The sequence below is a fragment of the Pristiophorus japonicus genome, unplaced genomic scaffold, assembly GCF_044704955.1.
Source record: "Pristiophorus japonicus isolate sPriJap1 unplaced genomic scaffold, sPriJap1.hap1 HAP1_SCAFFOLD_33, whole genome shotgun sequence".
NCBI lineage: Eukaryota > Metazoa > Chordata > Chondrichthyes > Pristiophoridae > Pristiophorus > Pristiophorus japonicus.
The window spans coordinates 5,104,620-5,176,708 of NW_027253106.1; positions in this window are offsets into that span (position 1 = coordinate 5,104,620).

Sequence of the window (72,089 nt, forward strand, 5' to 3'; positions counted from 1 at the left end):
TGTGGAATGATGTATTGATTGACGTTTGGAATGATGTGTGGAATGAGGTGAGGAACGATGTGTGGAATGAAGTGTGGAATGATGTGTGGAATGCTGTGTGGAATGATGTGTAAAATGATGTGTGGAATGATGTGTGGAATGATATGTAGAATGATGTATTGAATGATGTGTGGAATGATGTGTGGAATGAGGTGAGGAATGATGTGTGGAATGATGTGTGGAATATTATGTGGAATGTGATGTGGAATGATGTTTGGAATGGTGTGTGGAATGATGTGTCGAATGATATCTGGATAGATGTTTGGAATGATGTGTGGAATGACGTGTGGAATGATGTGTGGAATGAGCTGTGGAATGCGGTAAGGACTGGTGTGTGGAATTATGTGTGGAATGATGTGTGGAATGTTGTGGATTGATGTGTGGAATGATGCGTGGAATGAGGTTTGGAATGACATGTGGAATGACGTGTAGAATGACGTGTGGAATGATGTGTGGAATGATGTGTGGAATGAGATTTGGAATGATGTGTGGAATGATGTGTGGAATGATGTATGCAATGATGTTTTGAATTATGTGTGGAATGAGGTGTGGAATGTGGTGTGGAATGATGCGTGGAATGATGTGTGGAATGATCTGTGGAATGATGTGTGGAATGATTTGTGGAATGAGGTGAGGAATGATGTCTGGAATGATGTGTGTAATGAGGTGTGGAATGATGTGTGGAATGAGGTGTGGAACGATGTGTGGAATGTTGTGTGGAATGTCTTGTGGAATGATGTATGGAATGATGTGTGAAATGTTATGTGGAATGATGTGTGGAATGATGTGTGGAATGATATGTGGAATGCTGTGTGGAATGATGTGTGGAATGATGCGTGGAATGACATGTTGAATGAGGTGTGGATTGATGTTTGGAATGATGCGTAGAATTATGTGTGGAATGAGGTGTGAAATGACGTGTGGAATGATGTGTCGAATGATGTGTGGAATGAGACGTGCAATGATGCGTGGAATGATATGTAGAATGAGCAGTGGATGATATTTGGAATGTTGTTTGGAATGACGTTTGGATTGATGTGTGGAATGATGTGTGGAATGATGTGCGGAATGAGGTGTGAAATGATGTGTGGAATGATGTGTGGAATGTTATGTGGAATGAGGTGTGGAATGATGTTTGGAATGATGTGTGGAATGATGTGTGGAATGATGTGTGGATTGATGTGTGGAATGATGTGTGAATGAGGTGTGGAATGAGGTGTGGAATGATGTGTGGAATGATGTTTGGAATGAGGTGTGGAATGATGTTTGGAATGATGTGTTGAATGAAGTGTGGAATGTTTTGTGGAATGATGTGTGCAATGAGTTGTGGAATGAGGTGTGGAATGTTTTGTGGAATGAGGTTTGGAATGATATTTGGAATGATAGTGGAATGATGTATGGAATGATGCGTGGACTCATATGTGGAATGAGATGTGGAATGAGCTTTGGAATGATGTGTGGAATGATGTGTGGAATGCTGTGTGGAAAGCTGTGTGGAATGCTGTGTGGAATGATGTGTGGAATGTTGTGTCGAATGTTGTATGGAATGAAGCGGTAAATGAAATGTGGAATGGTGTGTGGAATGACGTGTCGAATGATGTGTGGAATGTTGTGTGGAAAGATCTGTTTAATGATATGTGGAACGAGGTATGAAATGATTTGTGGAATGAAGTGTGGAACGATGTGTGGAATGAGATGTGGAATGAGGTGTGGAATGATGTGTGGAATGCTATGTAGAATGATGTGTGGAATGATGTGTGGAATGAGTTGTTGAATGATGTGTGGTATGAGATATGGAATGAGGTGTGGAATGATATTTGGAATGCTTTGTGGAATGATGTGGCGTATGATGTGTTGAATGAGGTGTGGCTTGATGTGTGGAATGATGTATGCAATGATGTGTTGCATGCTGTGTGGAATGATGCGTGGAATGATGTGTGGAATGAGTTGTGGATTTATATTTGGAATGATGCATTGAATGACGTGTGGAATGATGTGTAGAATTAAGTGTCGAATGATGTGTGGAATCATACGAGGAATGATGTGTGGATTGATGTGTGGAATGATGTGCGAATGAGTTGTGGAATGAGGTGTGGAATGATGTGTGGAATGATGTGCGGAATGATGTGTAGAATGAAGTGTGGAATGATGTGTTGAATGATGTTTGGAATGTTGTGTGGAATTAGTTGTGGAATGAGGTGCGTAATGTGGTGTAGAATGATGTGTGGAATGATGTGTGGAATGATGTTTGCAATGATTTGTGGAATGATGTGTGGAATGATGAGTGGAATGAGGTGTGGAAGGCGATGGGGAATGACGTGTTGAATGAAGTGTGGAAAGATGTGTGGAATGATCGCTGGAATGTTGTATGGCAAGATGTGTGGAATGTTGTGTGGAACGAGGTGTGGAATGAGGTGTGGAATGACATGTGGAATGATGTGTGGAATGAGTGGTGGAATGATGCGTGGAATGATGTGTGGAATGATATGAGGAATGATGTCTTCAGTGATGTGTGAATGAGTTGTGGAATGAGGTGTGGAATGATGTGTGGAATGATGTTTGGAATGTTGTGTGGAATGAGTTGTGGAATGAGGTGCGGAATGTGGTGCAGAATGATGTGTGGAATGATGAGTGGAATGATGTGTGCAATGATTTGTGGAATGATGTTTGGAATGATATGTGGAAAGAGGTGTGGAATGAGATGTGGAATGAAGTGTGGAATGATGTGAGGAATGATGTGTGGAATGGTGTGTGGAATAAAGTGTGGAATGATGATTGGATTGATGTGTGGAATGAAGTATGAAATGACGTGTGGAATGAAATGTGGAATGGTGTATGTAATGCTGTGTGGAATGATGTGTGGAATGAAGTGTGGGAAGATGTGTGGAATGAGGTGAGGAATGATGTGTGGAATAAAGTGTGGAATGATGTGTGGAATGATGTGTGGAATGTTATGTGGTATGAGGTGTGGAATGATGTTCGGAATGATGTGTGGAATGATGTGTGGAATGATGTGTGGAATGATGTGTGGAATGAGGTGTCGAATGAGTTATCACTGATTTGTGGAATGATGTGTGGAATGAAGTGTGGAATGTTGTGGAATGATGTGTGGAATGATCTGTCGAATTATGTGTCGAATGATATCTGGAATGATGTATGGAATGATCTGACGAATGATATCTGGAATGATGTGTGGAAGGATGTGTGGAGTGATGTGTGGAATGTTATGTGGAATGAGGCGTGGAATGATGTGTGGAATGAGATGTGGAATGATGCGTGGAATTATATGTGGAATGAGGAGTGAATGATATTTGGAATGTTGTGTGGATTGATACGTGGAAAGATGTATTGAATGCTGTGTGGAATGATGAGTGGAATGAGGTGAAGAATGATGTGTGGAATGATGTGTGCAATGGTGTTTGGAAAGCTGAGTGGAATGATATGTGGAATGATATATTGAATGCTATGTGGAATGATGAGTGGAATGAGGTGAGGAATGATGTGTGGAATGAAGTGTGGAATGATGTGTGGAATGATGTGTGGAATGTTATGTGGAATTATGTATTGAATGATGTGTGGAATGATGTGTGGAATTCGGTGAGGAATGTTGCGTGGAATGAAGTGTGGAATGATGTGCGGAATGATGTTTGGAATGATGTGTGGAATGATGTGTGGAATGCTGTATGGAATGATGTGTGGAATGAGGTGTGCAATGAGGTGTGGAATGAGCTATGGACTCATGTGTGGAATGATGTGTGGATTGATGTGTGGAATGGTGTGTGCAATGATGTGTGGAATGATGTGTGGAATGAGGTGTGGAATGATGTGTGGAATGAGGCTTGGAATGATGTTTGGAATGAAGTGTGCAATTTAGGTGTGGAATGATGTGTTATTGAGTTGTGGAATGAATGTGGAATGATGCATGGAATGATGCGTGGAATGAGGTGTGGAATGATGTGTGGAATGATGTGCGGTAATGACGTGTGGAATGTTGTGTTGAATGATGTATGTAATGATGCTTGGAATGATGTGTGGAATGTTGCGTGAAATTTATGAGGAATGAGGAGTGGAATGAGGTATGGACTGATGAGTGGAATGATGTGTGGAATGATATCTGGAATGATGTGTGGAATGATGTGTGGAATATTTTGGAATGATGTTTGGAATGAGGTGTCGAAAGTTATGTGGATGATGTGTGGAATGATGTGAGGAATGAGGTGTGGAATGCGGACTGGAATGGTGTGTGATATGAGATGTGGAATGAGGTGTGGAATGATATTTGGTATACTGTGTGGAATGATTAGTGGTATGATGTGTTGAATGAGGTGTGGAATGATGTATGCAATGATGTGTTGCATGCTGTTTGGAATGATGCGTGGAATGATGTGTAGAATGAGGAGTGGAATGGTGTGTGGTATGAGATGTGGAATGAGGTGTGGAATGATATTTGGAATTCTGTGTGGAATAATGAGTGGTATGATATGTTGAATGAGGTGTGGAATGATGTATGCAATGATGTGTTGCATGCTGTTTGGAATGATGCGTGGAATGATGTGTGGAATGATTTGTGGATTTATATTTGGAATGATGTATTGAATGATGTGTGGAACGATGTGTGGAATGAGGTGAGGAATGCTGTGTGGAATGATGTGTGGGATGATGTGTGGAATCATATGAGGAATGATGTGTGGATTGATATGTGGAATGATGTGTGAATGATTTGTGGAATGAGGTGTGGAATGATGTGTGGAATGACGTCTGGAATGAGGTGTGGAATGAAGTTTGGAATGATGTGTTGAATGCAGTGTGGAATGGTGTGTTGAATGTTGTGTGGAATGAGTTGTGGAATGAGGTGCGGAAAGTTTTCTAGAATGATGTGTGGAATGATGTGTGGATTAATATATGGAATGATGTGTGGAATGTTATGTGGAATGACGTGTTGAATGGTATTTGGAATGATGTGTGGAATGATGTTTGGAATGATGTGTGGAATTATGTGTGGAATGAGGTATGGACTAATGTGTGGAATGAAGTGTGGAATGATGTGTGGAATGTTGTGGAATGATATGTGGAATGATGTGTGGAATGATGTGTCGAATGATGTGTCGAATGATATCTGGAATGATGTGTGAAATGATTTGTGGAATGATGTGTGGAATGTTATGTGGAATAAGGTGTGGAATGCTGTTTGGAATGATGTGTATAATGATGTGTGGAATGAGGTGTGGAATGAGGTATGGACTGATGTGTGGAATGAAGTGTGGAATGATGTGTGGAATGTTTTTGAATGATGCGTGGAATGATGTGTGGAAAGGGTTGTGGATTTATATTTGGAATGATGCATTGAATGATGTGTGGAATGAGGTGAGTAATGATGTATGGAATGATGTGTGGGATGATGTGTGGAATCATATGAGGAATGATGTGTGGATTGATGTGAGGAATGATGTGTGAATGAGTTGTGGAATGAGGTGTGGAATGATGTGTGGAATGATGTGCGGAATGATGTGTAGAATTAAGTGTGGAATGATGTGTGGAATGATGTTTGCAATGATTTGTGGAATGATGTGTGGAATGATATGTGAAATGAGTTGTGGAAGGCGATGTGGAATGATCTGTGGAATGATGGCTGGAATGTTGTCTAGCAAGATGTGTGGAATGATGTGTGGAACGAGGTGTGGAATGAGGTGTGGAATGATATGTGGAATGACGTGTGGAATGAGTGATGGAATGATGCGTGGAATGATGTGTGGAATGATGTGAGGAATGATGTCTTCACTGATGTGTGGAATGATGTGTGTAATGAGGTGAGGACTGATGTGTGGAATGAAGTGTGGTAAGATGTGTGGAAAGGTGTGTGGAATGATGTGTGGAATGATATGTGGAATGAGGAGTGGATAATATTAGGAATGTTGTTTGGAATGATGTGTGGATTGATGTGTGTAATGATGTGTGGAATGTTATGTGGAATGATGTATTGAATGATGTTTGGAATGATGTGTGGAATGAGCTGAGGAACGATATGTGGAATGAAGTGTGGAATGATGTGTGGAATGCTGTGTGGAATGATGTGTGAATGATGTGTGGAAAGATATGTGGAATGATATATTGAATGATGTGTGGAATGATGTGTGGAATGAGGTGAGGAATGATGTGTGGAATGATGTGTGGAATGTTATGTGGAATGTGATGTGGAATGATGTTTGGAATGATGTTTGGAATGATGTGTGGAATGATGTGTCGAATGATATCTGGATAGATGTTTGGAATGATGTGTGGAATGACGTTTGGAATGATGTGTGGAATGATCTGTGGAATGAGATGTGGAATGCGGTATGGACTGATGTGTGGAATGATGTGTGGAATGATGTGTGGAATGTTGTACAATGATGTGTGGAATGATGCGTGGAATGATGTGTTGAATGTTGTTTGGAATGATGTGTGGAATGATGTGTGGAATGAGTTGTGGAATCATGTGTGGAATGATTTGTAGAATGACGTGTGGAATGATGTGTGGAATGAGGTGTGGAATGACATGTGGAATGACGTGTAGAATGACGTGTGGAATGATGTGTGGAATGATGTGAGGAATGATGTCTTCAATGATGTGTGGAATGATGTGTGGAATGAGGTGAGGACTGATGTTTGGAATGAAGTGTGGTAAGATGTGTGGAAAGATGTGTGGAATGATGTGTGGAATGATGTGTGGAATGAGGTGAGGAATGATGTGTGGAATGATGTGTGGAATGTTATGTGGAATGTGATGTGGAATGATGTTGGGAATGATGTGTGGAATGATGTGTCGAATGATATCTGGATAGGTGTTTGGAATGATGTGTGGAATGACGTGTGGAATGATGTGTGGAATGATGTGTGGAATGAGATGTGGAATGCGGTATGGACTGGTGTGTGGAATGATGTGTGGAATGATGTGTGGAATGATGTATGCAAAGATGTTTTGAATTATGTGTGGAATGAGGTGTGGAATGTGGTGTGGAATGATGCGTGGAATGATGTGTGGAATGATGTGAGGAATGATGTCTTCAATAATGTATGGAATGATGTGTGGAATGAGGTGAGGACTGATGTGTTGAATGAAGTGTGGTAAGATTTGTGGAAAGATGTGTGGAATGATGTGTGGAATGATGTGTGGAACGAGGTGAGGAATTATGTGTGGAATGATGTGTGGAATGTTATGTGGAATGTGATGTGGAATGATGTTTGGAATGATGTGTGGAATGATGTGTCGAATGTTATCTGGATAGATGTTTGGAATGATGTGTGGAATGACGTGTGGAGTGATGTGTGGAATGATGTGTCGAATGAGATGTGGAATGCGGTATGGACTGGTGTGTGGAATGATGTGTGGAATGATGTGTGGAATGTTGTGGAATGATGTGTGGAATGATGCGTGGAATGATGTGTTGAATGTTGTTTGGAATTATGTTTGGAATGAGGTGTGAAATGAGTTGTGGAATCATGTGTGGAATGATTTGTAGATTGACGTGTGGAATGATGTGTGGAATGAGGTGTGGAATGACATGTGGAATGACGTGTATAATGACGTGTGGAATGATGTGTGGAATGATATGTGGAATGAGGTTTGGAATGATGTGTGGAATGATGTGTGGAATGATGTATGCAATGATGTTTTGAATTATGTGTGGAATGAGGTGTGGAATGTGGTGTGGAATGATACGTGGAATGATGTGTGGAATGATCTGTGGAATGATGTGTGGAATGATTTGTGGAATGAGGTGAGGAATGACGTATGGAATGATGTGTGGAATGAGGTGTGGAATGCTGTGTGGAATGAGGTGTGGAACGATGTATGCAAAGATGTTTTGAATTATGTGTGGAATGAGGTGTGGAATGTTGTGTGGAATGATGCGTGGAATGATGTGTGGAATGATGTGACGAATGATGTCTTCAATGATGTGCGGAATGATGTGTGGAATGAGGTGAGGACTGATGTGTGGAATGAAGTGTGGTAAGATGTGTGGAAAGATGTGTGGAATGATGTGTGGAATGATGTGTGGAATGAGGTGAGGAATGATGTGTGGAATGATGTGTGGAATGTTATGTGGAATGTGATGTGGAATGATGTTTGGAATGATGTGTGGAATGATGTGTTGAATGATATCTGGATAGATGTTTGGAATGATGTGTGGAATGACGTGTGGAATGATGTGTGGAATGATGTGTGGAATGAGATGTGGAATGCGGTAAGGACTGGTGTGTGGAATGATGTGTGGAATGATGTGTGGAATGTTGTAGAATGATGTGTGGAATGATGCGTGGAATGATGTGTTGAACGTTGTATGGAATGATGTGTGGAATGATGTGTGGAATGAGTTGTGGAATCATGTGTGGAATGATTTGTAGAATAACGTGTGGAATGATGTGTGGAATGAGGAGTGGAATGACATGTGGAATGACGTGTAGAATGACGTGTGGAATGATGTGTGGAATGATGTGTGGAATGGTGTATGCAAAGATGTTTTGAATTATGTGTGGAATGTGGTGTGGAATGTGGTGTGGAATGATGCGTGGAATGATGTGTGGAATGATGTGAGGAATGATGTCTTCAATGATGTGTGGAATGATGTGTGGAATGAGGTGAGGACTGATGTGTGGAATGAAGTGTGGTAAGATGTGTGGAAAGATGTGTGGAATGATGTGTGGAATGATGTGTGGAATGAGGTGAGGAATGATGTGTGGAATGATGTGTGGAATGTTATGTGGAATGTGACGTGGAATGATGTTTGGAATGATGTGTGGAATTATGTGTCGAATGATATCTGGATAGGTGTTTGGAATGATGTGTGGAATGACGTGTGGAATGATGTGTGGAATGATGTGTCGAATGAGATGTGGAATGCGGTATGGACTGGTGTGTGGAATGATGTGTGGAATGTTGTGGAATGATGTGTGGAATGATGCGTGGAATGATGTGTTGAATGTTGTTTGGAATGATGTTTGGAATGAGGTGTGAAATGAGTTGTGGAATCATGTGTGGAATGATTTGTAGAATGACGTGTGGAATGATGTGTGGAATGAGGTGTGGAATGACATGTGGAATGACGTGTGTAATGACGTGTGGAATGATGTGTGGAATGATATGTGGAATGAGGTTTGGAATGATGTGTGGAATGATGTGTGGAATGATGTATGCAATGATTTTTTGAATTATGTGTGGAATGAGGTGTGGAATGTGGTGTGGAATGATACGTGGAATGATGTGTGGAATGATCTGTGGAATGATGTGTGGAATGATTTGTGGAATGAGGTGAGGAATGACGTATGGAATGATGTGTGGAATGAGGTGTGGAATGCAATGTGGAATGAGGTGTGGAACGATGTATGCAAAGATGTTTTGAATTATGTGTGGAATGAGGTGTGGAATGTGGTGTGGAATGATGCGTGGAATGATGTGCGGAATGATGAGACGAATGATGTCTTCAATGATGTGTGGAATGATGTGTGGAATGAGGTGAGGACTGATGTGTGGAATGAAGTGTGGTAAGATGTGTGGAAAGATGTGTGGAATGATGTGTGGAATGATGTGTGGAATGAGGTGAGGAACGATGTGTGGAATGATGTGTGGAATGTTATGTGGAATGTGATGTGGAATGATGTTTGGAATGATGTGTGGAATGATGTGTCGAATGATATCTGGATAGATGTTTGGAATGATGTGTGGAATGACGTGTGGAATGATGTGTGGAATGATGTGTGGAATGAGATGTGGAATGCGGTAAGGACTGGTGTGTGGAATGATGTGTGGAATGATGTGTGGAATGTTGTAGAATGATGTGTGGAATGATGCGTGGAATGATGTGTTGAACGTTGTTTGGAATGATGTGTGGAATGATGTGTGGAATGAGTTGTGGAATGATGTATGCAAAGATGTTTTGAATTATATGTGGAATGAGGTGTGGAATGTGGTGTGGAATGATGCGTGGAATGATGTGTGGAATGATGTGAGGAATGATGTCTTCAATAATGTGTGGAATGATGTGTGGAATGAGGTGAGGACTGATGTGTTGAATGAAGTGTGGTAAGATGTGTGGAAAGATGTGTGGAATGATGTGTGGAATGATGTGTGGAATGAGGTGAGGAATGATGTGTGGAATGATGTGTGGAATGTTATGTGGAATGTGACGTGGAATGATGTTTGGAATGATGTGTGGAATGATGTGTCGAATGATATCTGGATAGATGTTTGGAATGATGTGTGGAATAAAGTGTGGAATGATGTGTGGAATGGTGTGTGGAATGAGATGTGGAATGCGGTATGGACTGGTGTGTGGAATGATGTGTGGAATGATGTGGAATGTTGTGGAATGATATGTGGAATGATGCGTGGAATGATGTGTTGAATGTTGTTTAGAATGATGTTTGGAATGAGGTGTGAAATGAGTTGTGGAATCATGTGTGGAATGATTTGTAGAATGACGTGTGGAATGATGTGTGGAATGAGGCGTGGAATGACATGTGGAATGACGTGTAGAATGACGTGTGGAATGATGCGTAGAATGATATGTGGAATGAGGTGTGGAATGATGTGTGGAGAGAGGTGTTGAATGATATGTGGAATGATGTGTGAAATGCTATGTGGAATGATGTGTGGAATGAGGTGTGAAATGACGTCTGGAATGATGTGTCGAATGATGTGTGGAATGAGACGTGCAATGATGCGTGGAAAGATATGTAGAATGAGGAGTGGATGATATTTGGAATGTTGTTTGGAATGACGCTTGGAATGATGTGTGGAATGATGTGTGGAATGATGTGCGGAATGAGGTGTGAAATGACGTGTGGAATGATGCGTGGAATGTTATGTGGAATGAGGTGTGGAATGATGTTTGGAATGATGTGTGGAATGATGTGTGGAATGATGTATGGATTGATGTGTGGAATGATGTGTGAATGAGTTGTGGAATGAGGTGTGGAATGATGTGTGGAATGATGTTTGGAATGAGGTGTGGAATGATGTTTGGAATGATGTGTTGAATGAAGTGTGGAATGTTTTGTGGAATGATGTGTGCAATGAGTTGTGGAATGAGGTGTGGAATGTTATGTGGAATGAGGTGCGGAATGATCTTTGGAATGATAGTGGAATGATTTGTGGAATGATGCTTGGAATCATATGTGGAATGAGATGTGGAATGAGCTTTGGAATGATGTGTGGAATGATGTGTGGAATGCTGTGTGGAATGCTGTGTGGAATGCTGTGTGGAATGATGTGTGGAATGATGTGTCGAATGATGTGTGGAATGATGTGTGGAATGTTATGTGGAATGTGATGTGGAATGATGTGTCGAATGATGTGTGGAATGTTGTGTGGAAAGATCTGTTTAATGATGTGTGGAACGAGGTGTGAAATGAGTTGTGGAATGATGTGTGAAATGATTTGCGGAATGAGATGTGGAATGATGCGTGGAATGATGTGTGGAATGATATGTGGAATGTTGTATTGAAGGATTTGTGGAATGATGTGTGGATTGATGTGTGGAATGATGTGTGGAATGTTGTTGAATGATGTGTGGAATGAGGTGTGGAATGATTTGTGGAATGCTATGTAGAATGATGTGTGGAATGATGTGTGGAATGAGTTGTTGAATGATGTGTGGTATGAGATATGGAATGAGATGTGGAATGATATTTGGAATGCTTTGTGGAATGATGTGTGGAATTATGTGTGGAATGAGGTGTGGAATGAGGTATGGACTAATGTGTGGAATGAAGTGTGGAATGATGTGTGGAATGTTGTGGAATGATATGTGGAATGATGTGTGGAATGATGTGTCGAATGATGTGTCGAATGATATCTGGAATGATGTGTGAAATGATTTGTGGAATGATGTGTGGAATGTTATGTGGAATAAGGTGTGGAATGCTGTTTGGAATGATGTGTATAATGATGTGTGGAATGAGGTGTGGAATGAGGTATGGACTGATGTGTGGAATGAAGTGTGGAATGATGTGTGGAATGTTTTTGAATGATGCGTGGAATGATGTGTGGAAAGGGTTGTGGATTTATATTTGGAATGATGCATTGAATGATGTGTGGAATGAGGTGAGTAATGATGTATGGAATGATGTGTGGGATGATGTGTGGAATCATATGAGGAATGATGTGTGGATTGATGTGAGGAATGATGTGTGAATGAGTTGTGGAATGAGGTGTGGAATGATGTGTGGAATGATGTGCGGAATGATGTGTAGAATTAAGTGTGGAATGATGTGTGGAATGATGTTTGCAATGATTTGTGGAATGATGTGTGGAATGATATGTGAAATGAGTTGTGGAAGGCGATGTGGAATGATCTGTGGAATGATGGCTGGAATGTTGTCTAGCAAGATGTGTGGAATGATGTGTGGAACGAGGTGTGGAATGAGGTGTGGAATGATATGTGGAATGACGTGTGGAATGAGTGATGGAATGATGCGTGGAATGATGTGTGGAATGATGTGAGGAATGATGTCTTCACTGAGGTGTGGAATGATGTGTGTAATGAGGTGAGGACTGATGTTTGGAATGAAGTGTGGTAAGATGTGTGGAAAGGTGTGTGGAATGATGTGTGGAATGATATGTGGAATGAGGAGTGGATAATATTAGGAATGTTGTTTGGAATGATGTGTGGATTGATGTGTGTAATGATGTGTGGAATGTTATGTGGAATGATGTATTGAATGATGTTTGGAATGATGTGTGGAATGAGCTGAGGAACGATATGTGGAATGAAGTGTGGAATGATGTGTGGAATGCTGTGTGGAATGATGTGTGAATGATGTGTGGAAAGATATGTGGAATGATATATTGAATGATGTGTGGAATGATGTGTGGAATGAGGTGAGGAATGATGTGTGGAATGATGTGTGGAATGTTATGTGGAATGTGATGTGGAATGATGTTTGGAATGATGTTTGGAATGATGTGTGGAATGATGTGTCGAATGATATCTGGATAGATGTTTGGAATGATGTGTGGAATGACGTTTGGAATGATGTGTGGAATGATCTGTGGAATGAGATGTGGAATGCGGTATGGACTGATGTGTGGAATGATGTGTGGAATGATGTGTGGAATGTTGTACAATGATGTGTGGAATGATGCGTGGAATGATGTGTTGAATGTTGTTTGGAATGATGTGTGGAATGATGTGTGGAATGAGTTGTGGAATCATGTGTGGAATGATTTGTAGAATGACGTGTGGAATGATGTGTGGAATGAGGTGTGGAATGACATGTGGAATGACGTGTAGAATGACGTGTGGAATGATGTGTGGAATGATGTGAGGAATGATGTCTTCAATGATGTGTGGAATGATGTGTGGAATGAGGTGAGGACTGATGTTTGGAATGAAGTGTGGTAAGATGTGTGGAAAGATGTGTGGAATGATGTGTGGAATGATGTGTGGAATGAGGTGAGGAATGATGTGTGGAATGATGTGTGGAATGTTATGTGGAATGTGATGTGGAATGATGTTGGGAATGATGTGTGGAATGATGTGTCGAATGATATCTGGATAGGTGTTTGGAATGATGTGTGGAATGACGTGTGGAATGATGTGTGGAATGATGTGTGGAATGAGATGTGGAATGCGGTATGGACTGGTGTGTGGAATGATGTGTGGAATGATGTGTGGAATGATGTATGCAAAGATGTTTTGAATTATGTGTGGAATGAGGTGTGGAATGTGGTGTGGAATGATGCGTGGAATGATGTGTGGAATGATGTGAGGAATGATGTCTTCAATAATGTATGGAATGATGTGTGGAATGAGGTGAGGACTGATGTGTTGAATGAAGTGTGGTAAGATTTGTGGAAAGATGTGTGGAATGATGTGTGGAATGATGTGTGGAACGAGGTGAGGAATTATGTGTGGAATGATGTGTGGAATGTTATGTGGAATGTGATGTGGAATGATGTTTGGAATGATGTGTGGAATGATGTGTCGAATGTTATCTGGATAGATGTTTGGAATGATGTGTGGAATGACGTGTGGAGTGATGTGTGGAATGATGTGTCGAATGAGATGTGGAATGCGGTATGGACTGGTGTGTGGAATGATGTGTGGAATGATGTGTGGAATGTTGTGGAATGATGTGTGGAATGATGCGTGGAATGATGTGTTGAATGTTGTTTGGAATGATGTTTGGAATGAGGTGTGAAATGAGTTGTGGAATCATGTGTGGAATGATTTGTAGATTGACGTGTGGAATGATGTGTGGAATGAGGTGTGGAATGACATGTGGAATGACGTGTATAATGACGTGTGGAATGATGTGTGGAATGATATGTGGAATGAGGTTTGGAATGATGTGTGGAATGATGTGTGGAATGATGTATGCAATGATGTTTTGAATTATGTGTGGAATGAGGTGTGGAATGTGGTGTGGAATGATACGTGGAATGATGTGTGGAATGATCTGTGGAATGATGTGTGGAATGATTTGTGGAATGAGGTGAGGAATGACGTATGGAATGATGTGTGGAATGAGGTGTGGAATGCTGTGTGGAATGAGGTGTGGAACGATGTATGCAAAGATGTTTTGAATTATGTGTGGAATGAGGTGTGGAATGTTGTGTGGAATGATGCGTGGAATGATGTGTGGAATGATGTGACGAATGATGTCTTCAATGATGTGCGGAATGATGTGTGGAATGAGGTGAGGACTGATGTGTGGAATGAAGTGTGGTAAGATGTGTGGAAAGATGTGTGGAATGATGTGTGGAATGATGTGTGGAATGAGGTGAGGAATGATGTGTGGAATGATTTGTGGAATGTTATGTGGAATGTGATGTGGAATGATGTTTGGAATGATGTGTGGAATGATGTGTTGAATGATATCTGGATAGATGTTTGGAATGATGTGTGGAATGACGTGTGGAATGATGTGTGGAATGATGTGTGGAATGAGATGTGGAATGCGGTAAGGACTGGTGTGTGGAATGATGTGTGGAATGATGTGTGGAATGTTGTAGAATGATGTGTGGAATGATGCGTGGAATGATGTGTTGAACGTTGTATGGAATGATGTGTGGAATGATGTGTGGAATGAGTTGTGGAATCATGTGTGGAATGATTTGTAGAATAACGTGTGGAATGATGTGTGGAATGAGGAGTGGAATGACATGTGGAATGACGTGTAGAATGACGTGTGGAATGATGTGTGGAATGATGTGTGGAATGGTGTATGCAAAGATGTTTTGAATTATGTGTGGAATGTGGTGTGGAATGTGGTGTGGAATGATGCGTGGAATGATGTGTGGAATGATGTGAGGAATGATGTCTTCAATGATGTGTGGAATGATGTGTGGAATGAGGTGAGGACTGATGTGTGGAATGAAGTGTGGTAAGATGTGTGGAAAGATGTGTGGAATGATGTGTGGAATGATGTGTGGAATGAGGTGAGGAATGATGTGTGGAATGATGTGTGGAATGTTATGTGGAATGTGACGTGGAATGATGTTTGGAATGATGTGTGGAATTATGTGTCGAATGATATCTGGATAGGTGTTTGGAATGATGTGTGGAATGACGTGTGGAATGATGTGTGGAATGATGTGTCGAATGAGATGTGGAATGCGGTATGGACTGGTGTGTGGAATGATGTGTGGAATGTTGTGGAATGATGTGTGGAATGATGCGTGGAATGATGTGTTGAATGTTGTTTGGAATGATGTTTGGAATGAGGTGTGAAATGAGTTGTGGAATCATGTGTGGAATGATTTGTAGAATGACGTGTGGAATGATGTGTGGAATGAGGTGTGGAATGACATGTGGAATGACGTGTGTAATGACGTGTGGAATGATGTGTGGAATGATATGTGGAATGAGGTTTGGAATGATGTGTGGAATGATGTGTGGAATGATGTATGCAATGATTTTTTGAATTATGTGTGGAATGAGGTGTGGAATGTGGTGTGGAATGATACGTGGAATGATGTGTGGAATGATCTGTGGAATGATGTGTGGAATGATTTGTGGAATGAGGTGAGGAATGACGTATGGAATGATGTGTGGAATGAGGTGTGGAATGCAATGTGGAATGAGGTGTGGAACGATGTATGCAAAGATGTTTTGAATTATGTGTGGAATGAGGTGTGGAATGTGGTGTGGAATGATGCGTGGAATGATGTGCGGAATGATGAGACGAATGATGTCTTCAATGATGTGTGGAATGATGTGTGGAATGAGGTGAGGACTGATGTGTGGAATGAAGTGTGGTAAGATGTGTGGAAAGATGTGTGGAATGATGTGTGGAATGATGTGTGGAATGAGGTGAGGAACGATGTGTGGAATGATGTGTGGAATGTTATGTGGAATGTGATGTGGAATGATGTTTGGAATGATGTGTGGAATGATGTGTCGAATGATATCTGGATAGATGTTTGGAATGATGTGTGGAATGACGTGTGGAATGATGTGTGGAATGATGTGTGGAATGAGATGTGGAATGCGGTAAGGACTGGTGTGTGGAATGATGTGTGGAATGATGTGTGGAATGTTGTAGAATGATGTGTGGAATGATGCGTGGAATGATGTGTTGAACGTTGTTTGGAATGATGTGTGGAATGATGTGTGGAATGAGTTGTGGAATGATGTATGCAAAGATGTTTTGAATTATATGTGGAATGAGGTGTGGAATGTGGTGTGGAATGATGCGTGGAATGATGTGTGGAATGATGTGAGGAATGATGTCTTCAATAATGTGTGGAATGATGTGTGGAATGAGGTGAGGACTGATGTGTTGAATGAAGTGTCGTAAGATGTGTGGAAAGATGTGTGGAATGATGTGTGGAATGATGTGTGGAATGAGGTGAGGAATTATGTGTGGAATGATGTGTGGAATGTTATGTGGAATGTGATGTGGAATGATGTTTGGAATGATGTGTGGAATGATGTGTCGAATGATATCTGGATAGATGTTTGGAATGATGTGTGGAATAAAGTGTGGAATGATGTGTGGAATGGTGTGTGGAATGAGATGTGGAATGCGGTATGGACTGGTGTGTGGAATGATGTGTGGAATGATGTGGAATGTTGTGGAATGATATGTGGAATGATGCGTGGAATGATGTGTTGAATGTTGTTTAGAATGATGTTTGGAATGAGGTGTGAAATGAGTTGTGGAATCATGTGTGGAATGATTTGTAGAATGACGTGTGGAATGATGTGTGGAATGAGGCGTGGAATGACATGTGGAATGACGTGTAGAATGACGTGTGGAATGATGCGTAGAATGATATGTGGAATGAGGTGTGGAATGATGTGTGGAGAGAGGTGTTGAATGATATGTGGAATGATGTGTGAAATGCTATGTGGAATGATGTGTGGAATGAGGTGTGAAATGACGTCTGGAATGATGTGTCGAATGATGTGTGGAATGAGACGTGCAATGATGCGTGGAAAGATATGTAGAATGAGGAGTGGATGATATTTGGAATGTTGTTTGGAATGACGCTTGGAATGATGTGTGGAATGATGTGTGGAATGATGTGCGGAATGAGGTGTGAAATGACGTGTGGAATGATGCGTGGAATGTTATGTGGAATGAGGTGTGGAATGATGTTTGGAATGATGTGTGGAATGATGTGTGGAATGATGTATGGATTGATGTGTGGAATGATGTGTGAATGAGTTGTGGAATGAGGTGTGGAATGATGTGTGGAATGATGTTTGGAATGAGGTGTGGAATGATGTTTGGAATGATGTGTTGAATGAAGTGTGGAATGTTTTGTGGAATGATGTGTGCAATGAGTTGTGGAATGAGGTGTGGAATGTTATGTGGAATGAGGTGCGGAATGATCTTTGGAATGATAGTGGAATGATTTGTGGAATGATGCTTGGAATCATATGTGGAATGAGATGTGGAATGAGCTTTGGAATGATGTGTGGAATGATGTGTGGAATGCTGTGTGGAATGCTGTGTGGAATGCTGTGTGGAATGATGTGTGGAATGATGTGTCGAATGATGTGTGGAATGATGTGTGGAATGTTATGTGGAATGTGATGTGGAATGATGTGTCGAATGATGTGTGGAATGTTGTGTGGAAAGATCTGTTTAATGATGTGTGGAACGAGGTGTGAAATGAGTTGTGGAATGATGTGTGAAATGATTTGCGGAATGAGATGTGGAATGATGCGTGGAATGATGTGTGGAATGATATGTGGAATGTTGTATTGAAGGATTTGTGGAATGATGTGTGGATTGATGTGTGGAATGATGTGTGGAATGTTGTTGAATGATGTGTGGAATGAGGTGTGGAATGATTTGTGGAATGCTATGTAGAATGATGTGTGGAATGATGTGTGGAATGAGTTGTTGAATGATGTGTGGTATGAGATATGGAATGAGATGTGGAATGATATTTGGAATGCTTTGTGGAATGATGTGTGGAATTATGTGTGGAATGAGGTGTGGAATGAGGTATGGACTAATGTGTGGAATGAAGTGTGGAATGATGTGTGGAATGTTGTGGAATGATATGTGGAATGATGTGTGGAATGATGTGTCGAATGATGTGTCGAATGATATCTGGAATGATGTGTGAAATGATTTGTGGAATGATGTGTGGAATGTTATGTGGAATAAGGTGTGGAATGCTGTTTGGAATGATGTGTATAATGATGTGTGGAATGAGGTGTGGAATGAGGTATGGACTGATGTGTGGAATGAAGTGTGGAATGATGTGTGGAATGTTTTTGAATGATGCGTGGAATGATGTGTGGAAAGGGTTGTGGATTTATATTTGGAATGATGCATTGAATGATGTGTGGAATGAGGTGAGTAATGATGTATGGAATGATGTGTGGGATGATGTGTGGAATCATATGAGGAATGATGTGTGGATTGATGTGAGGAATGATGTGTGAATGAGTTGTGGAATGAGGTGTGGAATGATGTGTGGAATGATGTGCGGAATGATGTGTAGAATTAAGTGTGGAATGATGTGTGGAATGATGTTTGCAATGATTTGTGGAATGATGTGTGGAATGATATGTGAAATGAGTTGTGGAAGGCGATGTGGAATGATCTGTGGAATGATGGCTGGAATGTTGTCTAGCAAGATGTGTGGAATGATGTGTGGAACGAGGTGTGGAATGAGGTGTGGAATGATATGTGGAATGACGTGTGGAATGAGTGATGGAATGATGCGTGGAATGATGTGTGGAATGATGTGAGGAATGATGTCTTCACTGAGGTGTGGAATGATGTGTGTAATGAGGTGAGGACTGATGTTTGGAATGAAGTGTGGTAAGATGTGTGGAAAGGTGTGTGGAATGATGTGTGGAATGATATGTGGAATGAGGAGTGGATAATATTAGGAATGTTGTTTGGAATGATGTGTGGATTGATGTGTGTAATGATGTGTGGAATGTTATGTGGAATGATGTATTGAATGATGTTTGGAATGATGTGTGGAATGAGCTGAGGAACGATATGTGGAATGAAGTGTGGAATGATGTGTGGAATGCTGTGTGGAATGATGTGTGAATGATGTGTGGAAAGATATGTGGAATGATATATTGAATGATGTGTGGAATGATGTGTGGAATGAGGTGAGGAATGATGTGTGGAATGATGTGTGGAATGTTATGTGGAATGTGATGTGGAATGATGTTTGGAATGATGTTTGGAATGATGTGTGGAATGATGTGTCGAATGATATCTGGATAGATGTTTGGAATGATGTGTGGAATGACGTTTGGAATGATGTGTGGAATGATCTGTGGAATGAGATGTGGAATGCGGTATGGACTGATGTGTGGAATGATGTGTGGAATGATGTGTGGAATGTTGTACAATGATGTGTGGAATGATGCGTGGAATGATGTGTTGAATGTTGTTTGGAATGATGTGTGGAATGATGTGTGGAATGAGTTGTGGAATCATGTGTGGAATGATTTGTAGAATGACGTGTGGAATGATGTGTGGAATGAGGTGTGGAATGACATGTGGAATGACGTGTAGAATGACGTGTGGAATGATGTGTGGAATGATGTGTGGAATGAGGTTTGGAATGATGTGTGGAATGATGTGTGGAATGATGTGAGGAATGATGTCTTCAATGATGTGTGGAATGATGTGTGGAATGAGGTGAGGACTGATGTTTGGAATGAAGTGTGGTAAGATGTGTGGAAAGATGTGTGGAATGATGTGTGGAATGATGTGTGGAATGAGGTGAGGAATGATTTGTGGAATGATGTGTGGAATGTTATGTGGAATGTGATGTGGAATGATGTTGGGAATGATGTGTGGAATGATGTGTCGAATGATATCTGGATAGGTGTTTGGAATGATGTGTGGAATGACGTGTGGAATGATGTGTGGAATGATGTGTGGAATGAGATGTGGAATGCGGTATGGACTGGTGTGTGGAATGATGTGTGGAATGATGTGTGGAATGATGTATGCAAAGATGTTTTGAATTATGTGTGGAATGAGGTGTGGAATGTGGTGTGGAATGATGCGTGGAATGATGTGTGGAATGATGTGAGGAATGATGTCTTCAATAATGTGTGGAATGATGTGTGGAATGAGGTGAGGACTGATGTGTTGAATGAAGTGTGGTAAGATTTGTGGAAAGATGTGTGGAATGATGTGTGGAATGATGTGTGGAACGAGGTGAGGAATTATGTGTGGAATGATGTGTGGAATGTTATGTGGAATGTGATGTGGAATGATGTTTGGAATGATGTGTGGAATGATGTGTCGAATGTTATCTGGATAGATGTTTGGAATGATGTGTGGAATGACGTGTGGAGTGATGTGTGGAATGATGTGTCGAATGAGATGTGGAATGCGGTATGGACTGGTGTGTGGAATGATGTGTGGAATGATGTGTGGAATGTTGTGGAATGATGTGTGGAATGATGCGTGGAATGATGTGTTGAATGTTGTTTGGAATGATGTTTGGAATGAGGTGTGAAATGAGTTGTGGAATCATGTGTGGAATGATTTGTAGATTGACGTGTGGAATGATGTGTGGAATGAGGTGTGGAATGACATGTGGAATGACGTGTATAATGACGTGTGGAATGATGTGTGGAATGATATGTGGAATGAGGTTTGGAATGATGTGTGGAATGATGTGTGGAATGATGTATGCAATGATGTTTTGAATTATGTGCGGAATGAGGTGTGGAATGTGGTGTGGAATAATACGTGGAATGATGTGTGGAATGATCTGTGGAATGATGTGTGGAATGATTTGTGGAATGAGGTGAGGAATGACGTATGGAATGATGTGTGGAATGAGGTGTGGAATGCTGTGTGGAATGAGGTGTGGAACGATGTATGCAAAGATGTTTTGAATTATGTGTGGAATGAGGTGTGGAATGTTGTGTGGAATGATGCGTGGAATGATGTGTGGAATGATGTGACGAATGACGTCTTCAATGATGTGCGGAATGATGTGTGGAATGAGGTGAGGACTGATGTGTGGAATGAAGTGTGGTAAGATGTGTGGAAAGATGTGTGGAATGATGTGTGGAATGATGTGTGGAATGAGGTGAGGAATGATGTGTGGAATGATGTGTGGAATGTTATGTGGAATGTGATGTGGAATGATGTTTGGAATGATGTGTGGAATGATGTGTCGAATGATATCTGGATAGATGTTTGGAATGATGTGTGGAATGACGTGTGGAATGATGTGTGGAATGATGTGTGGAATGAGATGTGGAATGCGGTAAGGACTGGTGTGTGGAATGATGTGTGGAATGATGTGTGGAATGTTGTAGAATGATGTGTGGAATGATGCGTGGAATGATGTGTTGAACGTTGTATGGAATGATGTGTGGAATGATGTGTGGAATGAGTTGTGGAATCATGTGTGGAATGATTTGTAGAATAACGTGTGGAATGATGTGTGGAATGAGGAGTGGAATGACATGTGGAATGACGTGTAGAATGACGTGTGGAATGATGTGTGGAATGATGTGTGGAATGGTGTATGCAAAGATGTTTTGAATTATGTGTGGAATGTGGTGTGGAATGTGGTGTGGAATGATGCGTGGAATGATGTGTGGAATGATGTGAGGAATGATGTCTTCAATGATGTGTGGAATGATGTGTGGAATGAGGTGAGGACTGATGTGTGGAATGAAGTGTGGTAAGATGTGTGGAAAGATGTGTGGAATGATGTGTGGAATGATGTGTGGAATGAGGTGAGGAATGATGTGTGGAATGATGTGTGGAATGTTATGTGGAATGTGACGTGGAATGATGTTTGGAATGATGTGTGGAATGATGTGTCGAATGATATCTGGATAGGTGTTTGGAATGATGTGTGGAATGACGTGTGGAATGATGTGTGGAATGATGTGTCGAATGAGATGTGGAATGCGGTATGGACTGGTGTGTGGAATGATGTGTGGAATGTTGTGGAATGATGTGTGGAATGATGCGTGGAATGATGTGTTGAATGTTGTTTGGAATGATGTTTGGAATGAGGTGTGAAATGAGTTGTGGAATCATGTGTGGAATGATTTGTAGAATGACGTGTGGAATGATGTGTGGAATGAGGTGTGGAATGACATGTGGAATGACGTGTGGAATGATGTGTGGAATGATGTGTGGAATGAGATGTGGAATGCGGTAAGGACTGGTGTGTGGAATGATGTGTGGAATGATGTATGCAATGATTTTTTGAATTATGTGTGGAATGAGGTGTGGAATGTGGTGTGGAATGATACGTGGAATGATGTGTGGAATGATCTGTGGAATGATGTGTGGAATGATTTGTGGAATGAGGTGAGGAATGACGTATGGAATGATGTGTGGAATGAGGTGTGGAATGCAGTGTGGAATGAGGTGTGGAACGATGTATGCAAAGATGTTTTGAATTATGTGTGGAATGAGGTGTGGAATGTGGTGTGGAATGATGCGTGGAATGATGTGTGGAATGATGTGATGAATGATGTCTTCAATGATGTGTGGAATGATGTGTGGAATGAGGTGAGGACTGATGTGTGGAATGAAGTGTGGTAAGATGTGTGGAAAGATGTGTGGAATGATGTGTGGAATGATGTGTGGAATGAGGTGAGGAACGATGTGTGGAATGATGTGTGGAATGTTATGTGGAATGTGATGTGGAATGATGTTTGGAATGATGTGTGGAATGATGTGTCGAATGATATCTGGATAGATGTTTGGAATGATGTGTGGAATGACGTGTGGAATGATGTGTGGAATGATGTGTGGAATGAGATGTGGAATGCGGTAAGGACTGGTGTGTGGAATGATGTGTGGAATGATGTGTTGAATGTTGCAGAATGATGTGTGGAATGATGCGTGGAATGATGTGTTGAACGTTGTTTGGAATGATGTGTGGAATGATGTGTGGAATGAGTTGTGGAATCATGTGTGGAATGATTTGTAGAATAACGTGTGGAATGATGTGTGGAATGAGGTGTGGAATGACATGTGGAATGACGTGTAGAATGACGTGTGGAATGATGTGTGGAATGATGTATGGAATGAGGTTTGGAATGATGTGTGGAATGATGTGTGGAATGATGTATGCAAAGATGTTTTGAATTATATGTGGAATGAGGTGTGGAATGTGGTGTGGAATGATGCGTGGAATGATGTGTGGAATGATGTGAGGAATGATGTCTTCAATAATGTGTGGAATGATGTGTGGAATGAGGTGAGGACTGATGTGTTGAATGAAGTGTGGTAAGATGTGTGGAAAGATGTGTGGAATGATGTGTGGAATGATGTGTGGAATGAGGTGAGGAATTATGTGTGGAATGATGTGTGGAATGTTATGTGGAATGTGATGTGGAATGATGTTTGGAATGATGTGTGGAATGATGTGTCGAATGATATCTGGATAGATGTTTGGAATGATGTGTGGAATAAAGTGTGGAATGATGTGTGGAATGGTGTGTGGAATGAGATGTGGAATGCGGTATGGACTGGTGTGTGGAATGATATGTGGAATGATGTGTAATGTTGTGGAATGATATGTGGAATGATGCGTGGAATGATGTGTTGAATGTTGTTTAGAATGATGTTTGGAATGAGGTGTGAAATGAGTTGTGGAATCATGTGTGGAATGATTTGTAGAATGACGTGTGGAATGATGTGTGGAATGAGGCGTGGAATGACATGTGGAATGACGTGTAGAATGACGTGTGGAATGATGCGTAGAATGATATGTGGAATGAGGTGTGGAATGATGTGTGGAGAGAGGTGTTGAATGATATGTGGAATGATGTGTGAAATGCTATGTGGAATGATGTGTGGAATGAGGTGTGAAATGACGTCTGGAATGATGTGTCGAATGATGTGTGGAATGAGACGTGCAATGATGCGTGGAAAGATATGTAGAATGAGGAGTGGATGATATTTGGAATGTTGTTTGGAATGACGCTTGGAATGATGTGTGGAATGATGTGTGGAATGATGTGCGGAATGAGGTGTGAAATGACGTGTGGAATGATGCGTGGAATGTTATGTGGAATGAGGTGTGGAATGATGTTTGGAATGATGTGTGGAATGATGTGTGGAATGATGTATGGATTGATGTGTGGAATGATGTGTGAATGAGTTGTGGAATGAGGTGTGGAATGATGTGTGGAATGATGTTTGGAATGAGGTGTGGAATGATGTTTGGAATGATGTGTTGAATGAAGTGTGGAATGTTTTGTGGAATGATGTGTGAAATGAGTTGTGGAATGAGGTGTGGAATGTTATGTGGAATGAGGTGCGGAATGATCTTTGGAATGATAGTGGAATGATTTGTGGAATGATGCTTGGAATCATATGTGGAATGAGATGTGGAATGAGCTTTGGAATGATGTGTGGAATGATGTGTGGAATGCTGTGTGGAATGCTGTGTGGAATGCTGTGTGGAATGATGTGTGGAATGATGTGTCGAATGATGTGTGGAATGATGTGTGGAATGTTATGTGGAATGTGATGTGGAATGATGTGTCGAATGATGTGTGGAATGTTGTGTGGAAAGATCTGTTTAATGATGTGTGGAACGAGGTGTGAAATGAGTTGTGGAATGATGTGTGGAATGATTTGCGGAATGAGATGTGGAATGATGCGTGGAATGATGTGTGGAATGATATGTGGAATGTTGTATTGAAGGATTTGTGGAATGATGTGTGGATTGATGTGTGGAATGATGTGTGGAATGTTGTTGAATGATGTGTGGAATGAGGTGTGGAATGATTTGTGGAATGCTATGTAGAATGATGTGTGGAATGATGTGTGGAATGAGTTGTTGAATGATGTGTGGTATGAGATATGGAATGAGATGTGGAATGATATTTGGAATGCTTTGTGGAATGATGTGTGGTATGATGTGTTGAATGAGGTGTGGATTGATGTGTGGAATGATGTATGCAACGATGTGTTGCATGCTGTGTGGAATGATGCGTGGAATGATGTGTGGAATGAGTTGTGGATTTATATTTGGAATGATGCATTGAATGACGTGTGGAATGATGTGTAGAATTAAGTGTGGAATGATGTGTGGAATCATACGAGGAATGATGTGTGGATTGATGTGTGGAATGATGTGTGAATGAGTTGTTGAATGAGGTGTGGAATGATGTGTGGAATGATGTGCGGAATGATGTGTAGAATTAAGTGTGGAATGATGTGTTGAATGATGTTTGAAATGTTGTGTGGAATTAGTTGTGGAATGAGGTGTGGAATGAGATGTGGAATGAGGTGTGGAATGATGTGTGGAATGATGTGTGGAATTGTGTGTGGACTAAAGTGTGGAATGATGAGTGGATTGATGTGTGGAATGAAGTATGGAATGACGCGTGGAATGAAATGTGGAATGGTGTATGTAATGCTGTGTGGAATGATGTGTGGAATGAAGTGTGGGAAGATGTGTGGAATGAGTTTAGAAATGATGTGTGGAATAATGTATGGAATGATGTGTGGAATGATGTGTGGAATGTTATGTGGTATGAGGTGTGGAATGATGTTTGAAATGATGTGTGGAATGACGTGTGGAATGATGTGTGGAATGATGTGTGGAATGAGGTGTCGAATGATGTATGGACTGATTTGTGGAATGATGTGTGGAATGAAGTGTGGAATGTTGTGGAATGATGTGTGGAATGATTTTGTCGAATTATGTGTCGAATGATATCTGGAATGATGTATGGAATGATCTGACGAATGATATCTGGAATGATGTGTGGAATGAGGTGTGGAATGATGTGTGGAATGATGTGTGGAGTGATGTGTGGAATGTTATGTGGAATGAGGTGTGGAATGATGTATTGAATGCTGTGTGGAATGATGAGTGGAATGAGGTGAGGAATGATGTGTGGAATGAAGTGTGGAATGATGTGTGGAATGATGTGTGGAATGTTATGTGTAATTATGTATTGAATGATGTGTCGAATGATGAGTGGAATTCGGTGAGGAATGTTGCTTGGAATGAAGTGTGGAATGATGTGTGAAATGATGTGCCGAATGATATCTGGAATTATGTGTGGAATGATGTGCGGAATGATGTTTGGAATGATGTGTGGAATGATGTGTGGAATGCTGTATAGAATGATGTGTGGAATGAGGTGTGCAACGAGGTGTGGAATGAGCTATGGACTGAAGTGTGGAATGATGTGTGGATTGATGTGTGGAATGGTGTGTGCAATGATCTGTGGAATGATGTGTGGAATGAGGTGTGGAATGAGGTGTGGAATGAGGCTTGGAATGATGTTTGGAATGACGTGTGCAATTTAGGTGTGGAATGATGTGTTATTGAGTTGTGGAATGGATGTGGAATGATGCATGGAATGATGCATGGAATGAGGTGTGGAATGATGTGTGAAATGAGTTGTGGGATGATATGTGGAATGATGTGCGGTAATGACGTGTGGAATGTTGTGTTGAATGATGTATGTAATGATGCTTGGAATGATGTGTGGAATGATGCGTGAAATTTTATGAGGAATGCGGAGTGGAATGAGGTATGGACTGATAAGTGGAATGATGTGTGGAATGATATCTGGAATGATGTGTGGAATGACGTGTGGAATGTTTTGGAATGATGTGTGGAATGAGGTGTCGAATGTTATGTGGATGATGTGTGGAATGATGTGAGGAATGAGCTGTGGAATGCGGACTGGAATGGTGTGTGGTATGAGATGTGGAATGAGGTGTGGAATGATATTTGGAATACTGTGTGGAATGATGAGTGGTATGATGTGTTGAATGAGGTGTGGAAGGATGTATGCAATGATGTGTTGCATGCTGTTTGGAATGATGCGTGGAATGATGTGTGGAATGAGGTATGGACTGATGTGTGGAATGAAGTGTGGAATGATGTGTGGAATGTTGTGGAATGATATGAGGAATGATGTGTGGAATGATGTGTCGAATGATGTGTCGAATGATATCTGGAATGATGTGTGAAATGATTTGTGGAATGATGTGTGTAATGTTATGTGGAAGAAGGTGTGGAATGCTGTTTGGAATGATGTGTATAATGATGTGTGGAATGAGGTGTGGAATGAGGTATGGACTGATGTGTGGAATGAAGTGTGGAATGATGTGTGGAATGTTGTTGAATGATGCGTGGAATGATGTGTGGAATGAGTTGTGGATTTATATTTGGAATGATGCATTGAATGATGTGTGGAATGAGGTGAGTAATGATGTATGGAATGATGTGTGGGATGATGTGTGGAATCATATGAGGAATGATGTGTGGATTGATGTGTGGAATGATGTGTGAATGAGTTGTGGAATGAGGTGTGGAATGATGTGTGGAATGATGTGCGGAAAGATGTGTAGAATTAAGTGTGGAATGATGTGTTGAATGATGTTTGGAATGTTGTGTGGGATTAGTTTTGGAATGAGGTGCGTAATGTGGTGTAGAATGATGTGTGGAATGATGTTTGCAATGATTTGTGGAATGATGTGTGGAATGATATGTGGAATGAGTTGTGGAAGGCGATGTGGAATGAGCTGTGGAATGAAGTGTGGAATGATGTGTGGAATGATGGCTGGAATGTTGTCTGGCAAGATGTGTGGAATGATGTTTGGAACGATGTGTGGAATGAAGTGTGGAATGATATGTGGAATGATGTGTGGAATGAGTGGTGGAATGATGCGTGGAATGATGTGTGGAATGATGTGACGAATGATGTCTTCAATGATGTGTGGAATGATGTGTGGAATGAGGTGAGGACTGATGTGTGGCATGAAGTGTGGTAAGATGTGTGGAAAGATGTGTGGAATGATGTGTGGAATGATATGTGGAATGAGGAGTGGATAATATTAGGAATGTTGTTTGGAATGGTGTGTGGATTGATGTGTGTAATGATGTGTGGAATTTTATGTGGAATGATGTATTGAATGATGTTTGGAATGTGTGTGGAATGAGGTGAGGAACGATGTATATAATGAAGTGTGGAATGATGTGTGAAATGATGTGTGGAATGATGTGTGGAATGATATGTAGAATGATGTATTGAATGATGTGTGGAATGATGTGTGGAATGAGCTGAGGAACGATGTGTGGAATGAACTGTGGAATGATGTGTGGAATGCTGTGTGGAATGATGTGTGAAATGATGTGTGGAATGATGTGTGGAAAGATATGTGGAATGATATATTGAATGATGTGTGGAATGATGTGTGGAATCAGGTGAGGAATGATGTGTGGAATGATGTGTGGAATGTTATGTGGAATGTGATGTGGAATGATGTTTGGAATGATGTGTGTAAAGATATGTGGAATTATATATTGAATGATGTGTGGAATGATATGTGGAATGCTGTGTGGAATGATGTGTGGAATGATGCGTGGAATGATATGTTGAATGAGGTGTGGAATGATGTTTGGAATGATGTGTTGAATGAAGTGTGGAATGTTTTGTGGAATAATGTGTGCAATGAGTTGTGGAATGAGGTGTGGAATGATGTTTGGAAAGATGTGTGGAATGATGTGTGGAATGATGTGTGGATTGATGTGTGGAATGATGTGTGAATGAGTTGTGGAATGAGGTGTGGAATGATGTGTGGAATGATGTTTGGAATGAGGTGTGGAATGATGTTTGGAATGATGTGTTGAATGAAGTGTGGAATGTTTTGTGGAATGATGTGTGCAATGAGTTGTGGAATGAGGTGTGGAATGTTATGTGGAATGAGGTGTGGAATGATCTTTGGAATGACAGTGGAATGATGTGTGGAATGATGCGTGGAATCATATGTGGAATGAGATGTGGAATGAGCTTTGGAATGATGTGTGGAATGATGTGTGGAATGCTGTGTGGAATGCTGTGTGGAATGCTGTGTGGAATGATGTGTGGAATGATTTGTGGAATGAGTTGTTGAATGATGTGTGGTATGAGATATAGAATGAGGTGTGGAATGATATTTGGAATGCTTTGTGGAATGATGTGTGGTACGATGTGTGGAATGAGTTGTGGATTTATATTTTGAATGATGCATTGAATGACATGTGGAATTATGTGTAGAATTAAGTGTGGAATGATGTGTGGAATCATACGAAGAATTCTGTGTGGATTGATGTGTGGAATGATGTGTGAATGAGTTGTGGAATGAGGTGTGGATTGATGTGTGGAATGATGTGCGGAATGATGTGTAGAATTAAGTGTGGAATGATGTGTTGAATGATGTTTGGAATGTTGTGTGGAATTAGTTGTGGAATGACGTGCGTAATGTGGTGTAGAATGTTGTGTGGAATGATGTGTGGAATGAAGTTTGCAATGATTTGTGGAATGATGTGTGGAATGATATGTGGAATGAGGTGTGGAATGATCTTTGGAATGAGGTTTGGAATGATTTGTGGAATGATGTGTGGAATGATGCGTGAATCATATGTAGAATGAGGCGTGGAATGACGTGTGGAATGATGTGTCGAATGATATGTGGAATGAGATGTGCAACGATGCGTGGAATGATATGTGGAATGAGGAGTGATGTTTGGAATAATGTATGGAATGACACGGTAAATGAAATGTGGAATGGTGTGTGGAATGATGTGTGGAATGAGATGTGGAATGATGCGTGGAATGATATGTGGAATGATATGTGATATGATGTGCTGAATGATGTGTGGAATAATGTGTGGAATGAGGTGAGGAATGATGTGTGGAAAGATGTGTGCAATGATGTGTGGAATGTTTTGTGGATTGATGTCTGCAATGATCTGTGGAATGTGATGGAATGTTGTGTGGAATGAGGTGTGGAATGATGTTTGGAATGAGGTGTGGAATGATGTGTGGCATGATGTGTGGATTGACGTGTGTAATGATGTGTGGAATGTTATGGCATGATGTGTGGAATGAGGTGTGGAATGATGTGTGGCATGATGTGTGGAATGATATGTGGAATGATGTATTGAATGATTTATGGAATGATGTGAGGAATGATGTTTGGAATGATGTGTGGAATGATGTGTGGAATGATATCTGGAATGATGTGTGGAATGATGTGTCGAATGATATCTGGAATGATGTGTGGAATGATGTGTGGAATGATGTTTGGAATGATGTGTGGAATGATTTTTGGAATGATGTGTGGATTCATGTGAGTAATGATGTGTGGAATGTTATGGAATTATCTGTAGAATGATGTATGGAATGATCTGTCATTGATGTGTGGAAAGATGTGTGGAATGATGTGTGTAATGATGTATGGAATGATGTTTGGGATGATGTGTGGAATGATGTGTGGAATGATGTGTGGAATGATGTGTGGATTGATGTGTGTAATGATGCGTGAATGAGTTGTGGAATGAGGTGTGGACTGATGTGTGGAATGATGTTTGGAATGAGATGTGGAATGATGTTTGGAATGATGTGCAGAATTATATGTGGAATGATGTTTTGAATGATGTGTGGAATAACGTGTGGAATGAGGTGAGGAATGATGTGTGGAAAGATGTGTGCAATGATGTGTGGAATGTTTTGTGGAATGTTGTGTGTATGAATTGTGGAATGAGGTGTGGAATGTTATGTGGAATGAGGTGTGGAATGATCTTTGGAATGAGGTTTGGAATGCAGTGAGGAATGATGTGTGGAATGATGCGTACGATGATATGTGGAATGATGTGTGGAATGATGAATGGAATGACGCCGTAAATGAAATGTGGAATGGTGTGTGGAATGATGTGTGGAATGATGTGTGGAATGAAGTGTGGAATGAAGTGTGGAAAAATGTGTGGAATGATGTGTGAAATTATGTGTTGAATGATGTGTGGAATGTTGTGTGGAATGATGCGTTTAATGATGTTTGGAACGACGTGTGAAATGAGCTGTGGAATGCTGTGTGGAATGATGTGTGGAATGAGATGTGGAATGATGTGTGGAATGATGTGTGGAATGAGATGTGGAATGAGGTGTGGACTGATGTGTGGAATGAGTTGGGAATGAGGTGTTGAAAGATGAGTGGAATGATGTGTGGAATGAGTTGGGAATGAGGTTTGGACTGATGTGTGGAATGATGTGTGGAATGATGTGTGGAATGCTGTGTGGAATGATGTTTGCAATAATGTATGTAATGATGTTTGGAATTATATGTGGAATGAGGTACTGAATATGGTTTGGAATGATGGGTTCAAAGATGCGTGCAATGATGTGTGGAATGTTTTGTGGAATGATGTGTGCAATGAGTTGTGGAATGAGGTGTGGAATGTTATGTGGAATGAGGTGTGGAATGAACTTTGGAATGAGGTTTGGAATGATAGTGGAATGATGTGTGGAATGCTGCGTGGAATCATATGTGGAAGGAGGTGTGGAATGAGATGTGGAATGAGTTTTAGAATGATGTGTGGAATGATGTGTGGAATGCTGTGTGGAATGCTGTGTGGAATGATGTGTGGAATGATGTATGGAATGACGCGGTAAATGAAATGTGGAATGATTTGTGGAATGATGTGTGGAATGTTATGGCATGATGTGTGGAATGAGGTGTGAAATGATGTGTGGCATGATGTGTGGAACGATATGTGGAATGATGTATTGAATGATGTCTGGAATGCTGTGAGGAATGATGTTTGGAATGATGTGTGGAATGCTGTGTAGAATGATGTATTGAATGATGTGTGGAATGATGTACCGAATGATATCTGGAATGATGAGTGGAATGATGTGTGGAATGATGTTTGGAATGATATGTGGAATGATGTGTGGAATGATGTGTGGATTGATGTGTGTAATGATGTGTGGAATGTTATGGAATGATGTGTGGAATGAGGTATGGAATGATCTGTCAATGATGTGTGGAAAGATGTGTGCAATGATGTGTGTAATAATGTGTGGAATGATGTACGGAATGATGTTTGGAATGATAGTGGAATGATGTGTGGAATGAGGTGAGGAATGATGTGTGGAATGAAGTGTGGAAAGATGTGTGGAATGATATGTGGAACGAGGTGTGGAATGAGATGTGGAATGATGCGTGGAATGATATGTGGAATGAGGAGTGGATAATATTTGGAATGATGTGTGGAATGATGTGTGGAATGATGTATGTAATTATGTTTTGAATTATGTGTGGAATGAGGTGCTGATTGTGGTGTGGAATGATGTGTGCAAAGATGTGTGCAATGAAGTGTGGAATGTTTTGTGGAATGATGTGTGGAATGATATTTGGAATGAGGTGTGGAATGATTTGTGGAATGTTGAGTGGAATGATGCGTGGAATCATATGTGGAATGACGTGTGGAATGATGTGTGGAATGATGTGTGAAATGATGTGTGGAATGATGTGTGGAATGACGTGTGGAATGATGTGTGGAATGATGTATGGAATGACACAGTAAATGAAATGTGGAAAGGTGTGTGGAATGATGTGTGGAATGATGTGTGGAATGAAGTGTGCAAAGATGTGTGAAATTTGTTGTGGAATGATGTGTGAAATGATGTGTGGAATGAGATGTGGAATGATGCGTGGAATTTTGTGTGGAATGATGTGTGGAATGATGTGTGGAATTTTGTGTGGAAAGATGTGTTTAATGATGTGTGGAACGAGGTGTGAAATGAGTTGTGGAATGATGTGTGGAATGATGTGTGGAATGAGATGTGGAATGATGCGTGGAATGATGTGTGAAATGATATGTGGAATGTTGTATTGATTGATGTGTGTAATCATGTGTGGAATGAGGTGAGGAATGATGTGTGGAATGAAGTGTGGAAAGATGTGTGGAATGATATGTGGAACGAGGTGTGGAATAAGATGTGGAATGCTGCGTGGAATGATATGTGGAATGCGGAGTGGATAATATTTGGAATCTTGTTTGGAATGATGTGTGGATTGACGTGTGTAATGATGTGAGGAATGTTATGCCATGATGTGTGGAATGAGGTGTGGAATGATGTGTGGCATGATGTGTGGAACGATATGTGGAATGATGTATTGAATGATGTGTGGAATGATGTGAGGAATGATGTTTGGAATGATGTGTGGAATGATGTGTAGAATGATGTATTAAATGATGTGTGGAATGATGTACCGAATGATATCTGGAATGATGTGTGGAATGATGTGTTGAATGATGTTTGGAATGATATGTGGAATGATGTGTGGAATGATGTGTGGATTGATGTGTGTAATGTTTTGTGGAATGTTATGGAATGACGTGTGGATAGAGGTATGGAATTATCTGTCAATGATGTGTGGAAATATGTGTGGAATGATGTGTGTAATAATGTGTGGAATGATGTATGGAATGATGTTTGGAATGATGTGAGGAATGATGTGTGGAATGATGTGTGGATTGATGTGAGTAATGATGCGTGAATGGGTTGTGGAATGAGGTGTGGAATGATGTGTGGAATGATGTTTGGAATGAGCTGTGAATGATGTTTGGAATGATGTGTAGAACGAAGTGTGGAATGATGTGTGGAATGATGTATGGAATGATCTTGAGAATTAGGTTTGGAATGATTTGTGGAATGATGTGTGGAATGATGCGTGGAATCATATGTGGAATGAGGTGTGGAATGAGATGTGGAATGAGGTTTGGAATGATGTGTGGAATGATGTGTGGAATGCTGTGTCGAATGATGTTTGGAATGATGTGTGGAATGATGTGTGGAATGATGCATGGAATGACACGGAAAATGAAATTTGGAATGATGTGTGGAATGATGTGTGGAATGATGTATGTAATGATGCTTTGAATTATGTGTGGAATGAGGTGCTGATTGTGGTGTGGAATGATGTGTGCAAGGATGTGTGCAATGATGTTTGGAATGTTTTGTGGAATGATGTGTGGAATGATATTTGGAATGAGGTGTGGAATGATTTGTGGAATGTTGACTGGAATGATGCGTGGAATCATATGTGGAATAAGGTGAGGAATGAGATGTGGAATGAGGTTTGGAATGATGTGTGGAATGATGTGTGAAATGATATGTGGAATGATGTGTGGAATGACGTGTGGAATGATGTGTGGAATGATGTATGGAATGACACGGTAAATGAAATGTAGAAAGGTGTGTGGAATGATGTGTGGTATGATGTGCGGAATGAAGTGTGGAAAGATGTGTGAAATGTGGTGCGGAATGATGTGTGAAATGATGTGTGGAATGAGATGTGGAATGATGCGTGGAATGATGTGTGGAATGATATGTGGAATGATGTGTTGAATGACGAGTGGAATAATGTTGGAATGAGCTGAGGAATGAAGTGTGGAAAGATGTTTTCAATGATGTGTAGGAATGTTTTGTGGAATGATGTGTGCAATGAGTTGTGGAATGAGGTGTGGAATGTTATGTGGAATGAGATGTGGAATGAGCTTTGGAATGAGGTTTGGAATGATGTGTGGAATGATGTGTGGAATGATGCGTGGAATGATGTGTGGAATGATGTGTGGAATGATGAATGGAATGACGCTGTAAATAAAATGTGTAATGGTGCGTGGAATGATGTGTGGAATGATGTGTGGGATGAAGTGTGGAATGAAGTGTGGAAAAATGTGTGGAATGATGTGTGGAATGATGTCTTGAATGATGTGTGGAATGTTGTTTGGAATGATGCGTTTAATGATGTGTGGAACGAGGTGTGAAATGAGGTGTAGAAAGCTGTGTGGAATGATGTGTGGAATGAGATGTGGAATGATGTGTGAAATGATGTGTGGAATGATGTGTGGAATGAGATGTGGAATGAGGTATGGACTGATGTGTGGAATGAGATGTGGAATGATGTGTTGAAAGATGAGTGGAATGATGTGTGGAATGAGTTGGGAATGAGGTTTGGAATGATGTGTGGAATGAGGTGTTTAATAATGTGTGGAATGATGTGTGGAATGATGTTTGCAATAATGTATGTAATGATGTTTGGAATTATGTGTGGAATGAGGTACTGAATGTGGTTTGGAATGATGTGTGCAAAGATGTGTGCAATGATGTGTGGAATGTTTTGTGGAATGATGTGTGCAATGAGTTGTGGAATGCGGTGTGGAATGTTATGTGGAATGAGGCGTGGAATGATCTTTGGAATGAGGTTTGGAATGATAGTGGAATGATGTGTGGAATGCTGCGTGGAATCATATGTGGAAGGAGGTGTGGAATGAGATGTGGAATGAGCTTTGGATTGATGTGTGGAATGATGTGTGGAATGCTGTGTGGAATGCTGTGTGGAATGATGTGTGCAATGATGTGTGGAATGATGTATGAAATGACGCGGTAAATGAAATGTGGAATGTTGTGTGGAATGATTTGTGGAATGATGTGTGGAATGATACATGGAATGATGTGTGGAATGTGGTGTGGAATGATGTGTGAAATGATGTGTGGAATGAGATGTGGAATGATGCGTGGAATGATGTGTGGAATGATATGTGGAATGATGTGTTGAATGATGTGTGGAATAAAGTGTGGAATGAGGTGAGGAATGAAGTGTGGAAAGTTGTGTTCAATGATGTGTAGGAATGTTTTGTGGAATGATGTGTGCAATGAGTTGTGGAATGAGGTGTGGAATGTTATGTGGAATGAGGTGTGGAATTAGCTTTGGAATGAGGTTTGGAATGATGTGTGGACTGATGTGTGGAATGATGCGTGGAATGATGTGTGGAATGACGTGTGGAATGTTGAATGGAATGATGCGGTAAATGAAATGTGGAATGGTGCGTTGAATGATGTGTAGAATGATGTGTGGAATGAAGTGTGGAACGAAGTGTGGAAAGATGTGTGGAATGATGTGTGGAATGATGTGTGGAATGATGTGTGGAATGTTGTGTGGAACGATGTGTTTAATGATGTGTGGAACGAGGTGTGAAATGAGGTGTGGAATGCTGTGTGGAATGATGTGTGGAATGAGATGTGGAATGATGCGTGGAATGATATGTGGAATGATATGTGGAATGATGTTTTGAATGATGTGTGGAATGATGTTTGGAATGAAGTGAGGAATGATGTGTGGCATGAAGTGTGGAAAGATGCGTGGAATGATGTGTGGAACGAGGTGTGGAATGAGATGTGGAATGATGTGTGGAATGATGTGTGGAATGAGATGTGGAATGATGCGTGGAATGATGTGCGAAATGATATGTGGAATGTTGTATTGATTGATGTGTGGAATGATGTGTGGAATGAGGTGAGGAATGATGTGTGGAATGAAGTGTGGAAAGATGTGTGGAATGATATGTGGAACGAGGTGTGGAATAAGATGTGGAATGCTGCGTGGAATGATATGTGGAATCAGGAGTGTATAATATTTGGAATCTTGTTTGGAATGATGTGTCGATTGACGTGTGTAATGATGTGAGAATGTTATGCCATGATGTGTGGAATGAGGTGTGGAATGATGTGTGGCATGATGTGAGGAACGATATGTGGAATGATGTATTGAATGATGTGTGGAATGATGTGAGAAATGATGTTTGGAATGATGTGTGGAATGATGTGTAGAATGATGTACCGAATGATAGCTGGAATGATGTGTGAAATGATGTATGGATTGATGTGTGTAATGATGTGTGGAATGTTATGGAATGATGTGTGGAATGAGGTATGGAATGATCTTTCAATGATGTGTGGAAAGATGTGTGGAATGATGTGTGTAATAATGTGTGGAGTGATGTACGGAATGAGGTTTGGAATGATGTGTGGAATGCTGTGTGGAATGATGTGTGGATTGATGTGTGTAATGATGCGTGAATGGGTTGTGGAATGAGGTGTGGAATGATGTGCGGAATGATGTTTGGAATGAGCTGTGGAATGATGTTTGGAATGATGTGTAGAATGAAGTGTGGAATGATGCGTGGAATGATGTATGGAATGATCTTGGGAATGAGGTTTGGAATGATTTGTGGAATGATGCGTGGAATCATATGTGGAATGAGGTGTGGAATGAGATGTGGAATGAGGTTTGGAATGATGTGTGGAAGGATGTGTGGAATGCTGTGTGGAATGATGTGTGGAATGATGTGTGGAATGATGCATGGAATGACACGGTAAATGAAATGTGGAATGATGTGTGGAATGATGTGTGGAATGATGTGTGGAATGATGTGTGGAATGATGTATGTAATGATGTTTTGAATTATGTGTGGAATGAGGTGCTGATTGTGGTGTGGAATGATATGTGCAAAGATGTGTGCAATGATGTGTGGAATGTTTTGTGGAATGATGTGTGGAATGATATTTGGAATGAGGTGTGGAATGATTTGTGGAATGTTGAGTGGAATGATGCGTGGAATCTTATGTGGAATGAGGTGTGGAATGAGATGTGGAATGAGGTTTGGAATGATGTGTGGAATGATGTGTGAAATGATGTGTGGAATGATGTGTGGAATGACGTGTGGAATGATGTGTGGAATGATGTATGGAATGACACAGTAAATGAAATGTGGAAAGGTGTGTGGAATGATGTGTGGAATGATGTGTGGAATGAAGTGTCGAAAGATGTGTGAAATGTGGTTTGGAATGATGTGTGGAATGATGTATGGAATGACACAGTAAATGAAATGTGGAAAGGTGTGTGTAATGATGTGTGGAATGATGTGTGGAATGAGATGTGGAATGATGTGTGGAATGATGTGTGGAATGAGATGTGGAATGATGCGTGGAATGATGTGTGAAATGATATGTGGAATGTTGTATTGATTGATGTGTGGAATGATGTGTGGAATGAAGTGTGGAAAGATGTGTGGAATGATATGTGGAACGAGGTGTGGAATAAGATGTGGAATGCTGCGTGGAATGATATGTGGAATGAGGAGTGGATAATATTTGGAATCTTGTTTGGAATGATGTGTGGATTGACGTGTGTAATGATGTGAGGAATGTTATGCCATGATGTGTGGAATGAGGTGTGGAATGATGTGTGGCATGATGTGAGGAACGATATGTGGAATGATGTATTGAATGATGTGTGGAATGATGTGAGGAATGATGTGTGGAATGATGTTTGGAATGAGCTGTGGAATGATGTTTGGAATGATGTGTAGAACGAAGTGTGGAATGATGTGTGGAATGATGTATGGAATGATCTTGAGAATGAGGTTTGGAATGAATTGTGGAATGATGTGTGGAATGATGCGTGGAATCATATGTGGAATGAGGTGTGGAATGAGATGTGGAATGAGGTTTGGAATGATGTGTGGAATGATGTGTGGAATGCTGTGTGGAATGATGTGTGGAATGATGTGTGGAATGATGTGTGGTATGATGCATGGAATGACACGGAAAATGAAATGTGGAATGATGTGTGGAATGACGTGTGGAATGATGTTTTGAATTTTGTGTGGAATGAGGTGCTGTTTGTGGTGTGGAATGATGTGTGCAAAGATGTGTGCAATGATGTGTGGAATGTTTTGTGGAATGATGTGTGGAATGATATTTGGAATGAGGTGTGGAATGATTTGTGGAATGTTGACTGGAATGATGCGTGGAATCATATGTGGAATAAGGTGAGGAATGAGATGTGGAATGAGTTTTGGAATGATTTGTGGAATGATGTGTGGAATGACGTGTGGAATCATGTGTGGAATGATGTATGGAATGACACGGTAAATGAAATGTGGAAAGGTGTGTGGAATGGTGTGTGGAATGATGTGCGGAATGAAGTGTGGAAAGATGTGTGAAATGTGGTGTGGAATGATGTGTGAAATGATGTTTGGAATGAGATGTGGAATGATGCGTGGAATGATGTGTGGAATGATATGTGGAATGATGTGTTGAATGATGAGTGGAATAAAGTTGGAATGAGCTGAGGAAGAAAGTGTGGAAAGATGTGTTCAATGATGTGTAGGAATGTTTTGTGGAATGATGTGTGCAATGAGTTGTGGAATGAGGTGTGGAATGTTATGTGGAATGAGATGTGGAATGAGCTTTGGAATGAGGTTTGGAATGATGTGTGGAATGATGTGTGGAATGATGCGTGGAATGATGTGTGGAATGATGTGTGGAATGATGAATGGAATGACGCTGTAAATAAAATGTGTAATGTTGCGTGGAATGATGTGTGGAATGATGTGTGGAATAAAGTGTGGAATGAAGTGTGGAAAAATGTGTGGAATGATGTGTGGAATGATGTCTTGAATGATGTGTGCAATGTTGTGTGGAATGATGAGTTTAATGATGTGTGGAACGAGGTGTGAAATGAGGTGTAGAAAGCTGTGTGGAATGATGTGTGGAATGAGATGTGGAATGATGTGTGGAATGTTGTGTGGAATGATGTGTGGAATGAGATGTGGAATGAGGTATGGACTGATGTGTGGAATGAGATGTGGAATGATGTGTTGAAAGATGAGTGGAATGATGTGTGGAATGAGTTGGGAATGAGGTTTGGAATGATGTGTGGAATGAGGTGTGGAATAATGTGTGGAATGATGTGTGGAATGATGTTTGCAATAAGGTATGTAATGATGTTTGGAATTATGTGTGGAATGAGGTACTGAATGTGGTTTGGAATGATGTGTGCAAAGATGTGTGCAATGATGTGTGGAATGTTTTGTGGAATGATGTGTGCAATGAGTTGTGGAATGCGGTGTGGAATGTTGTGTGAAATGAGGTGTGGAATGATCTTTGGAATCAGGTTTGGAATGATAGTGGAATGATGTGTGGAATGCTGCGTGGAATAATATGTGGAAGGAGGTGTGGAATGAGATGTGGAATGAGCTTCGGAATGATGTGTGGAATGATGTGTGGAATGCTGTGTGGAATGCTGTGTGGAATGATGTGTGGAATGACGTGTGGAATGATGTATGGAATGACGCGGTAAATGAAATGTGGAATGATGTGTGGAATGATATGTGGAATGATGTGTGGAATGTGGTGTGGAATGATGTGTGAAATGATGTGTGGAATGAGATGTGGAATGATGCGTGGAATGATGTGTGGAATGATATGTGGAATGATGTGTTGAATGATGTGTGGAATAATGTGTGGAATGAGGTGAGGAATGAAGTGTGGAAATATGTGTTCAATGATGTGTAGGAATGTTTTGTGGAATGATGTGTGCAATGAGTTGTGGAATGAGGTGTGGAATGTTATGTGGAATGAGATGTGGAATGAGCTTTGGAATGAGGTTTGGAATGATGTGTGGAATGATGTGTGGAATGATGCGTGGAATGATGTGTGGAATGATGTGTGGAATGATGAATGGAATGACGCTGTAAATAAAATGTGTAATGGTGCGTGGAATGATGTGTGGAATGATGTGTGGAATGAAGTGTGGAATGAAGTGTGGAAAAATGTGTGGAATGATGTGTGGAATGATGTCTTGAATGATGTGTGGAATGTTGTTTGGAATGATGCGTTTAATGATGTGTGGAACGAGGTGTGAAATGAGGTGTAGAAAGCTGTGTGGAATGATGTGTGGAATGAGATGTGGAATGATGTGTGAAATGATGTGTGGAATGATGTGTGGAATGAGATGTGGAATGAGGTATGGACTGATGTGTGGAATGAGATGTGGAATGATTTGTTGAAAGATGAGTGGAATGATGTGTGGAATGAGTTGGGAATGAGGTTTGGAATGATGTGTGGAATGAGGTGTTTAATAATGTGTGGAATGATGTGTGGAATGATGCTTGCAATAATGTATGTAATGATGTTTGGAATTATGTGTGGAATGAGGTACTGAATGTGGTTTGGAATGATGTGTGCAAAGATGTGTGCAATGATGTGTGGAATGTTTTGTGGAATGATGTGTGCAATGAGTTGTGGAATGCGGGGTGGAATGTTATGTGGAATGAGGCGTGGAATGATCTTTGGAATGAGGTTTGGAATGATAGTGGAATGATGTGTGGAATGCTGCGTGGAATCATATGTGGAAGGAGGTGTGGAATGAGATGTGGAATGAGCTTTGGATTGATGTGTGGAATGATGTGTGGAATGCTGTGTGGAATGCTGTGTGGAATGATGTGTGCAATGATGTGTGGAATGATGTATGGAATGACGCGGTAAATGAAATGTGGAATGTTGTGTGGAATGATGTGTGGAATGATGTGTGGAATGAAGTGTGGAAAGATGTGTGAAATGTGGTGTGGAATGATGTGTGAAATGATGTGTGGAATGAGATGTGGAATGATGCGTGGAATGATGTGTGGAATGATATGTGGAATGATGTGTTGAATGATGTGTGGAATAAAGTGTGGAATGAGGTGAGGAATGAAGTGTGGAAAGATGTGTTCAATGATGTGTAGGAATGTTTTGTGGAATGATGTGTGCAATGAGTTGTGGAATGAGGTGTGGAATGATGCGTGGAATGATGTGTGGAATGATGTGTGGAATGATGAATGGAATGATGCGGTAAATGAAATGTGGAATGGTGCGTCGAATGATGTGTAGAATGATGTGTGGAATGAAGTGTGGAACGAAGTGTGGAAAGATGTGTGGAATGATGTGTGGAATATTGTGTGGAATGATGTGTGGAATGTTGTGTGGAAAGATGTGTTTAATGATGTGTGGAACGAGGTGTGAAATGAGGTGTGGAATGCTGTGTGGAATGATGTGTGGCATGTGATGTGGAATGATGTGTGGAATGATGTGTGGAATGATATGTGGAATGATGTATTGAATGATGTGTGGAATGATGTTTGGAATGAAGTGAGGAATGATGTGTGGCATGAAGTGTGGAAAGATGCGTGGAATGATGTGTGGAACGAGGTGTGGAATGAGATTTGGAATGATGCGAGGAATGATATGTCGAATGAGGAGTGGATGATATTTGGACACTTTTTTGGAATGACTGTGGAATGTTATGGAATGATGTTTGGAATGAGGTGTGGAATGATGTTTGGAATGATGTGTGGAATGAGGTGTGCAAATGATGTGTGGCATGATGTGTGGAATGATATGTGGAATGATGTATTGAATAATGTGTGGAATGAAGTGTGGAATAATGTTTGGAATGATGTGAGGACGATGTGTGGAAAGATGTATTGAATGATTTGCGGAATGATGTGTCGAATGGTATCTGGAATGATGTGTGGAATGAAGTATGGAACGAGGTGTGGAATGAGATGTGGAATGATGCGTGGAATGATATGTCGAATGAGATGTGGAATGAGGTTTGGAATGATGTGTGGAATGATGTGTGGACTGCTGTGTGGAATGATGTGTGGAATGATGTGTGGAATGATGTATGAAATGACGCAGTAAATGAAATGTGGAATGGTGTGTGGAATGATGTGTTGAATGATATGTGGAATGAAGTTTGGAATGAGGTGTGGAATGATATGTAGAATGATGTATTGAATGATGTGTGGAATGATGTCTGTAATGAGGTGAGGAATGATGTGTGGAATGAAGTGTGGAAATATGTGTGGATTGATGTGTGGAATGAGGTGTGGAATGAGGTGTGGAATGATGTGTGGAATGATGTGTGGAATGAAGTTTGGAATGAGGATTGGAATGGTTTGTGGAATGATGTGTGGAATGATGCGTGGAATCATAGGTGTAATGAGGTGTTGAATGAGATGTGGAATGAGGTTTGGAATGATGTGTGGAAAGATGTGTGGAATGCTGTGTGGAATGATGTGTGGAATGATATGTGGAATGATGTGTGGAATGATGTATGAAATGACGCGGTAAATGAAATGTGGAATGGTGTATGGAATGATCTGTGGAATGTTGTGTGGAATGAAGTGTGGAAAGATGTGTGGAATGATGTGTGGAATGATGCGTGGAATGATGTGTGGAATGATATGGGGAATGATGTATTGAATGATGTGTGGAATATTGTGTGAAATTAGGTGAGGAATGATGTTTGGAATGTGGTTTGAATTGATCTGTGAAATGATGTGTGAATTGATGTGTGGAATTACGTGTGGAATGATGTGTGTAATGAGATGTGGAATGACGTGTGGAATGATGTGTGGTATAACGTGTGGAATGAGGTGAGGAATGAGGTGTGGAATGATGTGTGGAATGATGTGTGGAATGAACTGTGGAATGATATGTGGAATGATGTGTTGAATTATGTGTGGAATGACGTTCGGAATTATGTGTGGAATGAGGTGTGGAATGAGGTGTGCAATGAGGTCTGGAATGATGTGTGGAACGTTGTGTGGAATGACGTTTGGAATGATGTGTGGAATGATGTGTGGTATCTTGTGTGGAATAATGTATGGAATGAAGTGTGGAATGATATGTGGAATGATGTGTGAAATGATGTGTGGAATGAAGCGTGGAATGATATGTGGAATGAGGTGTGGAATGATGATTGCAATAACTTGTGGAATGTGTGTGGAATGATGTGTGGAATGATGTGTGGAATGATGTGTGGAGAGTTGTGTGGAATTAGTTGTGGAATGAGGTGAGGAATGAGGTGTTTAAATGAGGTGTGGAATGCTTTGTGGAATGATGTGTGGAATGATGTTTGGAATGATGTGTGCAATGACGTGTGGAATGATGTGTGGAATGAGGTGTGGAATGATGTTTGGAATGAGTTATGAATTGATGAGTTGAAGGATGTGTGTAATGCTGTATGGAATGATGTGTGGAATGACGCGTGGAATGCTGTGTGGAATGATGTGTGGAATGATGTGTGGAATGATGTGTGGAATGATGTGTGAAATGTCGTGTGGACTGATGTTTGGAATGATGTTTGAATTGATGTGTGGAATGATGTGTTAATTGATGTGTGGAACTACGTGTGGAATGCTGTGTGGAATGTGGTATGGAATGATGTGTGAAATCATGTGTCGAAAGACGTTTGGAATGATGTGTGGAATGACGTGTTGAATGAGATGTGGAATGATGCGTGGAATGATGGGTGCAATGATGTGTGGTATGCTGTGTGGAATTATATGTTGCATGATGTATTGAATGCTGTGTAGAATGATGAGCGGAATGAGGTGAGGAATGATGTGTGGAATGAGGTCTGGAATGACGTGTGGAATGTTGTGTGGAATAATATGTGGAATGATGTGTGGTATCTTGTGTGGAATGATGTGTGGAATGATGTGTGGAATGAAGTGTGTAAAGTTTTTTGGAATGATGTGTGGAATGATTTGTGGAGTGATGTGTGGAATTAGTTGTGGAATGAGGTGAGGAATGAGGTGTTTAATTGATGTGTGGAATGTTTTTTGGAATGATGTGTGGAATGATCTTTGGAATGATTTGTGCAATGGTGTGTGGAATGATGTTTGGAATGAGGTGTGGAATGATGTTTGGAATGAGGTGTGAATTGGTGTGTGGGAGGATGTGTGCAATGCTGTGTGGAATGATGTGTGGAATGATGTGTGGAATGATGTATGGAATGACGCGTGGAATGCTGTGATGAATGACGTGTGGAATGATGTTTGGAATGATGTTTGGAATGATGTGTAAATGATGTGTGGAATGATGTGTGAAATGAGGTGCGGAATGATGTTTGGAATGAGGTGTGAATTGGTGTGTGGGAGGATGTGTGCAATGCTGTGTGGAATGATGTGTGGAATGATGTGTGGAATGATGTATGGAATGACGCGTGGAATGCTGTGATGAATGACGTGTGGAATGATGTGTGGAATGATGTTTGGAATGATGTGTAAATGATGTGTGGAATGACGTGTGGAATGAGGTGTGGAATGAGGTGTGGAATGATGTGTGGAATGAGATGTGGAATGATGCGTGGAATGATGTGTGCAATGATATGTGGTATGCTGTGTGGAATGATATGTGGAATGATGTATTGAATGCTGTGTGGAATGATGAGTGTAATGAGGTGACGAATGATGTTTGGAATGAGGGCTGGAATGATGTGTGGAATGTTGTGTGGAATAATGTGTGGAATGATGTGTGGTATCTTGTGTGGAATGATGTGTGGAATGATATGTGGAATGATACGTGGAATGATGTGTGGAATGAGGTCTGGAATGATGTGTGGAATGTTGTGTGGAATGATGTGTGGAATGATGTGTGAACTGATGGTTGGAATTATTTGTGGAATGAGGTGAGGAATGAGGTGTTGAAATGAGGTGTGGAATGTTTTGTGGAATGATGCGTGGAATGGTGTTTGGAATGATGTGTGCAATGATGTGTGGAATGATGTGTGGAATGAGGTGCGAAATGATGTTTCGAATGAGGTGTGAATTGATGTGTGGAATGAAGTGTGTAATGCTGTGTGGGATGATTTGTGGAATGATGTATGGAATGATGTGTGGAATGATGTGTGGAATGATATGTGGAATGACGTGTGAAATGTTGTGTTGAATGACGTGTGGAATGAGGTGTTAATGAGGGTTGGAATGACGTGTGGAATGATGTGTGGAATGATGTTTGGAATTATATGTGGAATAAGGTGTGGAATGCTGTGTGGAATGAGGTCTGGAATGATGTGTGGAATGATGTGTGGAATGATATGTGGAATGATGTGTGGAATGATGTGTGGAATGATACGTGGAATGATGTGTGGAATGAGTTGTGAAATGAGGTGTGGAAGGAAGTATGGAATGATGTGTTGAATTATGTGTGGAATGATGTTTGGAATTATATGTGGAATAAGGTGTGGAATGATGTGTGGAATGAGGTCTGGATTGATGTGTGGAATGATGTGTGGAATGATATGTGGAATGATGTGTGCAATGATGTATGGAATGAGGTGTGGAATGATGATTGGAATAATGTGTCGAATGTGTGTGGAATGATGTGTGGAATGATGTGTGGAATGAAGTGTGGAGTGATGTGTGGAATTAGTTGTGAATGAGGGTGAGGAATGAGGTGTTTAAATGAGGTGTGTAATGTTTTGTGGAATGATGTGTGGAATGATGTTTGGAACGATGTGTGCAATGATGTTTGGAATGATGTGTGAAATGATGTGTGGAATTACGTGTGGAATCATAGAAGGAATGACATGTGGAATGAAGTTAGGAATAATGTGGGAATAAGTTGTGTAATGAGGTGTGGAATGATGATTGGAATGAGGTATGAATTGATGTGTGGAATGAGGTGTGGAATGATGTGTGGAATGATGTGTGGAATGATGTGTGGTATCTTGTGTGGAATGATGTGTGGAATGATGTATGGAATGATGTGCGGAATGATATGTGGAATTACGTTTGGAATGATGTGTGGAATGATATGTGAAAATATTTATTGAATGATGTGTGGAATGATGAGTGGAATGAAGTGAGGAATGTTGAGTGGAATGATATGTGGAATGATGTGTGGAAGGATGTGTGGAATGAGGTGTAGAATGATATGTCGAATGATGTGTGGGATGATGTGTGGAATCATATGAGGAATGACGTGTGGAATGATTTTAGGAATAATGTGGGAATGAGTTTTGGAATGAGGTGTGGAATGATGTGTGGAATGATGTTTGGATTGAGGTATGGAATGATGTGTGGAATGAAGTGTGGAATGAGGTGTGGAATGATGTTTGGAATGAGGGTGTGAATTGATGTGTGGAATGATGTGTGTATTGCTGTGTGGAATGACGTGTGGAATGATGTGTGAATCGATGTTTGGAATGATGTGTGCAATGATGTCTGGAATGATGTGTGAAATGAGGTGTGAATTGATGTGTGGAATGATGTGTGTATTGCTGTGTGGAATGACGTGTGGAATGATGTGTGGATCGATGTTTGGAATGAGGTTTGAATTGATGTGTGGAATGATGTGTGGAATGAGGTGTGGAATGATGTGTGGAATGATGTGTGGAATGTTGTGTGGAATGAGATGTGGAATGATGCGTGGAATGATATATGGAATGAGGAGTGGATGATATTTGGAATGTTGTGTTGAATGATGTGTGTAATTATGAGTGGAATGAGGTGTGGAATGATGTGTTGAATGATGTGTGGAATGGTGCGTGGAATGATATGTGGAATGAGGTGTGGAATGATGTTTGGAATTATGTGTGGAATGAGGTGTGGAATGATGTGAGGAATGAGGTCTGGAATGATGTGTGGAATGATGTGTGGAATGAGGTGTGGAATGATGTGTCGAATGATGTGTGGGATGATGTGTGGAATCATATGAGGAATGACGTGTGGAATGAAGTTAGGAATAATGTGGGAATGAGTTGTGGAATGAGGTGTGAAATGATGTGTGGAATGATGGGTGGAATGAGGTGTGGAATGATGTGTGTAATGAGGTCTGGAATGATGTTTGGAATGAAGTGTGCAATTTAGGTGTGGAATGATGTGTTATAGATTTGTGGAATGGATGTGTAATGATGCATGGAATGATGCGTGGAATGAGGTGTGGAATGATGTGTGGAATGATGTGCGGTAATGACGTGTGGAATGTTGTGTTGAATGATGTATGTAATGATGCTTGGAATGATGTGTGGAATGTTGCGTGAAATGTTATGAGGAATGAGGAGTGGAATGAGGTATGGACGGATGAGTGGAATGATGTGTGGAATGATATCTGGAATGATGTGTGGAATGATGTGTGGAATGTTTTGGAATGATGTGTGGAATGAGGTGTCGAATGTTATGTGGATGATGTGTGGAATGATGTGAGGAATGAGGTGTGGAATGCGGACTGGAATGGTGTGTGATATGAGATGTGGAATGAGGTGTGGAATGATATTTGGAATACTGTGTGGAATGATGAGTGGTATGATGTGTTGAATGAGGTGTGGAATGATGTATGCAATGATGTGTTGCATGCTGTTTGGAATGATGCGTGGAATGATGTGTGGAATGAGGAGTGGAATGGTGTGTGGTATGAGATGTGGAATGAGGTGTGGAATGATATTTGGAATTCTGTGTGGAATAATGAGTGCTATGATATGTTGAATGAGGTGTGGAATGATGTATGCAATAATGTGTTGCATGCTGTTTGGTATGGTGCGTGGAATGATGTGTGGAATGATTTGTGGATTTATATTTGGAATGATGTATTGAATGATGTGTGGAATGATGTGTGGAATGAGGTGAGGAATGATGTGTGGAATCATATGAGGAATGATGTGTGGATTGATATGTGGAAAGATGTGTGAATGATTTGTGGAATGAGGTGTGGAATGATGTGTGGAATGACATCTGGAATGAGGTGTGGAATGAAGTTTGGAATGATGTGTTGAATGCAGTGTGGAATGGTGTGTTGAATGAGGTTTGGAATGTGGTGTGGAATGAGTTGTGGAATGAGGTGCGGAAAGTTTTCTAGAATGATGTGTGGAATGAGGTGTAATGATGTGTGGAATGTTATGGAATGATGCGTGGAATGAGGTTTGGAATGAGATGTGGAATGGTGTGTGGAATGTTGTGTGGAATGATGTGTGGAATGATATGTGGAATGATGTATTGAATGATGTGTGGAATGATGTGTGGAATGAGGCGAGGAATGATATGTGGAATGATGTGTGGAATGATGTGTGGAATAATATATGGAATGATGTGTGGAATGTTATGTGGAATGACGTGTGGAATGATATTTGGAATGATGTGTGGAATGATGTGTGGAATAATGTGTGGAATGATGCGTGGAATGATGTGTGGAATGAGGTATGGACTGATGTGTGGAATGAAGTGTGGAATGATGTGTGGAATGTTGTGGAATGATATGTGGAATGATGTGTGGAATGATGTGTCGAATAATATGTCGAATGATATCTGGAATGATGTGTGAAATGATTTGTGGAATGATGTGTGTAATGTTATGTGGAATAAAGTGTGGAATGCTGTTTGGAATGATGTGTATAATGATATGTGGAATGAGGTGTGGAATGAGGTATGGACTGATGTGTGGAATGAAGTGTGGTATGATGTGTGGAATGTTGTTGAATGATGCGTGGAATGATGTGTGGAATGAGTTGTGTATTTATATTTGGAATGATGCATTATATGATGTGTGGAATGAGGTGAGTAATGATGTATGGAATGATGTGTGGGATGATGTGTGGAATCATATGAGGAATGATGTGTGGATTGATGTGTGGAATGATGTGTGAATGAGTTGTGGAATGAGGTGTGGAATGATGTGTTGAATGATGTTTGGAATGTTGTGTGGAATTAATTTTGGAATGAGGTGCGTAATGTGGTTTAGAATGATGTGTGGAATAATGTTTGCAATGATTTGTGGAATGATGTGTGGAATGATATGTGGAATGAGTTGTGGAAGGCGCTGTGGAATGAGCTGTGGAATGAAGTGTGGAATGATGTGTGGAATGATGGCTGGAATGTTGTCTGGCAAGATGTCTGGAATGATGTGTGGAACGAGGTGTGGAATGAGGTGTGGAATGATATGTGGAATGATGTGTGGAATGAGTGGTGGAATGATGCGTGGAATGATGTGTGGAATGATGTGAGGAATGATGTCTTCAATGATGTGTGGAATGATGTGTGGAATGAGGTGAGGACTGATGTGTGGAATGAAGTGTGGTAAGATGTGTGGAAAGATGTGTGGAATGATGTGTGGAATGATATGTGGAATGAGGAGCGGATAATATTAGGAATGTTGTTTGGAATGATGTGTGGATTGATGTGTGTAATGATGTGTGGAATGTTATGTGGAATGATGTATTGAATGATGTTTGGAATGATGTGTGGAATGAGGTGAGGAACGATGTGTGGAATGAAGTGTGGAATGATGTGTGGAATGCTGTGTGGAATGATGTGTGAAATGATGTGTGGAATGATGTGTGGAAAGATATGTGGAATGATATAATGAATGATGTGTGGAATGATGTGTGGAATGAGGTGAGGAATGATGTGTGGAATGATGTGTGGAATGTTTATGGAATGTGATGTGGAATGATGTTTGGAATGATGTGTGAAATGATGTGTCGAATGATATCTGGATAGATGTTTGGAATGATGTGTTGAATGACGTGTGGAATGATGTGTGGAATTAAGTGTGGAATGAGATGTGAAATGCGGTTTGGACTGCTGTGTGGAATGATGTGTGGAATGATGTGTGGAATGTTGTAGAATGATGTGTGGAATGATGCCTGGAATGATGTGTTGAATGATGTTTGGAATGATGTGTGGAATGATGTGTGGAATGAGTTGTGGAATCATGTGTGGAATGATTTGTAGAATGACGTGTGGAATGATGTTTGGAATGAGGTGTGGAATGACATGTGGAATGACGTGTAGAATGACGTGTGGAATGATGTGTGGAATGATGTGTGGAATGAGGTTTGGAATGATGTGTGGAATGATGTGTGGAATGATGTATGCAAAGATGTTTTGAATTATGTGTGGAATGAGGTGTGGAATGAGGTGTGGAATGTGGTGTGGAATGATGCGTGGAATGATGTGTGGAATGATGTGAGGAATGATGTCTTCAATGATGTGTGGAATGATGTGTGGAATGAGGTGAGGACTGATGTGTGGAATGAAGTGTGGTAAATTGTGTTAAAGATGTGTGGAATGATGTGTGGAATGATGTGTGGAATGAGGTGAGGAATGATGTGTGGAATGATGTGTGGAATGTTATGTGGAATGTGATGTGGAATGATGTTTGGAATGATGTGTGAAATGATGTGTCGAATGATATCTGGATAGATGTTTGGAATGATGTGTTGAATGACGTGTGGAATGATGTGTGGAATGAAGTGTGGAATGAGATGTGGAATGCGGTATGGACTGGTGTGTGGAATGATGTGTGGAATGATGTGTGGAATGTTGTGGAATGATGTGTGGAATGATGCGTGGAATGATGTGTCGAACGTTGCTTGGAATGATGTGTGGAATGATGTATGGAATGAGTTGCGGAATCATGTGTGGAATGATTTGTAGAATGACGTGTGGAATGATGTGTGGAATGAGGTGTGGAATGACATGTGGAATGACGTGTAGAATGACGTGTGTAATGATGTGTGGAATGATGTGTGGAATGATGTTTGGAATGCTGTGTGAAATGATGTGTGGAATGATGTATGGAAAGATGTATTGAATTATGTGTGGAATGAGGTGTGGAATGTGGTGTGGAATGATGCGTGGAATGATGTGTGGAATGATGTGAGGAATGATGTCTTCAATGATGTGTGGAATGATGTGTGGAATGAGGTGAGGACTGATGTGTGGAATGAAGTGTGGTAAGATGTGTGGAAAGATGTGTGGAATGATGTGTGGAATGATGTGTGGAATGAGGTGAGGAATGATGTGTGGAATGAGTGTGGAATGTTATGTGGAATGTGATGTGGAATGATGTTTGGAATGGTGTGTGGAATGATGTGTCGAATGATATCTGGATAGATGTTTGGAATGATGTGTGGAATGACGTGTGGAATGATGTGTGGAATGATGTGTGGAATGAGATATGGAATTATGTGTTGAATGTTGTTTGGAATGATGTTTGGAATGTGGTGTGAAATGAGTTGTGGAATCATGTGTGGAATGATTTGTAGAATGACGTGTGGAATGATGTGTGGAATGAGGTGTGGAATGACATGTGGAATGACGTGTAGAATGACGTGTGGAATGATGTGTGGAATGATGTGTGGAATGAGGTTTGGAATGATGTGTTGGAATGATGTTTGGAATGATGTATGCAATGATGTTTTGAATTATGTGTGGAAATAGGTGTGGAATGTGGTGTGGAATGATGCGTGGAATGATGTGTGGAATGATCTGTGGAATGTTGTGTGGAATGTCTTGTGGAATGATGTATGGAATGATGTGTGGAATGATATGTTGAATGAGGTGTGGAATGATGTTTGGAATGATGCGTAGAATAATATGTGGAATGATGTGTGGAATGATGTGTGGAGAGAGGTGTTGAATGATGTGTGGAATGATGTGTGAAATGCTATATGGAATGATGTGTGGAATGAGGTGTGAAATGACGTGTGGAATGATGTGTCGAATGATGTGTGGAATGAGACATGCAATGATGCGTGGAATGATATGTAGAATGAGGAGTGGATGATATTTGGAATGTTGTTTGGAATGACGCTTGGAATGATGTGTGGAATGATTTGTGGAATGATGTGAGGAATGAGGTGTGATATGATTGTGGAATGATGCGTGGAATGTTATGTGGAATGAGGTGTGGAATGATGTTTGGAATGATGTGTGGAATGATGTGTGGAATGATGGGTGTGTGGAGTGATGTGTGGAATGATGTGTGAATGAGTTGTGGAATGAGGTGTGGAATGATGTGTGGAATGATGTTTAGAATGAGGTGTGGAATGATGTTTGGAATGATGTGTTGAATGAAGTGTGGAATGTTTTGTGGTATGATGAGTGCAATGAGTTGTGGAATGAGGTGTGGAATGTTACGTGGAATGATGTGTGGAATGATCTTTGGAATGATAGTGGAATGATGTGTGGAATGATGCTTGGAATCATATATGGAATGAGATGTGGAATGAGCTTTGGAATGATGTGTGGAATGATGTGTGGAATGCTGTGTGGAATACTGTGTGGAATGCTGTGTGGAATGATGTGTGGAATGATGTGTCGAATGATGTGTGGAATGACGCGGTAAATGAAATGTGGAATGGTGTGTGGAATGATGTGTCGAATGATGTTTGGAATGTTGTGTGGAAAGATCTGTTTAATGATGTGTGGAACGAGGTGTGAAATGAGTTGTGGAATGATGTGTGAAATGATGTGTGGAATGAGATGTGGAATGATGCGTGGAATGATGTGTGGAATGATATGTGGAATGTTGTATTGAAGGATGTGTGGAATGATGTGTGGAATGTTGTTGAATGATGTGTGGAATGAGGTGTGGAATGATTTGTGGAATGCTATGTAGAATGATGTGTGGAATGATGTGTGGAATGAGTTGTTGAATGATGTGTGGTATGAGATATGGAATGAGGTGTGGAATGATATTTGGAATGCTTTGTGGAATGATGTGTGGTATGATGTGTGAAATGAGGTGAGGAATGATGTGTGGAATGTTGTTTGGAATGATGTGTGGAATGATGTGTGGAATGTTTTGTGGAATGATGTGTGGAATGATGTGAGGAATGATGGTGGAATAATGTATGGAATGACACGGTAAATGAAATATGGAATGGTGTGTGGAATGATGTGTGGAATGAGGTGAGGAATGATGTGTGGAATGAAGTGTGGAAAGATGTGTGGAATGATATGTGGAACGAGGTGTGGAATGAGATGTGGAATGATGCGTGGAATGATATGTGGAATGAGGTGTGAATGATGTGTGGAATGTTGTTTGGAATGATGTGTGGATTGATGTGTGTAATGATCTGTAGAATGTTATGGAATGTTGTGTGGAATAAGTTGTGGAACGATGTTTGGAATGATGTGTGGAATGATGTGTATCATGATCTGTGGATTGACGTGTGTAATGATGTGTGGAATGTTATGGCATGATGTGTGGAATGAGGTGTGGAATGATGTGTGGCATGATATGTGGAATGATATGTGGAATGATGTATTGAATGATGTGTGGAATGATGTGAGGAATGATGTTTGCAATGATGTGTGGAATGATGTGTGTAATGATGTATTGAATGATGTGTGGAATGATGTGTCGAATGATATCTGTAATGATTTGTGGAATGATATGTGGAATGATGTTTGGAATGATGTGTGTAATGATGTGTGGAATGATGTGTGCATTGATGTGTGTAATGATGTGTGGAATGTTATGGAATGATGTGCGGAATGAGGTATGGAATGATCTGTCAATGATGTGTGGAAAGATGTGTGGAATGATATGTGTTCTAATGTTTGGAATGATGTATGGAATGATGCTTGGAATGATGTGTGGAATGATGCGCGGAATGATGTGTGGATTGATGTGTGTAATGATGCGTGAATGAGTTGTGGAATGAGGTGTGGAATGATGTGAGGAATGATGTTTGGAATGAGGTGGGGAATGAGGTTTAGAATGATGTGTAGAATGAAGTGTGGAATGATTTGTTGAAATATGAGTGGAATGTTGTGAGGAATGAGTTGTGGAATGAGGTTTGGAATGATGTGTGGAATGAGGTGTGGAATGATGTGTGGAATGATGTGTGGAATGATGTATGTAATGATGTTTTGCATTATGTATGGAATGAGGTGCTGAATGTGGTGTGGAATGATGTGTGCAAAGATGTGTGCAATAATGTGTGGAATGTTTTGTGGAATGATGTGTGGTATGATCTTTGGAATGAGGTTTGGAATGATTTGTGGAATGATGTGTGGAATGATGCGTGGAATCATATGTAGAATGAGGTGTGGAAAGACGTGTGGAATGATGTGTCGAATGATGTGTGGAATGAGATGTGCAATGATGCGTGGAATGATATGTGGAATGAGGAGTGATGTGTGGAATAATGTATGGAATGACACGGTAAATGAAATGAGGAATGGTGTGTGGACTGATGTGTGGAATGATGTGTGGAATGTTGTGTTGAAAGATATGTTTAATGATGTGTGGAACGAGGTGTGAAATGAGGTGTGGAATTATGTGCGAAATGATGTGTGGAATGAGATATGGAATGATGCATGGAATGATATGTGGAATGATATGTGGAATGCTTTGCTGAATGATGTGTGGAATAATGTGTGGAATGAGGTGAGGAATGATGTTTGGAAAGATGTGTGCAATCATGTGTGGAATGTTTTGTGGATTGATGTCTGCAATGATCTGTGGAATGTTATGGAATGTTGTGTGGAATGAGGTGTGGAATGATGTTTGGAATGATGTGTGGAATGATGTGTGGCATGATGTGTGGATTGACGTGTGTAATGATGTGTGGATTGTTATGGCATGATGTGTGGAATGAGGTGTGGAATGATGTGTGGCATGTTGTATGGAATGATATGTGGAATGATGTATTGAATGATTTATGGAATGATGTGAAAAATGATGTTTGGAATGATGTGTGGAATGATGTGTGGAATGATGTATTGAATGATGTGTGGAATGATGTGTGGAATGATATCTGGAATGATGTGTGGAATGATGTGTGGAATGATGTTTGGAATGATGTATGGAATGATTTTTGGAACGATGTGTGGATTCATGTGAGTAATGATGTGTGGAATGTTATGGAATTATGTGTAGAATGATGTATGGAATCATCTGTCATTAATGTGTGGAAAGATGTGTGGAATGATGTGTGCAATAATGTGTGGAATGATGTATGGAATGAAGTTTGGAATGATGTGTGGAATGATGTGTGGAATGATGTGTGGATTGATGTGTGTAATGATGCGTGAATGAGTTGTGGAATGAGGTGTGGAATGATGTGTTGAATGATGAGTGGAATAATGCGTGGAATGAACTGAGGAATGAAGTGTGGAAAGATGTGTTCAATGATGTGTAGGAATGTTTTGTGGAATGATGTGTGCAATGAGTTGTGGAATGAGGTGTGGAATGTTATGTGGAATGAGATGTGGATTGAGCTTTGGAATGAGGTTTGGAATGATGTGTGGAATGATGTGTGGAATGATGCGTGGAATGATGTGTGGAATGATGTGTGGAATGATGAATGAAATGACGCTATAAATAAAATGTGTAATGGTGCGTGGAATGATGTGTGGAATGATGTGTGGAATGAAGTGTGGACTGAAGTGTGGAAAAATGTGTGGAATGATGTGTGGAATGATGTGTTGAATGATGTGTGGAATGTTGTGTGGAATGATGCATTTAATGATGTGTGGAACGAGGTGTGAAATGAGATGTGGAATGATGTGTGGAATGATGTATGGAATGATGTGTGGAATGAGATGTGGAATGAGGTATGGACTGATGTGTGGAATGAGGTGTGGAATAATGTGTGGAATGATGTGTGGAATGATGTTTGCGATGAGTTGTGGAATGCGGTGTGGAATGTTATGTGGAATGAGGTGTGGAATGATCTTTGGGATGAGGTTTGGAATGATAGTGGAATGATGTGTGGAATGCTGCGTGGAATCATATGTGGAAGGAGGTGTGGAATGAGATGTGGAATGAGCTTTGGAATGATGTGTGGAATGATGTGTGGAATGATGTGTGGAATGCTGTGTGGAATGATGTGTGGAATGATGTGTGGAATGATGTATGGAATGACGCGGTAAATGAAATGTGGAATGGTGTGTGGAATGATGTGTGGAATGTTGTGTGGAAAGATGTTTTTAATGATGTGTGGAACGAGGTGTGGAATGATGTGTGGAATGAAATGTGGAATGATGCTTGGAATGATGTGTGAAATGATATGTGGAATGTTGTATTGAATGATGTGTGGAGTGATGCGTGGAATGAGGTGAGGAATGATGTGTGGAATTAGGTGTGGAAAGATGTTTGGAATGATATGTGGAACGAGGTGTGGAATGAGATGTGGAATGCTGCGTGGAATGATATGTGGAATCAGGAGTGGATAATATTTGGAATGTTGTTTGGAATGATGTGTGGATTGATGTGTGTAATGATCTGTGGAATGTTATGGAATGATGTGTGGAATGAGGTGTGGAATGATGTTTGGAATGATGTGTGGAATGATGTGTGGCATGATGTGTGGATTGACGTGTGTAATGATGGGTGGAATGTTGTGGAATAATGTGTGGAATGAGGTGTGGAATAATGTGTGGCATGATGTGTGGAACGATATGTGGAATGATGTATTGAATGATGTGTGCAATGATGTGAGGAATGATGTTTGGAATGATGTGTGGAATGATGTGTAGAATGATGTATTGAATGATGTGTGGAATGATGTGTGGAATGAGAGGTATAATGATGCGTGGAATGATGTGTGGAATGATATGTGGAATGATGTATTGAATGATGTGTGGAATATTGTGTGGAATTAGGTGAGGAATGATGTTTGGAATGAAGTGTGGAATGAGGACAGGATGATATTTGGAATGTTGTTTGGAATGATGTTTGGAATGATGTGTGCAATGATGTGTGGAATGATGTGTCGAATGTTATACGGAATGATGTGTGAAATGAGGTGTGGAATGATGTTTGGAATGTGGTTTGAATTGATCTGTGAAATGATGTGTGAATTGATGTGTGGAATTACGTGTGGAATGATGTGTGGAATGAGATGTGGAATGATGTGTGGAATGATGTGTGGTATAACGTGTGGAATGAGGTGTGGAATGAGGAGTGGAATGAGCTGTGCAATGATGTGTGCAATGATGTGTGGAATGCTGTGTGGAATGATATGTGGAATGATGTATTGAATGCTGTGTGGAATGATGAGTGGAATGAGGTGAGTAATGATGTGTGGAATGAAGTGTGCAATGATGTGTGGAATGATGTGTCGAATGTTATACGGAATGATGTGTGGAATGATGTGCGGAATGATGTGTGGAATGAGGTCTGAAATGATGTGTGGAATGCTGTGTGGAATGATGTGTGGAATTATGTGTGGAATGATATTTGGAATTATGTGTGGAATGAGGTGTGGAATGACGTGTGGAATGATGTGTGGAATGATGTGTGGAATGAGGTCTGAAATGATGTGTGGAATGCTGTGTGGAATGATGTGTGGAATGATGTGTGGAATGATGTGTGGAATGATGTGTTGTATATTGTGTGGAATGATGTGTGGAATTATAAGTGGAATGATGTGAGGAATGATGTGTGGAATGATGCGTGGAATGATATGTGGAATGAGGTGTGGAATGATGTTTGGAATAATGTGTGGAATGATGTGTGGAATGATGTGTGGAATGATGTGTGGAATGATGTGTGGAATTAGTTGTGGAATGCTGTGTGGAATGATGTGTGGAATTATGTGTGGAATGATGTGTGGTGTATTGTGTGGAATGATGTGTGGAAAGATGTGTGGAATTATATTTGGAACGATGGGTGGAATGATGTGTGGAATAATGCGTGGAATGATATGTGGAATGAGGTGTGGAATGATGTTTGGAATGATGTATTGAATGCTGTGTGGAATGATGAGTGGAATGAGGTGTGGAATGAAGTGTGGTATATTGTGTGGAATTTTGTGTGGAATGATGTGTGGAATGATGTGTGGAATGAAGTGTGTAAAGTTGTTTGGAATGATGTGTGGAATGATTTGTGGAGTGATGTGTGGAATAACGTGTGGAATGAGGTGTGGGATGAGGTGTGCAATGATATGTGGAATGATCTGTGTAATGATGTGTGGAATGCTGTGTGGAATGACATGTGGAATAATGTATTGAATGATGTGTGGAATGATGAGTGGAATGAGGTGAGGAATGATGTGTGGAATGAATTGTGGAATGATGTGCGGAATGATGTGTGGAATGATATGTGGGATTATGTATTGAATGATGTGTTGAATTAAGTGTGGAATGATGTTTGGAATTATGTGTGGAATGAGGTGTGGAATGACGTGTGGAATGATGTGTGGAATGATGTGTGGAATGAGGTCTGAAATGAAGTGTGGAATGCTGTGTGGAATGATGTGTGGAATGATGTGTGGAATGATGTGTTGTATATTGTGTGGAATGAGGTGTGGAATGAGGAGTGGAATGAGCTGTTCAATGATGTCTGCAATGATGTGTGGAATGCTGTGTGGAATGATATGTGGAAGGTTGTATTAAATGCTGTCTGGAATGATGAGTGGAATGAGGTGAGTAATGATGTGTGGAATGAAGTGTGCAATGATGTGTGGAATGATGTGTCGAATGTTATACGGAATGATGTGTGGAATGATGTGCGGAATGATGTGTGGAATGAGGTCTGAAATGATGTGTGGAATGCTGTGTGGAATGATGTGTGGAATTATGTGTGGAATGATATTTGGAATTATGTGTGGAATGAGGTGTGGAATGATGTGTGGAATGATGTGTGGAATGATGTGTGGAATGAGGTCTGAAATGAAGTGTGGAATGATGTGTGGAATGATGTGTGGAATGATGTGTGGAATGATGTGTTGTATATTGTGTGGAATGATGTGTGGAATTATAATTGGAATGATGTGAGGAATGATGTGTGGAATGATGCGTGGAATGATATGTGGAATGAGGTGTGGAATGATGTTTGGAATAATGTGTGGAATGATGTGTGGAATGATGTGTGGAATGATGTGTGGAATGATGTGTGGAATTAGTTGTGGAATGCTGTGTGGAATGATGTGTGGAATGATGTGTGGAATGATGTGTGGAATTATATCTGGAATGATGGGTGGAATGATGTGTGGAATAATGCGTGGAATGTTATGTGGAAAGAGGTTTGGAATGATGTTTGGAATAATGTGTGGAATGATGTGTGGAATGATGTGTGGAATGAGGTGTGGAATGATGTGTGGAATTAGTTGTGGAATGAGGTTAGGAATGAGGTGTTTAAATGAGGTGTGGAATGTTTTGTGGAATGATGTGTGGAATGATGTTTGGAATGATGTGTGCAATTGTGTTGAAATGATCTGTGTAATGAGGTGTGGAATGATTTTTGGAATGAGGTGTGAATTGATATGTGGAATGATGTGTGTAATGAATGCTGTGTGGAATGACGTGTGGAATGATGTGTGGAATGATGTGTGGGTTGATGTGTGGAATGATATATGGAATGACGCGTGGAATGCTGTGTGCAATGATGTGTGGAATGATGTGTGGAATGAGGTGTGGAATGATGTTTGGAATGATGTATTGAATGCTGTGTGGAATGATGAGTGGAATGAGGTGTGGAATGAAGTGTGGTATATTGTGTGGAATGATGTGTGGAATGATGTGTGGAATGATGTGTGGAATGAAGTGTGTAAAGTTGTTTGGAATGATGTGTGGAATGATTTGTGGAGTGATGTGTGGAATAACGTGTGGAATGAGGTGTGGGATGAGGTGTGCAATGATGTGTGGAATGATCTGTGTAATGATGTGTGGAATGCTGTGTGGAATGACATGTGGAATGATGTATTGAATGATGTGTGGAATGATGAGTGGAATGAGGTGAGGAATGATGTGTGGAATGAATTGTGGAATGATGTGCGGAATGATGTGTGTAATGATATGTGGGATTATGTATTCAATGATGTGTTGAATTACGTGTGGAATGATGTTTGGAATTATTTGTGGAATGAGGTGTGGAATGACGTGTGGAATGAGGTCTGGAATGATGTATGGAATATTGTGTGGAATGATGTGTGGAATGATGTGTGGAATGATGGATGGAATGTTGCATGGAATGCTGTGTGGAATATGTGTGGAATGATGTGTGGAATGATGTTTGCAATAATGTGTGAAAAGAGGTGTGGAATGATGTTTGGAATGAGGTTTGAATTTATATGTGGAATGATGTGTGAATTGATGTGTGGAATTACGTGTGGAATGATGTGTGGAATGAGGTGTTGAATGATGTGTGGAATGATGTGTGGAATGACGTGTGGAATGATGTGTGGAATCATAGAACAATGACATGTGGAATGAAGTTAGGAATAATGTGGGAATGAGTTGTGGAATGAGGTGTGGAATGATGTTTGGAATGAGGTATGAATTGATGTTTCGAATGATGTTTGAATAGATGTGTGGAATTACGTGTGGAATGATGTGTGGAATGAGGTGTGGAATGGTGTGTGGAATGAAGTGAGGAATTAAGTATTGAATGATGTGTTGAATTATGTGTGGAATGATGTTTGGAATTATGTGTGGAATGAGGTGTGGAATGATGTGTGGAAAGTGGTCTGGAATGATGTTTGGAATGTTGTGTGGAATGATGTGTGGAATGATGTGTGGAATGATGTGTGGTATCTTGTGTGGTATGATGTGTGGAATGATGTGTGGAATGATGTGCGGAATGATATGTGGAATTACGTATGGAATGATGTGTGGAATTATATGTGAAATTATGTATTGAATGATTTGTGGAATGATGAGTGGAATGAAGTGAGTAATGTTGAGTGGAATAATATGTGGAATGATGTGTGGAAACATCTGTGGAATGGGTATGTTGAATGATATGTCGAATGATGTGTGGGATGATGTGTGGAATCATATGAGGAATGACGTGTGGAATGATTTTAGGAATAATGTGGGAATGAGTTTTGGAATGAGGTGTGGAATGATGAGTGGAATGATGTGTGGAAGGAGGTATGGAATGATGTGTGGAATGATGTGTGGAATGAGGTGTGGAATGATGTGTGGAATGATGTGTGGAATGAGGTGTGGAATGATGTTTGGAATGAGGTGTGAATTGATGTGTGGAATGAAGTGTGTATTGCTGTGTGGAATGATGTGTGGAATGATGTGTGGAGTGATGTGTGGAATCATGTGTGGAATGATGTATGGAATGACGCGTGGAATGCTGTGTGGAATGACGTGTGGAATGATGTGTGGATTGATGTTTGGAATGATGTGTGCAAAGATGTCTGTAATAATGTGTGAAATGAGGTGTGGAATGATGTTTGGAATGAGGTTTGAATTGATGTGTGGAATGATGTGTGGAATGACGTGTGGAATGATGTGTGGAATGAAGTGTGGAATGAGGTGTGGAATGATGTGTGGAATGATGTGTGGAATGATGTTTGGAATGAGATGTGGAATGATGCCTGAAATGATATGTGGAATGAGGAGTGGATCATATTTGGAATGTTGTGTGGAATGATGTGTGGAATTATGAGTGGAATGAGGTGTGGAATGATGTGTGGAATGATGTGTGGAATGGTGCGTGGAATGATATGTGGAATGAGGTGTGGAAAGATGTTTGGAATAATGTGTGGAATGATGTGTGGACTGATGTGTGGAATGATGTGTGGAATGATGTGTGGAATTAATTGTGGAATGAGGTGAGGAATGAGGTGTTTAAATAAGGTGTGGAATGTTTTGTGGAATGATGTGTGGAATGCTGTTTGGAATGATGTGTGCAACGATGTGTGGAATGATCTTTGGAATGAGGTGTGGAATGATTTTTGGAATGAGGTGTGAATTGATGTGTGGAATGATGTGTGTAATGCTGTGTGGAATGATGTGTGGAATGATGTGTGGAATAATGTGTGGGATGATGAGTGGAATGATGTATGGAATGACGCGTGGAATGCTGTGTGGAATGACGTGTGGAATTATGTGTGGAATGATGTTTGAAATGATGTGTACAATGATGTGTGGAATGATGTGTGGAATGAGGTATGGAATGATTTTTGGAATGAGGTGTGAATTGATGTGTGGAATGATGTGTGTAATGCTGTGTGGAATGATGTGTGAAATGATGTGTGGAATAATGTGTGGGATGATGAGTGGAATGATGTATGGAATGACGCGTGGAATGCTGTGTGGAATGACGTGTGGAATGATGTGTGGAATGATGTTTGAAATGATGTGTACAATGATGTGTGGAATGATGTGTGGAATGAGGTATGGAATGATGTTTGGAATGAGGTTTGAATTGATGTGTGGAATGATGAAGTGTGAATTGATGTGTGGAATTACGTGTGGAATGAGGTGTGGGATGAGATGTGAAATGACGTGTGGAATGATGTGTGGAATGAGATGTGAAATGATGCGTGGAATGATATGTGGAATGAGGAGTGGATGATATTTGGAATGTTGTGTGGAATGATGTTTGGAATGATGTGTGGAATGATGTTTTGAATGAGGTATGGAATGATGTTTGCAATGATGTGTGGAATGCTGTGTGGAATGATATGTGGAATGATGTATAGAATGCAGTGTGGAATGATTAGTGGAATGAGATGAGGAATGATGTGTGGAATGAAGTGTGGAATGATGTGTGGAATGATGTGTGGAATGATATGTGGAATTAAGTATTGAATGATGTGTGGAATGTTGAGTGGAATGAGTTAATGAATGTTGCGTGGAATGAAGTGTGGAATGATGTGTGGAATGATGTGTCGAATGATATCTGGAATGATGTGTGGAATGATGTGCGGAATGATGTGTGTAATGATGTGTGGAATGGTATGTAGAATTATGTATTGAATGATGTGTGGAATGATGAGTGGAATGAGTTAAGGAATGTTGCGTGGAATGAAGCGTGGAATGATGTGTGGAATGATGTGTCGAATGATAGCTGGAATGATGTGTGGAACGATGTGTGATATGATGTGAGGAATGAGGTGTGGAATGATGTGTCGAATGATGTGTGGGATGATGTGTGGAATCATATGAGGAATAACGTGTGGAATGATGTTAGTTATAATGTGGTAATGAGTTGTGGAATGAGGTGTGGAATGATGTGTGGAATGATGAGTGGAATGAGGTTTGGCATGAAGTGTGGAATCATGTGTGGAATGAAGTGCGGAATGATGTTTGTAATGATGTGTGGAATGATGTGTGGAATGATGTGTGAAATGAGGTGTGGGATGAGATGTGGAATGATGTCTGGAATAATGTGTGGAATGAGATGTGAAATGATGCGTGGAATGATATGTGGAATGAGGAGTGGATGATATTTGTAATGTTGTGTGGAATGATGTGTGGAATGATATGTGGAATGATGAATTGAATGCTGTGTGGACTGATGAATGGAATGAGGTGAGGAATGATGTGTGGAATGAAGTGTTGAACGATGTGAGGATTGATGTTTGGAAAGAGATGTGGGTTTTTTGTGTGAAATGATGTGTGGAATTGTGCGGAATGATATGTGGAATGATGTGTGGAATGATGTGTGAAATGATGCGTGGAATGATATGTGGAATGAGGTGTGGAATGATGATTGGCATAATGCGTGGAATGTGTGTGGAATGATGTGTGGAATGATGTGTGGAGTGATGTGTGGAATTAGTTGTGGAATGAGGTGAGGAATGAGGTGTTTAAATGAGGTATGGAATGTTTTGTTGAATGATATGTGGAATGATGTTTGGAACGATGTGTGCAATGATGTCTGGAATGATGTGTGGAATGAGGTGTGGAATGATGTTTCGAATGAGGTGTGAATTGATGTGTGGAATGATGTGTGTAATGCTGTGTGGAATGATGTGTGGAATGATGTGTGCAATGATGTGTGAAATGATGCGTGGAATGATGTGTGGAATGATGCATGGAATGATGTGCGAAATGAGGTGTGGAATGATGTTTGGAATGAGATTTTAATTGATGTGTGGAATGATGTGTGAATTGTTGTGTGGAATTACGTGTGGAATGATGTGTGGAATGAGGTGTGGAATGATGTGTGGAATGATGTGTGGAATGACGTGTGGAATGATGTGTGAAATGATGTGTGGAATGAGGTGTGGAATGATGTGTGTAATGAGGTCTGGAATGATGTGTGGAGTGATGTGTGGAATGATGTGTGTAATGCTGTGTGGAATGATGTGTGGAATGATGAGTGGAATGATGTGTGGTATCTTGTGTGGAATGATGTGGGGAATGATGTGTGGAATGATATTTGGAATGATTTGTGGAATGATGTGTGAAATGATGCGTGGAATGATATGTGGAATGAGGTGTGGAATGATGATTGGAATAATGCGTGGAATGTGTGTGGAATGATGTGTGGAATGATGTGTGGAGTGATGTGTGAAATGATGCGTGGAATGATATGTGGAATGAGGTGTGGAATGATGATTGGAATAATACGTGGAATGTGTGTGGAATGATGTGTGGAATGATGTGTGGAGTGATGTGTGGAATTAGTTGTGGAATGAGGTGAGGAATGAGGTGTTTAAATGAGGTGTGGAATATTTTGTAGAATGATGTGTGGAATGATGAATGGAATGATGTGTGCAATGAAGTGTGGAATGATGTGTGGAATGAGGTGTGGAATGATGTTTGGAATGAGGTGTGAATTAATGTGTGGAATGATGCGTGGAATGATGTGCGAAATGAGGTGTGGAATGATGTTTGGAATGAGGTTTGAATTGATGTGTGCAATGATGTGTGAATTGTTGTGTGGAATTACGTGTGGAATGATGTGTGGAATGAGGTGTGGAATGATGTGTGGAATGATGTGAGGAATGACGTGTGGAATGATGTGTGGAATCATGTGAGGAATGACGTGTGGAATGAAATTAGGAATAATGCGGAAATGATTTGTGGTATGAGGTGTGGAATGAGGTGTGGAATGATGTGTGGATTGTTATGGGGAATGGTGTGTGGCATGTTGTGGAATGATGTGTGGAATGAGGTGTGGAATGACGTGTAGAATGAAGTGTGGAATGATGTGTGCAATGTTATGTGGAATGATGTATTGAATGAAGTATGGAATGATGTGTCGAATGATATGTGGAATGATGTGTGGAATGTTATGTGGAATGAGGTGTGGAATGATATTTGAAATGACGTGTGGAATGATGTTTGCAATGATGTGTGGAATGGTGTGTGGAATGAGGTGTGGAATGAGGTATGGACTGATGCGTGGAATGAAGTGTGGAATGATGGGTGGAATGTTGTGGAATGATGTGTGGAATGAGGTGTGGAATGACGTGTAGAATGGAGTGTGGAATGATGTGTGCAATGATGTGTGCAATGATGTGTGGAATGATGTGTGGAATGAGGTGTGGAATGAGGTATGGAATGATGTGTCGAATGATGTGTGGAATGATGTGGAATGATATGTGGAATAATGTGTTGAATGAGGTGTGGAATGAGGTGTTGAATGATGTTTGGAATGATGTGTGCAATGATGTGTGGAATGATGTGTTTTTGAGTTGTGGAATGAGATGTGGAATGATGCGTGTAATGATGCGTGGAATGAGGTGTGGAATGATGTGAGGAATGATGTCTTCAATGATGTGTGGAATGATGTGTGGAATGAGGTGAGGACTGATGTGTGGAATGAAGTGTGGTAAGATGTGTGGAAAGATGTGTGGAATGATGTGTGGAATGATGTGTGGAATGAGGTGAGGAATGATGTGTGGAATGAGTGTGGAATGTTATGTGGAATGTGATGTGGAATGATGTTTGGAATGGTGTGTGGAATGATGTGTCGAATGATATCTGGATAGATGTTTGGAATGATGTGTGGAATGACGTGTGGAATGATGTGTGGAATGATGTGTGGAATGAGATATGGAATTATGTGTTGAATGTTGTTTGGAATGATGTTTGGAATGTGGTGTGAAATGAGTTGTGGAATCATGTGTGGAATGATTTGTAGAATGACGTGTGGAATGATGTGTGGAATGAGGTGTGGAATGACATGTGGAATGACGTGTAGAATGACGTGTGGAATGATGTGTGGAATGATGTGTGGAATGAGGTTTGGAATGATGTGTTGGAATGATGTTTGGAATGATGTATGCAATGATGTTTTGAATTATGTGTGGAAATAGGTGTGGAATGTGGTGTGGAATGATGCGTGGAATGATGTGTGGAATGATCTGTGGAATGTTGTGTGGAATGTCTTGTGGAATGATGTATGGAATGATGTGTGGAATGATATGTTGAATGAGGTGTGGAATGATGTTTGGAATGATGCGTAGAATAATATGTGGAATGATGTGTGGAATGATGTGTGGAGAGAGGTGTTGAATGATGTGTGGAATGATGTGTGAAATGCTATATGGAATGATGTGTGGAATGAGGTGTGAAATGACGTGTGGAATGATGTGTCGAATGATGTGTGGAATGAGACATGCAATGATGCGTGGAATGATATGTAGAATGAGGAGTGGATGATATTTGGAATGTTGTTTGGAATGACGCTTGGAATGATGTGTGGAATGATTTGTGGAATGATGTGAGGAATGAGGTGTGATATGATTGTGGAATGATGCGTGGAATGTTATGTGGAATGAGGTGTGGAATGATGTTTGGAATGATGTGTGGAATGATGTGTGGAATGATGGGTGTGTGGAGTGATGTGTGGAATGATGTGTGAATGAGTTGTGGAATGAGGTGTGGAATGATGTGTGGAATGATGTTTAGAATGAGGTGTGGAATGATGTTTGGAATGATGTGTTGAATGAAGTGTGGAATGTTTTGTGGTATGATGAGTGCAATGAGTTGTGGAATGAGGTGTGGAATGTTACGTGGAATGATGTGTGGAATGATCTTTGGAATGATAGTGGAATGATGTGTGGAATGATGCTTGGAATCATATATGGAATGAGATGTGGAATGAGCTTTGGAATGATGTGTGGAATGATGTGTGGAATGCTGTGTGGAATACTGTGTGGAATGCTGTGTGGAATGATGTGTGGAATGATGTGTCGAATGATGTGTGGAATGACGCGGTAAATGAAATGTGGAATGGTGTGTGGAATGATGTGTCGAATGATGTTTGGAATGTTGTGTGGAAAGATCTGTTTAATGATGTGTGGAACGAGGTGTGAAATGAGTTGTGGAATGATGTGTGAAATGATGTGTGGAATGAGATGTGGAATGATGCGTGGAATGATGTGTGGAATGATATGTGGAATGTTGTATTGAAGGATGTGTGGAATGATGTGTGGAATGTTGTTGAATGATGTGTGGAATGAGGTGTGGAATGATTTGTGGAATGCTATGTAGAATGATGTGTGGAATGATGTGTGGAATGAGTTGTTGAATGATGTGTGGTATGAGATATGGAATGAGGTGTGGAATGATATTTGGAATGCTTTGTGGAATGATGTGTGGTATGATGTGTGAAATGAGGTGAGGAATGATGTGTGGAATGTTGTTTGGAATGATGTGTGGAATGATGTGTGGAATGTTTTGTGGAATGATGTGTGGAATGATGTGAGGAATGATGGTGGAATAATGTATGGAATGACACGGTAAATGAAATATGGAATGGTGTGTGGAATGATGTGTGGAATGAGGTGAGGAATGATGTGTGGAATGAAGTGTGGAAAGATGTGTGGAATGATATGTGGAACGAGGTGTGGAATGAGATGTGGAATGATGCGTGGAATGATATGTGGAATGAGGTGTGAATGATGTGTGGAATGTTGTTTGGAATGATGTGTGGATTGATGTGTGTAATGATCTGTAGAATGTTATGGAATGTTGTGTGGAATAAGTTGTGGAACGATGTTTGGAATGATGTGTGGAATGATGTGTATCATGATCTGTGGATTGCCGTGTGTAATGATGTGTGGAATGTTATGGCATGATGTGTGGAATGAGGTGTGGAATGATGTGTGGCATGATATGTGGAATGATATGTGGAATGATGTATTGAATGATGTGTGGAATGATGTGAGGAATGATGTTTGCAATGATGTGTGGAATGATGTGTGTAATGATGTATTGAATGATGTGTGGAATGATGTGTCGAATGATATCTGTAATGATTTGTGGAATGATATGTGGAATGATGTTTGGAATGATGTGTGGAATGATGTGTGGAATGATGTGTGCATTGATGTGTGTAATGATGTGTGGAATGTTATGGAATGATGTGCGGAATGAGGTATGGAATGATCTGTCAATGATGTGTGGAAAGATGTGTGGAATGATATGTGTTCTAATGTGTGGAATGATGTATGGAATGATGCTTGGAATGATGTGTGGAATGATGCGCGGAATGATGTGTGGATTGATGTGTGTAATGATGCGTGAATGAGTTGTGGAATGAGGTGTGGAATGATGTGAGGAATGATGTTTGGAATGAGGTGGGGAATGAGGTTTAGAATGATGTGTAGAATGAAGTGTGGAATGATTTGTTGAAATATGAGTGGAATGTTGTGAGGAATGAGTTGTGGAATGAGGTTTGGAATGATGTGTGGAATGAGGTGTGGAATGATGTGTGGAATGATGTGTGGAATGATGTATGTAATGATGTTTTGCATTATGTATGGAATGAGGTGCTGAATGTGGTGTGGAATGATGTGTGCAAAGATGTGTGCAATAATGTGTGGAATGATGTGTGGTATGATCTTTGGAATGAGGTTTGGAATGATTTGTGGAATGATGTGTGGAATGATGCGTGGAATCATATGTAGAATGAGGTGTGGAAAGACGTGTGGAATGATGTGTCGAATGATGTGTGGAATGAGATGTGCAATGATGCGTGGAATGATATGTGGAATGAGGAGTGATGTGTGGAATAATGTATGGAATGACACGGTAAATGAAATGAGGAATGGTGTGTGGACTGATGTGTGGAATGATGTGTGGAATGTTGTGTTGAAAGATATGTTTAATGATGTGTGGAACGAGGTGTGAAATGAGGTGTGGAATTATGTGCGAAATGATGTGTGGAATGAGATATGGAATGATGCATGGAATGATATGTGGAATGATATGTGGAATGCTTTGCTGAATGATGTGTGGAATAATGTGTGGAATGAGGTGAGGAATGATGTTTGGAAAGATGTGTGCAATCATGTGTGGAATGTTTTGTGGATTGATGTCTGCAATGATCTGTGGAATGTTATGGAATGTTGTGTGGAATGAGGTGTGGAATGATGTTTGGAATGATGTGTGGAATGATGTGTGGCATGATGTGTGGATTGACGTGTGTAATGATGTGTGGATTGTTATGGCATGATGTGTGGAATGAGGTGTGGAATGATGTGTGGCATGTTGTATGGAATGATATGTGGAATGATGTATTGAATGATTTATGGAATGATGTGAAAAATGATGTTTGGAATGATGTGTGGAATGATGTGTGGAATGATGTATTGAATGATGTGTGGAATGATGTGTGGAATGATATCTGGAATGATGTGTGGAATGATGTGTGGAATGATGTTTGGAATGATGTATGGAATGATTTTTGGAACGATGTGTGGATTCATGTGAGTAATGATGTGTGGAATGTTATGGAATTATGTGTAGAATGATGTATGGAATCATCTGTCATTAATGTGTGGAAAGATGTGTGGAATGATGTGTGCAATAATGTGTGGAATGATGTATGGAATGAAGTTTGGAATGATGTGTGGAATGATGTGTGGAATGATGTGTGGATTGATGTGTGTAATGATGCGTGAATGAGTTGTGGAATGAGGTGTGGAATGATGTGTTGAATGATGAGTGGAATAATGCGTGGAATGAACTGAGGAATGAAGTGTGGAAAGATGTGTTCAATGATGTGTAGGAATGTTTTGTGGAATGATGTGTGCAATGAGTTGTGGAATGAGGTGTGGAATGTTATGTGGAATGAGATGTGGATTGAGCTTTGGAATGAGGTTTGGAATGATGTGTGGAATGATGTGTGGAATGATGCGTGGAATGATGTGTGGAATGATGTGTGGAATGATGAATGAAATGACGCTATAAATAAAATGTGTAATGGTGCGTGGAATGATGTGTGGAATGAAGTGTGGAATGAAGTGTGGACTGAAGTGTGGAAAAATGTGTGGAATGATGTGTGGAATGATGTGTTGAATGATGTGTGGAATGTTGTGTGGAATGATGCATTTAATGATGTGTGGAACGAGGTGTGAAATGAGATGTGGAATGATGTGTGGAATGATGTATGGAATGATGTGTGGAATGAGATGTGGAATGAGGTATGGACTGATGTGTGGAATGAGGTGTGGAATAATGTGTGGAATGATGTGTGGAATGATGTTTGCGATGAGTTGTGGAATGCGGTGTGGAATGTTATGTGGAATGAGGTTTGGAATGATAGTGGAATGATGTGTGGAATGCTGCGTGGAATCATATGTGGAAGGAGGTGTGGAATGAGATGTGGAATGAGCTTTGGAATGATGTGTGGAATGATGTGTGGAATGATGTGTGGAATGCTGTGTGGAATGATGTGTGGAATGATGTGTGGAATGATGTATGGAATGACGCGGTAAATGAAATGTGGAATGGTGTGTGGAATGATTTGTGGAATGATGTGTGGAATGATATGTGGAATGATGTGTGGAATGTTGTGTGGAAAGATGTTTTTAATGATGTGTGGAACGAGGTGTGGAATGATGTGTGGAATGAAATGTGGAATGATGCTTGGAATGATGTGTGAAATGATATGTGGAATGTTGTATTGAATGATGTGTGGAGTGATGCGTGGAATGAGGTGAGGAATGATGTGTGGAATTAGGTGTGGAAAGATGTTTGGAATGATATGTGGAACGAGGTGTGGAATGAGATGTGGAATGCTGCGTGGAATGATATGTGGAATCAGGAGTGGATAATATTTGGAATGTTGTTTGGAATGATGTGTGGATTGATGTGTGTAATGATCTGTGGAATGTTATGGAATGATGTGTGGAATGAGGTGTGGAATGATGTTTGGAATGATGTGTGGAATGATGTGTGGCATGATGTGTGGATTGACGTGTGTAATGATGGGTGGAATGTTGTGGAATAATGTGTGGAATGAGGTGTGGAATAATGTGTGGCATGATGTGTGGAACGATATGTGGAATGATGTATTGAATGATGTGTGCAATGATGTGAGGAATGATGTTTGGAATGATGTGTGGAATGATGTGTAGAATGATGTATTGAATGATGTGTGGAATGATGTGTGGAATGAGAGGTATAATGATGCGTGGAATGATGTGTGGAATGATATGTGGAATGATGTATTGAATGATGTGTGGAATATTGTGTGGAATTAGGTGAGGAATGATGTTTGGAATGAAGTGTGGAATGAGGACAGGATGATATTTGGAATGTTGTTTGGAATGATGTTTGGAATGATGTGTGCAATGATGTGTGGAATGATGTGTCGAATGTTATACGGAATGATGTGTGAAATGAGGTGTGGAATGATGTTTGGAATGTGGTTTGAATTGATCTGTGAAATGATGTGTGAATTGATGTGTGGAATTACGTGTGGAATGATGTGTGGAATGAGATGTGGAATGATGTGTGGAATGATGTGTGGTATAACGTGTGGAATGAGGTGTGGAATGAGGAGTGGAATGAGCTGTGCAATGATGTGTGCAATGATGTGTGGAATGCTGTGTGGAATGATATGTGGAATGATGTATTGAATGCTGTGTGGAATGATGAGTGGAATGAGGTGAGTAATGATGTGTGGAATGAAGTGTGCAATGATGTGTGGAAT